Genomic DNA, 72,089 nt, shown 5'->3' with positions numbered 1-72,089 from the left:
CTGTGCACAAATATTGCGACAAACGTAGATCCTGAGCTTTGCATGTTGCCTTCAACGTCACTCTCCAAGAGAACGCTAATAACGTCAAGGCGATTATCTTCCATCAGCTACAAACATTGTGACCTCAAAATTTAATATACTTTGTTTTCAAATTAATGGAGCAGACCGCTCTTAAAGGAGCTGTGCAACGATATTTATTTGCAATGTTTTTCACTATACACGAGCTTACTGGCACTAGTGGGAGCTAAGGGTACTCGCACGCAAGTACCCTTGACCCTTTTTTTCTGGGACTTCTATTGTGTGGGGTAACAAACGAACGCGTGTTTCATAGGTCATTAATGTCAGGGATCCGTTCTAAGCGGTATTTGCGCAAAGTACAAAAATTGTTGCATCGCCCCTTTAAGTCATTGGATCTAAAGTCATTTGAGTTCCGATCAAGAAGAAGTTTAGTTGAGTAATTACTGCGTAAGTATCTATAGGCTTTACTTTTACAAATCTCCACAGGTGCCATTCTATCTGCGTATGGTGAACTTTGTTTTCTTGTGAGTTCGTCTATGCATGTTTGTAAAAATGACTTCTCTGAACCAAAAATTCGCTTTTCTTTTTATTTAATAAAAATTTAATTTACTAAAAGCGAGGAAATGTTCGACAATTTGTGTCGCCGATCACATATATGCTTCGCGTCTCTCTGTAAAATTAATGTGTACCTATTTGCTTCCGAGGATCAACCCTGTTCCTATGTATTTTGCCTTTCGACATTTCCCCTTACCGAGTTTAGCGACCCTCTGGACATCCCGTGCCTCGGAAAATAGCGATCGTTGGCCAGATCCAACTCACCAGTCAAGGCCAAATCTGAAATTAAAAATAAATTAATTTCATGGCACTAGAATCGTAGAAATTGCTTTTTGTCAAGTCTTCTTTTTTTGCAGTCTAAAAGAAAGCAATATTGGCGCGAAAGATCAAGTAGTTCTGTGGTAACGAGATCTAAATAAAGCTCGTCAATATTTCTAAGTTTCATGCCAGCATGGGAAAACTTTCATTTCTAAACGTCATCGGCAAGACATCTTTATAAGTAGATATCCTGCGGCGTCAGGCTGCCCACTTGTCATTCTGGTCGCACGCCTTGGAGTAGTCTCATAAGACTGCGTCATACAGCTTCCTTTGACTGCCATGTATCCAGTGGACATTGAAAGCCATCGGTGATCAAACACCATCTCGAATAGATGATGTTCACTATGCGCCGAGAAACTGAGGGCGAGGAGGAGACCTAAGGGGACGTCAGAACGCCAACCTCTGAGAGGAGGGATGAGTGGGTGCACCTAAAGCCTTTGTTTCCACTGCACTCGTCGAACGCGTTTGAATGCAGCAGCCAATCGCTAGACACCACCGTTCCGCGTTCGAAAGCGTTTGACGAGTGCAGTGGAGGCAAATGCTGCTAGCTTTAGGTCACCGGGGGAAAGTAGCGTCATTGCCTACCCTGCCTCCCAGCCGACTAATTGGATAAGCGGTCTCCGTTGCTATGGAAATCGCCATTTCGGCCCCTTCAAATCTTCGAAGCTTCGAGATGGTCGTTCTAATCCAGTCGCACCGAGATCGCCATGGAGCATCATCGTACACTCTAAAAAAAGTCTGTGCGTCTACTTTCCCGCAAAACACTCGGAGGGCCAATCAGCGCAACTTACGGAGGCAGCTCAGCGAATAACGATGCCGAAACATGCTTAGACCAAAAAACGCAGTCTGAGCAATGCAAAACGTCACGCTTGATTGCTTAATGTCACAACTCAGTCAACGTTTTTTAGTCTAAACATATGTTTCGGCATCGTCATTCGCTGAGCTGCCTCCGTACGTTGCGATGATTGGTTCTCCGAGTGTTGTGCGGGAAAGTAGGCGCACAGACTTTATTTAGAGTGTACTAAAGGCGTTCCTCGCCAATTTAAGCGTCTTGGCAATGTGTATCCAATCAACTTATCAATAATGCCAATTTTTATGTATCTCTTACAATAGGCCGATCTCACTAAGCTTTCGGCGCATGCGCGACGCCGTCATAACTTTAGTTCACAGGTGGCACACGAGACGGTACGAGGGCTCGTACCGTCTCGTGCTCCACACGCGCAGAGCTCCAGCGGGGTTGTCGCACGGGCAGAAAGACTAAAGTTCCCTGAATGCATTGCGGCAGCGGTGTAGTAGTCAAACTGACTGGTGATATCGATATATTATATTGTTGTTCTTCCGTATTTCGAAACAAGGAAATTATTTTTCAATGCCTCCAAGCATTGAAAATTGCTTGTTTCGCCGGTGCGTAATTGGCGAACTCTCGGTATACAAGAAAGGACTCTATAAATCTATCCATCACCAGCGAATTTATTTCGGCTTACCAAGAATGGAGAGGTCAAGGTGCATCCCATGAGCCAAAATGGCGACCATACGAGGAGCTTGGCGATACTTTCCCACGTTCAAGTTACTTTAGTTGAAAATACACGCCCTACCGTTCTCTGTCAGTGACTACAGAAGCCATAATTAATCACAGTATTCCCAGCACATGTTAAAAACGAACCCCAACTTATCTTCGAAGTACTAAAATCTGGGTGCTGTTGAATGCACGGTATGGAAGCATTGTGGAAGGTCATTATAAGGTCACGCTTACCAGCAACGGACGCAACTATGACCGCCAGTGAATTCTATACCGGCCCTTAGATAAACTACTTGCTGGTCTGTAGACTTCGACAAGTCCGCCAGCCCCCCTTTTTAGTAAATTTTGTTGCCAGAATTGAAGTTGCTGCAAGTAGGGGTAAAATATTTAAAATAAATTCTTATTGCATAAAACATTTTCAGAAATCTTTTTTAATAATTTTTTAAAGCAGATGTAACCCGCTTTATGCGGCGTGTCAATTATATCAAAACACTTTACCTCTAAATCTTAAGTAGACGGAGTTTCTAATCGTCTATATTAGTGGTCTTAAACTGATTTGTGTGTGGGGGCAGATATCCCACACCTGGAAGGTCGAGGGTTAACGTAAGGCACGGCCTCGTGCTTTATGCTTTCTGTAAACTCACTGTCTTTCCAGTAAAATTCTTATATTTGATTCGTTTATAAGTTTACTTTGGGCCCTGACCTTATGTGATAAAAATTAAAATGACACCGCCCCGCCAACGTGATGATATTTTTAATAGAACGAGTATATTCGTTCCCGTTGCTCACTTCACCCAGTAGCTCATCAAGTGCTACATGTCTTTAAAAACAATCAGTTAATATGACAGTTGTTGCTTTCCTGACAATTTTTGCTACAACACTCGAACAAATACTATTCTTTTAATGGCGATATGTTTTTAAGGGCGAGAATCCCGAGGTCGTAGCTTTATCTTTGGCAGTTGCTCGCTCCTGCTGTTCGAGAGTTCGCGCCCGAAATGCATCCTTCAACGAATAACTTGCGCTTGCAGCCTAGTAGCAGAATCGTTGTGCATTACAAAAAGCTGGGAAGCAAAATATAAAGCAAAACAAAGGGGCAAATGAACACAGAAAAGTATCAACTATATGAATACGTTAAAAGAGCAGAGCTACTTTTCGAGCGAAAAGTGATCCACGAGGTGAGATTACTATGGCGCGTGCCAATTCTAGCGCTCAAGACATGGGAGCCGGGACTCGTAGCCGGTTGCCCGCGGGCCGCGTCCCAGCGAGCCGCACGCCGCATGCTGCCCGCGGGCCGCGTGGTTGAGACCCCTGGTCTATTTTTTCAGAGGTTTCGCGAAGTTTTATCTTAGAGAAAACAATAAAGGCATCCAACAAATTTTTCCACGGTGTCTTCTCTGAACCCACGTCTATCTTTTAGATTACCGATCTAACTGGTTGACTCCGAACATCGGCAGCGCGCCTCTGGTGCTTCAATTTTTCCCTAGGAAAAAACATTTCAGCAGCATGATGAAAGGATTCTAGACAAAAGAAAATCTGAGGACCGCGATGCTCCTTATTACAATAGAACACGTTGCGCTATTTAAGATGAAAATTATAGAAAATTGCGTAGGCTTACCGATCCTGTGCTCATGAAATGCCGCACGAAGGCCCTTGGGACCAGACGCAAGGAGCGTGGCAAAGTCCCTGTGCGAATGCGCGACAAGGCCGCCGTAGCCGAAGATGTAGGCCAAGATGACTGGCACCACGATCTCGAGGAGCGTAAGCAGGTAGTGGCGGCGAATCTGGATCATGTACACGTTCTTCCAGAAGATGAGAAACAAGTGCGCGAGGAAGGGCATGGCTGCAGTGTAAGAAGACCAAGGCGCATGTATCAGGGGGAGAAGTGTGCCGGGACTCCAGACTTCCGCAGTCACCGTTGCGCCTCACTCTTTAATTCAAAATATTACAAAAAAAACACTCTTGTTTTTTTTTTTTTTTTTCTCTATGGTTTAGAGGGTTTTTACAAGAACAATTATAAATGAAAGTAGAACTGAGCACATAGATTTATACTTGATTCCAGTCTAAAATACTGCACGGATATTTAAAGATGAATTTTTATGAATGCACGCCATGAACATATAACACAATTCTAGCTCTCGGGACTATTTATGAGATCCCTAGCAACCCAAACAAGCCAAAACGACTATAGATTTGCCTATTGTAAGCCTCGAAAAAAGGCGAAAACGAAAACAAAATAACATGTTCCTTACACTTTGCCTCTTTCTAGCCAGCTCGCCTATCAAACTTTCTCTACTCGTGTTTATAAATGCGCCGGTTCAACATTTTGCATGTTCTTCACTAAAGTTATTACCTGCACACCGCATATTCCTCAATAGAACAGTATTAAGATGGGAACGGAATAGTAAATGTCGCCTTGCCTGCTGCAGGTTTCGTCTAATCCGTGATCTCGAAGAATTCCTTCGGAGTGTTCCAAGCCACGATCAGTGCTCGTGCGCGCACGTGGTAGGTGCTTCCGCAGTCTTAGCATCTTCTTTGTCGTGGAATGCGGGAAATTAAGAACTTCATATTCTATTGTGGTTCATGGTACATGTGCCATTCTGTTGCATGGCACTATGTACCAGAAGGATACCAGAAATAACCAAAAATAACACATGATCTCATCCTCCACATCTTTGGCCAATCCCTCTTTGGTGAGTGCCAAGAAAAGGTTCAGAAACAACGATATGAACCCCTTGCTTTTGTAGTTTCACATAACACATATAACATCAAATTATGCACAGCAACAGCATAAAATCTCAAGATTGCACACAAAACAAATTAAACCGAATGTCAAGGCGCAAACGAGCTGGTTAATATTAAAATAAAAATGAACCTTTTAGTTTATGTGTCGTTTTAACGAGCAGTCTCGGGGATTTTGTCATGCTTAAAAATCAAAGTAAACTATATTTTACAAATTCATTCATTAATCTATGTGCGGCGGGAACTCGGGGAAGGTCGCAAAACGAATTAATTATCCCACTTTAAATATCGAATAGCATTAAAAAAAAAGTATAACAAGTGTTTTCCTCGCGGTGCTAGGTTGGACTCCAAGAAAAGGCAAAAGATCGTCCAAACAAACCCCGCTAATCTGGTCAAAACAAAAATTCCATGGATTAACCCAGACGTCCGTGAACAGGGTTATAAACCTTTGTTTGACACTCCCTGAGCTCAACGTTGCTGGAGCAAGCTTAGTTCCGCAGCTCCCTATAAGAAGTATTCACTGGGCGCCATATTTGTGGGTGCTGTTTAGAGCGCATGCTCAGAAAGAGCCCACATTAATAGGCTGCTAAGTCCTGCAATCTTGAGGGTGCAGAATGCACGTTACAAAAGAACTATGGAAGCTCGCCATCAGCACGCGCTCAGCAGTCGCGCACACAGCTATGGCCGCCAGTGAATACTTCCTATCATGGAGAATAGAAGGGTAGGAGAGGGCATGACGTCGGCCGCGTAGCCTCCACAAGCCATGCTCCCTTGACGCCTCGCCTCTTTCTCATTTTCCTCCTTACTCTCCTCACTTACCATGCCAACGTGATCACATCACGTGACCGTAGCTAGACTTCGCCTTGCTGTGGGGTACTAGAATACACCACAGTCTAGACTTCAACCTAATAATACCTAGGGTGCCTCAATGTCCTTCTGTTTAGGGTGATGACACCCTTTGTAGTACCCGATGCCGACAGCACGCGCTCACGGGGAAAATACAAAGAAATCGACGAAAACAAAATGTCGCCATAGCACAGTCAGCGCCACACACACGTGCAGGGACACGCTCTTTCACGCGCTTCTGAACAAAAAATAAAAATAAACGTGTGGGACAAAATGGCGAGATGCCACCACCCTAAGCAAAGCGCACATGAAGGCACCCTAATAAAACCTACCGGACGGAGCGCGCGCAAGCCTGCAAGGAGTCCTTCTACAATCAACCATGCATCTCACACGTGACATGTCACGCGCACCAATCGCCAGAGAGATCTGCGGTCACGCTGGGCACGAAATCGTTTAAACTTTTTATGACTAGGCTTCACCAATATTGCAACGTGCCCCCTCCTAGTACTTCTAACCACCTTGCTTCCTATCCTCGCCTGCAGAGGCTAGTTGCCCAGGTGGCGGTCACGAGAACTAGCGGCGCTGCAGTCGGATCTTGCTCCCCTGTCTCGCGCGTCGTCTACTACCACCACGTTGAAAGCTTCCTTTTCGTTTTCTTTTCTTCCTTTTTTTTTACTTTCATGTGTATAATAGAAAAAAAAAAGCTGATGAAGATAAAGTGTGATACACCGCAGAGATCAGAGTCAGCGCATTGTCAGTGTTCTTTCTTAGAGTGTTTGAAATTTATTTTTGTGTGCGTCTGTTTCCTTTCGCTGTGAAGTGTTAGTATGAATCAACAACTCGCCCAAGCTCAAGTATTGCTATTCAAACTTGGCGGGCTAGACAACCCGGAAGCAAGGCTCGACTGCAGCACTTCTAGTTCTTGTAACCGCCACTGAGCCCACGTCGCAGGCGGAGCTGTGAAACTGAGCTTGCTCAAGTAACATTGATCTAGCTCGGTGCTGCACTGTGCCGCCATCATCTTCCCAAAAGCTGCACGTTTGCAAGTGTCTGTTGCATCGACGTTCCTTGCGCTACTTTTGAAACATGAAGGGGCTTGAAATAAAGCTGCACTGCAATGCCCTTAGCTCTACTGAAGTGACAACCAGAAACAACCGACACCGAAAAGCCTCAAGCACATGTAATATGCATGCGAAGGTGCCTTTGGGCATGCTTGTAGTCTATCGGCATACTCGTGAAATAAGCACGAGCGATTGCAAGCCTGTCAAAGCTACCTTCGAGTGCATGATGCGGGCGCTCGAGGCTTATCGGTGTCATCATCATCATCGTAAACTTTATTAATTGATAAAGTGAAAGGACCTTGCGGTCTCTGGTCGGTGCCCTTAGTCCAGGGCTCCGTTGGCCGCCCAGATTCGGCGGGCTCGCTCAACCAGTCGCTGCTGGTCATCGAGCTCTGTGCCGGAAAGGGCCGCCTCCCAGGAGGAAAAGGTGGGGGAAGGAATGGGGGTGATACCCTCACCGAGGGGGTGACGGCATTCCCAGATGGAGTGGTACAGGTTAGGGTGATCGCTGCCACATCCCGGACAGGTGCCTGGGTACCGGTTGGGGAACCAGAGATCAGTTCTGCTCTAGTGTGACTCGGACATATTTAACGGCGAGTTGTTTTGGTGGCTCCCTCGTATGGTTACCATTCGTGACGTCATTGCCTTGCGAACAACAAGTTCGATGGTGTTTGTAACGAGCATGGTGGAAGCTTGAAATCATTGCGCTCTTAAAGCCACACTGTCAACACTGTCAAAATTAAAGTTTGTACATTACTCCTATTTCTGTCGATAAGGAATTCTTTGCTGTACTGACGTTCCAGGAAGGTCTAACCGCCTAGGAAGATGGACATAGAACCTCACTACCGAGTGCTAGTCGCCATACGCAGGGACAGTCCGGCTTTTCTTCCGCCTAGCCGAACAATTGCACTGCAGCCCATGATACGCCTGATCCATACACGACAACGATGACGGCACTGTGACTGTCACACTCTCACTTTTATTTTCTTCCTTTCGTCTCTTCTTTTATCCTTTTCTCCCCCTCCCCCTCAACGGTGACCTACGGGCCTGCATGGTCGCGCAACCCATCGTTGTTTTCTACAAAATAAGTAAAGTAAAGCTAAACAACAACAAAATCCTTTGCTGGCGTCATAGTCAGCATTCGGCCATTCGTGGAAGGGCGACCACAGCGACGCTTTCGATCGCGCACGTCGCCAATGGAGCTGCGTGCTGAACCTTGGAGTCTACATTAGCTCTAACTTGTGGTAATAATGAAGTGGAGCGAACGAAATAAGATAGAAAAAAAAAACAGAAGGTCCGTTATGGCGGCGCCCATGCACAGCTAACTGAAAACCATAAATCCGTCCACGCGAGCGTTGCATTCTGGGAACCTCCAGAGCCGTTTATACTGAGAGAGTTTGGCCGATGGGCGGAGCTTGTTGGCCGCTAGAACAAGCGTATTTCGCGATAACACAATATGGCGTTACTTCTTTGTCTTGTTCATTCCTGAGAAATCGCGTAGAGTTCCTATGAGTCAGAACCACAATATGGCGGACGGAAGTAGTCATCCCCCGGTTGTCAGACTACGCTGCTGTGGTTGTCAGACTGTCAAAATCTCCTTAAGAAGGCCAAACTCTCTCAGTATAAACGGCTCTGGGAACCTCTGAACCAGGAGTGGAGCGCGTATGGATTTTGCTTTCCACTGATAGGATATACTAGAAGGGTTCTAGTTTTAGTAAAATCTACCACTGATTCCCACGATGCGTGGGAACGTGGGATTACGCCGCGATGAGGCGCTTCAAGTTTTGGAATAAGTCTATCCACACCTCTGCCCGTTTCGACCTGGATGAGCATCGTACCGGCATGCGGTCGTGTATCACTACTGCGTGGTGCACGTTAGATACCCCCGGACTAGCGGTTGCATTTTATTGGCTGAATTACTCAATTATAGCTGAGAGACAAGTCGCCCGTTTAGGCAGACAAACTGTATAAACATACTCACAACACAATTTATGTTTTCGCGCATCTTCTTGTCATTGTTGTTTGTTGTTGTCCTTGAGTGGTTGTTTGTTGGCGAATATTGAAGAAGAGGACTGGCCAAGGAGGAATGTGATCCTTGGCCTTCAGCGCGGGCACAACCCGAGCATTTCTTCTTTTTTTTTGTGTGTGTATTTTGTTTCCGAACGTTTGTTCGTGAACAACAACCAAAGAACAAACACCGACCAAAGCCGTGCATGCGCACTCCTCACTTCTTCTGAGAGGCCGTATACAGTGGACTCCAGGCACTTGGTATATCTGGATTATCGCCGGTGCAGAGCGGCATCATGGCCCAGCGCCACCAGTTTCGCCGACGGGGGAGCCTGCTAGAGGACGTGCAGGCGCCCGCCTTCAACCTGGTGATATGCCTGGTAGTCGCCGTCATCCTTATCGCACTGTTGGTGGCCGTAATCTGCAAGAAGTACGTCTCCCAGGCAGACCAGAGGCCCTCGCGACCTGACCTGCGGGGCAATCGTGCCGGCATCCAGACCCTCCTGGGCAGAGGAGTGCCTCGGCAGGACGCGAACGAGTGCCGCTCGTCCCTGTGCGACTGGAACGCCGGTTACATCTTCTCCAAGGTCTGAAGTGCGCACTGTTTTCGATTTTGGGTACCGTATTTACTCGAGTAATAGCCGCACTGTTTATGTAGAAAACCTGAGGGTTCGCTTTTCCGCGGAGCACGCGGATTGCTAATCACCGTGATTGACAGCATGATTCCAGCATTTTACAGGACAGAGATAACGTCTTCGTGCGAAGATACCATCTGTGAAGATTGCATTTGTGTGGACACTCGTGTTCTCGATCTAGTTATTTGCTATGTTATTTATGCGCACCGCGATGATTAGCTGTATATGTGCTCTGCGGGAAAGTAGACGGAAGGGCCTTGTTCTTAAATAGTGCGGCTATTACTCGAGTAAATACGATACCCATAAAGTGCTATCCACTGGCCACCATAACTCAGCTCGTTGCTGTTGGGTGCTTGAATACCTCCTGGCCAACGCTATTCGATTAGCTCAGTTACGGAACTGCTCATAGGCGCTGCGTGCACGAGCAGTACCCCCCCCCCCCCCCCCCCCTTCCCTCACTCACCGCGACTCGCCTGCTGCCGTCGCTCAACGCGCCGGACGGCTGCTTTGGTAAATGCAGTGCATTCTATGGGATACATACGTTTCGGAGCAAGGCGTCGAGATGGCGTTTCAGCTCTGCTCTATGGAACGCACAGTCATGAAACGAAAATCTAGATGGCGCTTCGAACGACGGCAGGCGGATTGAAGTCAGTGAGGGGGGTACCCCCTTCCGCGGGAGTTCCACAACTGAGGTAATCTAGTAACGTTGATCCTGGCTTATACTGACGTCACTGCAGTGGCCATTGGGGTGGCCTTCTTTCTGAGCACATACCTTCTGCAGCACACACTTCACACCACCGAATTTGTTTTTCTCGGCAAAAATAAGTTGGAGCGGCCAGCATCAGGGTCTGATGACGCCACGTTCATGCCATGTATAAGCATAGCCTTCTTGATGGAGGACGCTATGGTATAAGTCATTCAGTGGGTGTTGCCTGTTATTAATTTCTGGCGTAATAATTTACTTCTCGTGAGTTACGTGCGATGTATGTTGTAGTCCCCTCACATCTTTGATCGTATCCTTTTTTATTATCTTAAAATGAAACTTATCAGGAATACGAAAAAAGACAGTCATTCAGGGGTCTCAACGGCCGTTGGGTTTCCGTCATTTGTTTGTGTGCTCCCGTTTCTTTTTTTCCCAGGTCGTTAAAATAATAACCTTCAGAAATTATGAAAAAACAAGTCACACTACATTTTCAGACATAAAAAAGCTTATTCTCCAGAAAACTGCATCTGATTAAGATAAAAAAACCAGTACCTTAAACACACACAAACTATTTTCGAGAAAACCACAATTTAAAATGTATATTATCTCCCGGCTTTTATTGCATTATATGTGGAAGTTGATTTATAATCAGTGGTACGTTTTCATTTAAGCTTAATTTTATCGTACGCTTTTTATCAAGCTTTTTAATGAAACTGTGCTTGGATTCTTTTTTTAGATCTTTGTCAGAGAAAGCCAGAATAGTAACGTGGTATTTTGATTTTGATGCTTGAAAAACAAAACGCTTGGGTGAAATCTCACGTTAAACTTCCTCTGAGTGGATAATGAAATGAGAGATAAACGTTTATTTAAAATATGTACTTGGTCCTTCAGCATGTCGCTTATTTCTCTGTGTTGTTTCGCTTTGTTTCAAGGTGGAGCAAAATAATAGACCCTGCGACGATTTCTACGTGCACGTCTGCAGCAATGCCTGGTTCCGCAAGGGCAACGTCTCGTCGCGCCCTTTCCGAGAATTCAGCGCTGCTCAGCTCATGTTGGATGTGGAGAGTTTCTTCAAGAGCTTCCTCCACTTGAAGGGCAATAACGAGCGCCCTGGGGACAACTTTCTTTCGCAGGCCATCTGGATCTATGGCAAGTGCAAGGCCGGTCTAAGTACAACGGTTAATGTAACCGCAACCATAGAGCGAATATTTGAAAACCTGGGTATCACGGGTTGGCCCTTGGACAGATACACTGGCGACCTGACTTCATTAATTGGTACCGGGGACCGTCTGATGAGGCTGTATCCGCTATTCAGAGTAACCATCCAGAAGATCAATGGTAGACGGAGTGCGTTATCCATGTCGATCTCACCGCCAATCACTTACTATAGACGCTTCATGAGGAAATCTTCAAGTACAAACGAAGAGTCCTATCTGGGCCTCGTGGACAAGACACTGCATCTGTGGACCTCGACGAAAAAAACCGGGGCAGCGAAGGGAATCGTGGAATTGGAAAAATTGCTAGAGGGCTTTTCGCTCGCCTTTAGTGAGGAACTCCTGATTCCACCAAGAAGCAAACTTGTACGCTTAGGCGACTTGTTCTTGACCAGCAGTTGGGACTGGGAAACCTACTTTCGTGTACTTACCAAGGGCAACAATACGATCGTAACCAATGAAACTGAAGTCGCCCTGAGTGACATAATTTTCCTCCGAAATATCGGTGGCGTTTTGAGCGACACGTGGACTACCGTCATCGCTAATTATATTGGGTACAAGGCAGTTGTAGAGCTGTCCTCTGCTCTGGGCCAAGATGCAGACTACCTTCAGCCCCTAACTCACGACTACCACATAACCGACCTCAGCGAGCTCCAAGTCGCGTGCATGGTGCTACTCGAAAAACTATACCACCACGGCATTGGTATTGCCGCCAGACTTACGCTGGGAAAAGACTTTGCGACGACTTACCGGACACACTTCAATTCGCAACTGGGAACTATATTCCGGGTCACCAAAACGTTGTTAGTCCACATGGTGGTTTCTCTGCGCTCTTGGATCGACCCCCTCGACAGCGGCATCGCGTTGCAAAAGCTTAACACCATGGACTTCGTCTTCGGAGCCCAATACAACCTTCTAGAGTACGAACTCTACCGAAAAACATCGACCCTTTTTATAGACGAGACTGAAGCCCTGCCGGCCACCATTTTTAGAATATTCACGTTCGCGTCCGCCGCGTACTGGGAGTCTCTAGCCAACGATTCGGAGGCGTACGACAACCTCTACACCTCCACAGTTTTCCAACCAAGCCACGAGTACCAGGAACTTAGTAACCTGCTCTTCGTTCCTCATGCAGTTGTGTCGTTCATGAACCACATCACCAACAAGATTCATCCGTTTCTGTACCCCGTCGTCGCCATTCACGTGATGCGGGGCGCACTGAGAGGCCTCACTAGGGCGGGATCCTTCATCGATGACCAGTCCGCCTCCAACGCCTGGTGGAGTGGTGCCACGACGAATGCCTACATCAACATCAGCGCCTGCCTCCAGAGCCAGTACGAGACGCCGGAAACGAGACAGAGCTCCGTTTCCGCGATGGAGGACAACTTTCTGGACAATGCTGCCCTTTACCCTTTGTTTCGGATGTACGTTACCGACCTGGCGAAACTGAACACATCCACAAAGTTCATCACCCTGGGCCGTCAACAGATACCAGTCGATAAGATGTTCTTCTACAACTTCGCAGCTGCTCATTGTGAGAGCGGTGACAGCGACAAGTTAGCCAAGTTGAAATTCTTCGGGGAGACCTCACCACGGTTCAGAGTCAACGTACCCCTGAGGAACCTGAAACTGTTCGCTAAAGTGTTTGAATGCCGACCGAACTCCTACATGAACCCCGCGAAGAAATGTGCGGTCTGGAAGCGATTCAAGTTTAAATCCGAAGGGCGTTAAGACGTTTCATGTTGACTGCAGGTCCGCGTATAAACAATGCAACGTTGGTTAGAGTAAGGTTTCTGTTTTCTCTACTGAGAACAAGATTTTGATTATAAATTCGAACACGTAGAGTTGAACATTTTCGCTAGAAAGATTAAGTGATTTTTGTACGTATCGGGCTCACATATTCGATCATTTTAATCACATATTCCGTCTAAACCGAATGGGTGTGGTGTAGAATGGTTAACGCTTTGCTTCTTTTAAACACAAAACAAATATATCGGACTCGATTCGACAAATGGTATTCTATCAGTTAGTTTAGAGAAAGAGGTCAGATGGTCGTGTATGTGACAGGCGCGATAAAGTTGCAACTATTTTTCTCCACTCTCGTGCATGGCGAGCGTTTGTACAAACCCACTCGGTTTTGTACTGCCTGCATACCTTTAGGATATTCTTGTTTAAATATTTCGGGTGTTCCCAATTTGATTATTTGTGTGATTTAGTTTATTGGAAATTAATTAGCTGTGCAGTCAGTTTTTGAACTATCTAAATAGCGCAGACAAATAAGCAACAGCCTTCTTGATTGTTAATACCAGTAAAATGTTTGCAGAAGGTGTGTCTAATGTAATCCTTTTTCCGGTGGATCTGCGTTTTTGATACGACTTTGTCCGATTTCAGGAAAAGGGCGTCGTAGTGTTCCGCAGTGCTTATGTTGTTATCCTTATTACGTTGGAAAAAGAAAATGTGTGAACACATTTATTTCCTTTTGAAAACTAGGAACCTATCAGGACACCATCAAGGATGGTAGGTACCATGGTCATTAAGAGGACATCAATTTTGACATGTTAGTTTTAGCGCGCTTTCGGGCGCTCTTTTCGGGGCGCATGAGATTAGGTAGACTAACGTGGAAGTTTGGGCTAGTTGGTATTTCCTGATTAAAAATTAAAACAGCGCATGGACACGGACAAGAACAAGAAGGTAGACGAACAAGGCGCTGACTTACAACTAAAGTTTATTCGTGCTAACATCAAGTATAAATACTGAATGTCATGACAAACCGTCAACTACCTAATCTCATGAGATTAGGTAGCAAATCAACCCGTAATCTTGAGTCGCGAGCACATACGATGCGCGACCACGAAATAAGTAGAAAAACAACCATAAAGGTCCATTCGCTATCGGCGACGTGCGCGATCAAAAGTGTCGCTGTGGTCGGCCTTCCACGATTGGCCGAATGGTGACTATGACGTCAGCAAAGGTTTTCTTATCGGCAGAAATAAGAGTAATGTAAGAATATTAATTTTGACGGTGTTGGCACTGTTGGTTTCAGAACACAATGATCTCAAGCTTCTACCATGCTAATTATAAACACCGTCAAACCTGTTGTTCGTAATGTAATGACGTCACGAGAGGAAACCATAGGAGGGCGCCACCAAAATATCTCGCCGCTAATAGGTACCTTTATAATGATATAAATGGGGTATATGTCTCACCTATGGTTTATTCTTCATCATATGCACTTGGACGTATACGTATAAGTATCTCCAAAACATTTGTCTTCTATTTCCACCTTGTTTCGAGATTTGACAGAACGAGCCACGGAGATTTGGGCATATGTGCAGAAAGCTTCAGGCAACATTTGGTGCTCGTCTTTTGTACAGTATATAAGAAGAAGAGCTGAACCTGAATGTAAGTATTTACATGACGATAAATATGGATCGACTAGCGATAAATGAATTCACGCTTAACTCAGGTTCTCGTAGAAGTCAAAGTCCGTGTGTCAAAGCACGGAGTGTGCACATGAACTGATTTCATAATTTTAACTTAAACGAGAACAGAATTTCAGCCCGAATTTAGTTATTGCTAATCAAGCTATATTGACAGTCATATGAATTGAACCCCGTAAGTGTTGACTTCACAACATGGCGCTGTGCTCCAAACAAACAGTAGCTAGGGTCGTTGTTACGAACAAATGCATATAGTAGCTCAACGTGAGGCTAGAAATTGTTTGATGAAAACGTAAAAAATTTTTGTAAGCATTGTGTCTTCTCTATATCTAATCATGGATACTTTTTCTATTGTCTCAGTACCATACGGCGATGATAATGCGAAATCCTGTCCCATGTATTCGTCCATAGCAACTTCCCTAGCAAAAATTTGTTTGGAGGAGTAACGTCCCACTTACGGGGTCAATTAGTACATTAACCGCCGAATTCAGAAACCTCACTCAAACTACCCTTAAACTGAAGGGCCCCTCCACTTCCTCGAGGAAGGCGCGAGGGCCGCTGCTGGCCAATCGCGACTGCGGATCCGTCCTCGCGATTGGCCAGCGCCGGCCCTCGCGCCTTCCTCGAGGAACTGGAGGGGCCCTTCAGTTTGAGTGTAGTTTGAGTGAGGTTTCTGAATTCGGCGGTTAGCTTGTAAACGTGATATGATAAATGACCATCTATATTGGGCCCGGTGGCAGTTTTCAAAACGACTCTAAAAGAATCCAACAGGCGAGTAAAGCGATAGAGTCCCACAGTGCCAAACATTTGAAATAAAATGACACATCACGCATCACTTCTCACTGGCCACGTCGATTTAATATAGTCCTTAATTTTTATTATCTCTTTGGTGTGTTTACAAAAAGAAATGGTTAAAATTCGTAGATTTCATAATAATCCACAGATGATTAATCTTGAGATAGGACGTTCCGCCGATTCACTAAAGTGTGCAATAAATACCGTGTATTTATATACATGCTTTGCACATGACGTTATACATACCACCGTACCAACCGCCATTGCTCCATACCATGATCCTGCGCCCGTGCCTTCTCCATCATACATTCCGTACTATCTAATCTGTTCTTCACCAAACGCCTTGCCAAGAAGAACAGAGATAATGCTGCCAAATGTATGGTGCAGAAGGTACGGGCACAGAAGCATGGTACGGACAATGGCGGCTGATATTACGTCACTGTAAGCCACGTCTAGACCTTTTTTACAAAGGTGCCGCCATCTTAAAATATCGTCACTTCCTCAGGCTAGTGGTTGTCCTGCACTGGCTAAAGTCGGCGAACAAAGCGATCATGATTGGCAGGCAGAAAATACAAATAGGCAGCACTAAAAAATAATAATGATGCCGATCGTTGCGACGGCCTCGCCATCAGTCGCACTTGTTGAATGATTACAACTAAGCTCGAGGCTAAAGAAAACGCTTTAAGGTACAATGGACGATAGTGTCTCTTACATTAGAAAGGGGAATTTCATAAAACGTAGAACGGCCTCAAAGCCTGGCGTAAATCATGAAATTAGCAGTGATGTCCTCCTCGGCTGGGGCTAGGTTCTTTGTTCGCGAATGAAGAACATTTCGATAATATAAGTACCATTAAAGACCTTTCATGGCACTTTTTGCTACCCCTGTAAGTGTATATCATCTCATGTTATTTTTGATCCTTCGAACGCTCAAAAGTGTTGTAGTGGCGCATTTCCAGCGACGCCGCATCGGACAGGAAAGAAGGTGAACAAACAAGATGGTGGAATGGTCTTGGCCGCGCCATCAGCTCCGTCTCTCGGTGCGACAGGGTGTTTGTTCTTTGAGGGTCGGAGTACAAATCGGCCGACATAGTTGCAAGCAAAAAAAAAAAAAAAAACATGTTTCCAAACAATTGATATTATCTCAATGTGACAAGGTTGCCGGAAACATGTTTCCCTCGTGTTGACGCTCAAAGTAGTCCAACTGGTTCCTCAAAGGGACAGCGCCAGGCACAACGAATTCATTCACAACATAAACAATGAACGAAATGAACGCGAAGTCTAGTGTAAAACTTAGTCTCACCTTACCATGGACTAACTGCGAAGGCTGTGCAAGCGCGAGCCGGTAGTCTTGACTGCCTTGACTGGAGCACTCGCTGCAGGAGTGCTCGTGCAGCCGCCGAGGCTTCATCCAAAGCAAATAGCTCGCGCTTTTAGCATACGCGGCTAACAATAGTCTATGCTAAGGTTAGACGAAGGGAAGGTTAAAGCCTCTTGATTAAGGCGTTTTAAACGACTACCGCCAAACATTGTAGTGGAAAGGCGCAAGACGCTCAACACGAGCGGGTGCTCCGCCGCCATTCGCTTCCAAGGGTCACTCATTTCAGTACTGCGCCGACATTTTCTTCTAAAGGCCGCTTGAGACACGGGCTTCGTGCACTGGCGCATTTGATGCAAGACAAACGCAAACACATCGAGGCGCTTTATACTTTGTTTCAGCTTAAAGGGGTCATGAAACGATCTTCCTACTTCTTCCTCCTAAGCTTTAATCCTCAACTCAAATGCGAATTATGAAATCACGTGGTCGTGACATTCCTTCGGCACCGGTGTAATGACTCCTAGCTCCCACCGTGCTTTTTATGCACACCATAGAACTTGTCATTCTCCAGTGACAATAAGTTCCGTCAGGGCACTCATTGGCCACGAACGCGAATCCAAATATTCGTCGACGGATTGATTGTTGACGCGCGCATACGTCTGAGTGACGCAGTTCTCGTGTCCAATGCCTGAGCTGGGCTCTGCTGACGTCCGTTTAGCGCCGGTGACGCGCTTTTGGAACGGCGGATGTATCATAATGAAAAGGCGGAGAGCTTTTGAAGGCAAGAAGGTACAAAATAGTCCGCTATATTTTTAAATGTTCGCACCGAAAAGCTGGCTTTTGACTTTCTAGCCTCTTTCTTTGGGCCAACTAAACGATATGCGATTAGTGCAGTCCCAATTTAAAATCATTCATCCCAACCCAAAATTTGTTTCATGGCCCCTTTAAGTCCAAACACAGCCGATGCTACAAGCTCGAGCATGTGGCCCTGAGCAGTGCTTGCACTGCACGAGTGCGCGTGCTCGGCAGGGGCGCTGGCTAGGGCGCTGAAAGCCCGGAGCTCTCGCTTGTAGCATCGGCTGCGTCTGGACTTGAGCTGAAACGAAGTATAGTAAAGGTTGACGCTATAACGTTATTCTGTGCTGAACAGTGTTTGTTTTTTTCGCCAAGTGTTTCTCGGGAACACGGTGAAGAAACAGATTTAGGTGATGCCAATGGCCGCCGCTCTTCCCGCGGGGAGCGAGCGAACAGATCGTGTTCTCTGCTAGCCTCGACCCAGGAGGTTAGTTCCGCGCCTCCTCGGTGGGCGCTGCGGTATGAGGTCCCGCCTCGTCGGCCACGGTGTCGGCGGCGTAGCGTGCTCGCCTTTTTCGCGGCGTGTTGGTGTGGAGGTGGTGTGCGGCCAGTGACTGGCCTCGTGTTTTGCTTTGGTGCTGTGTTGATCACAGGTGTCACAATCGTGTACGAGGGAGAGCCTTAACCCGAAGAAGAAGGAAGAGAACACAAATTTAGAAACTCTGGCGACTTGGTGACAGCGTGGCAGCGGTGAGGTACAACAAGAAGCGATGATTGAGTGAATGGCGGGAGCACCGCTGGGAGAAACAATTGGAGCGGTCAGTTTGCGAAGGACCCGATACTTGGGCGCCATTTATCCCAGTGCGAGTGAAACGCGCTCGGTGCGCCGAACATAATGTGGCCGCCGCGTCGGCAGAGAGTCATCACCTAAATGTATTCTTTCTACCGTGCCCGGGAATATTGTAGTTACGCATGCTAAAAGCGCGAGCTATTTCCTTTAGATATTGGCGACGTGCGCGACCGAAAGCGTCGCTGTGGTCGGCCTTCCACGATTGGTCGAATGCCGACTATGACGTCGGAAAGGGGATTTATATCATTGACAAAATAAGAGGAATGAAAGAACTTTAATTTTGACGGTGTTGGCAGTGTTGCTTTGAGAGCGCAATGATTTGAAGATTCCACCATGCTAATTATAAACACCGTCGAACTTGTTGTTTGTAAGGTAATGACGTCACAAGGGGAAGCCATAGGAGGGCGTCACCAAAACATCTCGCCGCTAATAGCCTCGTTGGCTGCTTGAGCGCTCGTGCAGCGAGCACTACACTCAAGGCAGTCAAGGCTACCCACTCGGGCTTGCGCAGCCTTTGCAGTTAGTCCATTCTGCAGAACCTATACTCCGTTTCATACTTAGCGTGCAACTCGGACAAAGCTACAGGCGCGAGCGTGGGGCTTCACCTCGTTGACCATTTCCACGTGTTCTCGCGCAAACAAAACCATAGATGAAGCCACGCGCTCGCGCCAGTAGCTTTGACAGCGTTGCACGCTAAGTAGGAAACAGAGTATAGGAATCCTGGGTTCAATCCCAACACCTGCCCATTTCGATCTGGATGGGCATCGTACCGGCGTGCGGTCGTGCATCAATACTGCATGGTGCTCGTTAAAGACCCCAGGATAGCGGTTGTACTGCAGTGGCTAAATTTCTCATCAACAGTTGGGAGACAAGTCGCTCGTTGAGGCAAACTAGGTTCTGAGCTGTATAAACATACACACACCCCAATTAGTCCATGCTAAAATGAGACGAAGTAGAAAGGCTCAAAGCTAGCACGTGCTACCTCATGCTGCGTGAAGGCCGTCAACAAATTTCAAATGGGGGTGACTTTATTCACTTTGAGAAAAAAATCGTGGCTGATTTGGAATCTAGTTTTAGTATACCCGAATGCATATTTTCCTTTCATCCCCAACTTCTATGGTCATCAACACCTCGGCGCATGCATTAAAATAATAATTTCATCTGAACAACAAACATCCCAATGTTCCCCAGAAATATTGTAGATGACAGTCATAAGACACCAATGAGCAGTATTTAAACTTTTGGACGCGTATTTTTTTTATTGCACGACTCTCAATTTCTGATTTTCTTGACAAAATATCGCGATGTTATCAGGACTGTAATTGCGTGAATATAATAGATCGCAAATCAATTAAAATTTTGAAATTTCCTTCCAAACATTTTTTTTTTATTCCGCGGAATGTCCCAGAAAGTTGGCAATATCTAAAAAGAAAAAGAATGTCGCGACTTAAGAAAAAAATGATGAGGAAGGGCGCCTTCAAAACCATGCCAGAGAGAAAACAACAGAAATAGCAACGAAATTGTTTATTTACTCTGTAGAATAGAATATATGAAAGCATCGCCTATTCACATCAGTCGTGATATGATGATGAACTCGTCAACGGAGCTGCACCGCTGAAGCTGGTTCTGCCAGGACTGTAGCTCGTCGAATACGGCCTTTTCGGCAGAGGCTCTAGTTTCAGGCACCTCGGACCGAAGCTTGAGCATCACGCAGTCTAAAACAGCGATGAGCCACTTCACGTTCGTGCTGAACATTGGCGATCTGGTGCTGCGCAAGGTCATATGACAGTGGAACATTATTATTACAGGATGTGTTCACATGCTAGTTTTCCGTGAAAACCTCTAACACCCAACCACCACGCTCGGCTGTAACACTGGCTCGTTACGCAATAAAGTAATCACACAGGATCGTTTCCTGCTGTTTTCTTATGTTACGTACAGACTTGGAAAGTAATCCTCCACTTTTAGGGGCGAAGCTCCTTAGGGGCTAGCCATGTCCGCATGTCCGTCGGCCGTCGGGTCACGAGCACGTGAGCACGTGCTCCCGTGCTCGTGTCGGGCAAAAAGAAAAAGCAAGAAAAAACAACCGCATCTCCACGTGGTGAATGATGTTGATTGGGGCGAAGCTCTGGTGGTGCTTGTCGCAGCATGCCCAGCCTTTCGTTCGTTTTCATCCATGTCAGAAAGAGAATGTGTGGAATGGAACGTGGTTACATACGCATTTGAGCATTTGACCGCAGCGTGACATGGATGAAAACGAACGAAAGGCTCGGCATGGGCGGCTTAGCGTCTACGCAGACATGCACCACCAGAACTTCGCCCCAATCAATATCATTCGCCACGTGGAGATGCGGTTTTTTTTTTCACGTAATTTTTTAATTGCCACGTTACTTTTTTTCGGAAGCAATTTCTAACGTAATGTCATTACAAAATATTCGTAACGGATTACTTTAATTACTCTTTACTTTTTAAAAATATCAGCATAATACAGTAACTGAAGCATAAGAGCAGAACATTCACAGCATGAAGAGACAAACAACAACAAAATAGAAACATCAGAAAAGAAAAAAAATTGCCGAAAAGAACACATTAACTTTTGTGTGACCGGTCACTACAACCACTAGAAAAACGGGCAATGTACAAATATACGAAAGACGACAACGCCGAGTAGGCTCTCCATCGCTTTCCATTGTTTTTTGTTTTGTTTTTCTTTGGGGCAAGTTTATTTCTTTGTGTTTATTTCTTTTTGTCTTTTACACCATTTCACCCTTTCCAACTTCTTCAACGTCTTCCGCCATCTGCACAGACATCAAACGCCGGTCCGTACCCCCTCGATTCGCGGGTTCATAAAGTCACAACTCGCGTAAAGGGGTATTCACACGAGGGAGAAATCCCGGGGATTTCTCCCCGGCACGCGCGCATCACGAGATGAAAACGCGAGGCTTTTGCACATCGCAAAGCCTGACGTTTTCGTCGTAGGATGCGCGTGCCGGGGAGAAATCCCCGGGATTCCTCCCTCGTGTGAATACCCCTTTACAGACGATGCAGCCTCGAGCGAGGGGGTCGAATTCTCTTTGTTTTTGATGCGCGCTACTTTATTCTAGCACGCTCTTGACGCACGGCTGAAAAGCGCCCGGCGCGAGGCTAAGAGCATCGTCTTTGAGGGTAAGGACGATAGTTATTTTAGTTTACTTGTCTATGGTATGGTGGTCGAGTCCACTCCTCACTCTACAGTCAACTGTCAACATAAAAGGGAAAGGGGGGGTTAGGCCATCTAAGAAGTGCTGAGAGAGAGAGAGAGAGAGAACGCGTTAAAGTGGTGTGATCCTCTATTGTTTTGTGAGACCGATGGCCACCGCTTCTCTCGCGCTCTATGTTCTCGCCTCCCCTGGCCTCCATGAATCTTGGTATGAAAGTGAGAAGCGATGAACGGTCAATAACCCGTAAATGCCACTTTTTCTTTGACTGGTTGAGTTTTCCGTCATGGAATGTCCGGCGTCTCCATGGCCATCTCTTGATGAGATGCTCAAAATTCAGGGCATTAAAGGGCAGCTCCGCCGTCAATTTGAGCGTTTTTATCGAAACATATTTTCGGAAAGGGTACTAAAAATTTAGCCTATAGCAGCGGTTAAATCATTAAAAAACTCTTTACATAATTTATAATCGTTAAAATACGCTGAAACCGAAACCGAAACTAACTTGCCACTCGACTGGTCCGCCATTTTGATGTGACGTCACATATGGTATAAACACTCGCACGTGTGCAGTTTGAGCCTGGCCAGCCTGGCAGCAGGTCACTGTTTTGCGTTCGTGCCGCCGATGAAAATGGACTCATCAAACTCGTCTGAATCGAGCAACGATGAGGATATGCGGCTAGATTTTGAGGACGATGACGATAACCCGTTTTCATACGATCCGCCGGCATCGCCTCCGAGGGAAGCGCCAGCGGCGGCTGCATTCGTGATCCGCCGCCATGTGGAACCAGATGCCGCTTCCGAAGCGGAATGGTAAGGCAGTTTTTGTTGCTGGCACGCCAAGAAAAACTGATCGACGTTATGCCTTTTAATAGGAGGCACTTTTTGTTATATCTTGTTGTCTGACAATAGATGGAGGAGGAGGAATAAACGTCTTTATTTGCCTGCAGAGCTAGGTCAAGCCTAGCCGGTGCGGCCCACACCATCCGACGCCCCAGCGCAGGGGGCCCGAGGTCGGACCTGCCTGCGCAGTAGACGCCGGGCCTACTGGACGACCGCTACCTGGAGGTCCAGGCTACTACGGTTTTAGTAGACCGTGTTTTCAAGCGACGCCTTGGAAGTGGCGACGTTTTCGCGCCGCCACTTCCAAGCGTGCTCTAGCGCGCGCCCGGAGGGGTCGCGGGCCTCTGATAACTATCTGCTAAAACTCCCTATGGACAGAAGGCACGAGCGCGGGGACGGAAGATCGTTAGGGCCTCGTAACCTCAATTTCCATTCTCGCGCTGTAAAAGCGTCGTTTGAGACATCATTCGCGCAGGTAGCTTCGGCTTCGTGAACGTGCATTTCATCAGCGCGCTCGCGTGTGCTGTATAAACCGATAAAATAAGCAAAAACCAGACAGTACTAGCACCAACAAGCTCCAAAGCAAGCACCCTGACCAACATGTGACGTCACGGTAACGTCAGTGCCATCATGGCAGCCTCCGTGTGCCGCTCTTCCTCAGTGTTGCCAGTAGGGCGGCAGCAAGTGATTTGGGTGTGGACGTGTAAATTTCAAAATTCATTTTCTTCTAAAAAAATTAATATTTTTCTGAGATATTTCGTACACATGCTCAGGAAGGGAATCCAAATGCACGGTGAAAATTTTATAGTAATCGGTGACTATAAAAATTACGGCGAAGATGCCCTTTAAGGAGAGTTTCGGCGCATACTTTGCTTGCCAAAAAAATACACATTGTCATCAGCAAGAAGAACGAACTCTAATCTACGGAAACACATCAAGGTAAGCTGGGACACCTGCATTCTGCACTAGCTATACATTGTAACGTTATAACCAAGTTTTTCTTTTCTTGTGAATAACAGGCGAAATACCCGAGTCAAAAGAGGAGCTTTCGTAGATCGCTTCTTTAGCTCCGAATGTCGTAGCGGAGGTAGACGCTGCTACTGAGCATGCGCACCGCTAGCTTTGTCTGCATATGTCCAGGGATCATTTCCGGAGTCTGTAAGCTAGCGCGATGGCGGGTGTGGTTGCAGCTTTCGGTGCCTTGTCAGCTTACATGGTGAACGCAGTGCACCTACGCTCTCTCTCTCTCTCTCAAATACAATATTTTTATTTTTAAAAGGACTACCAGAATACGGCAGTATGAGAAATGAAAAGTAGTGTTGCAGAACATTTTGGAAAAATATCAGAATTGTTTCTATTGTTTTCTGGATTAGTGTACGAAAAAAAAGTAACGTGAAATTAATTTTCAACGTAACGAGTAAAGTAATCCGCTACCTTTCAACGAAAGTAATTTGTAACGGTAATCCATTACATTTGAGGCTCTGTAATTTGTAATTGTAATCCTTTACATTCTTCAAGTAACGAGCACAAGTCTGGTTACGTATAATATAGCTGAACATCAGTGACTTTCGACCTAAGCCGACGTAAGCTTTCGTAACATAACGCAACGTAAGGGTACGGTGCTATGTGGAGCAACCTTAAGTAAATCTGATTGACACCTGTCTTAAAGGGGTGGTGCAACGATATTCAATTGGAATGTTTTTCACTTTGCACGAGCTTATTGGCACTAGTGGGACTCAAGGATACTCGCACGCAACGCCACTAGGCAAAAAACTCCTTTGTTGCGGTGCAATTTCAAGGACAAAAGCGAGCATTTTCATTCAATCTCTCCTTCACAAAAGCTTGATGACGTGGCTGGGCGGTAGCGGTACCGCCCAGTGACGAAATTTGAATGCGGCTCATAGATTGGACCCGAGCACTGCGTAGGCACTCGATTTTGGCTGGTGATAACCGATTGCTCAAGAAGCATTCGGGTAGTGGCCCGTGTCCGATCACTGCAATGAAGACAACAGCCGAACCATAACAATATCTGGAACTCAACGCGTGTCCTGTGCCATGCCAATCCCAGCGCGTGGCTATGATCAACATTGGCGGTATAAAATTGGCTCCAGATCACGTGACCTCTCGTTCTGGCTGCGATGTGAGGGGGTGAACGCTGCTCGTTCCTATTTAAGTTTTTCTGCGGCTTCTGGTTGCGATTGGTGAAAAACGAACCGGTGTTTCACAGGCCGTCAACGCCAGGGATCCGTTCTAAGCGGTATTTCCGCAAAGTACAAAATTGTTGCATCGCCCCTTTAAGCAATTCTTGATGCTACAAAATAATTTGTCTTACCATAAATATAGACAATAATACAGGGTGTCAGCAAAAAAAAAAAAAATACACGGTTTTTATTACCGCAAAAATAAACTAGGCATCGCCGAACGCCCATCCTCTGCCCGAAGGTAGCGCTAGAGGTCACAACCAGATGCCAAAGTGTCAGCCCGATCTGATACCTCATTCAAAAGTTATAAGTTATTTTCTGAAAATTTCAGTGGGAAAATGGAGCCCATTTTTGCCCGCTTTCGGTTTCTGGTGCCCATAGAGCCCCATGTATTCGAAAACTCCGTCGGCCACCATTTTCCCATTGAAATTTTCAGAAAATCACATAACTTTTGATTAAGGTATCGGATAGGGCTGAAACTTTGGCAGCTGGTTGTTACCACTAGCGCTACGTTTGGGCGGAGAATGAACGTTCCGCGATGCCTAGTTTATTTTTGCGGTAATAAAAACCGTGTCTTTTGTGTGTTTTTTTTTTCTTTTGTGACACCCTGTAGTTTACGGTACATCGGTGGTTGTTTTTCTTTTGTTTTTGCTTTAGGGTCAAGGCAGATAAATGCTTGCTAGGGTAACGTGCCAGCCTTTATTTGCGTCGCTTTTGTATGTTGGGTCTGAAGCGCAGTGCCGATTCGAAACTTACGTATATTGTGATGGTAGTCTCTCATCGAAGAGTGAGTCGTCGACTGTAGTCACGTCATTCTCTGCCGGATGAAAACGCGAAGAACAGCACTGTAGGGTGTGGAAGTTTCTTTTGCATGCATCAGCCCGTAGTCAAAAGGTGGTTGCGTAGAAGAAAAGTACAAAGAAAAAGTGACAGTTTCTAAGCGCAGTCTCAAGGCTCACTTTTTGGAGTAAGCGCCGACCTGTTTGAGCGCACCCTACGTCTTCCTTCTACTTCTCACTTCCTTTAGTAGAATTATTGTCACCAAAGGACATGTGCGGAATCTCTGAGAAGTTCATGCTTCACATCTCCCTTTCCACGAGTGTCGGCAGAGAAAACGTATTGCATCACACCAAACAGTCACAAAGTGAAAAGGGCAAAGCCAGGACCCCACAGTGGCCCTGCTGACCGCTGCGTTTTTATGATTTATTAAAATGCGCCTATTAGTGATTCATCGCTGTCGTGATTTGTGGGGAACCATGAGAGGCGTAGCCCTTACCGCTCATTCACACTGGAAGCGGATCCGCGTTCGTAAAGCGGTTGCGAACGCGGTTGTATAGAGATCAAGTGCAATTGCACGCGCACTCGATGACATCAAGTGCGCGTGCAATAGACCGATCTCACTGAGCGTTTGGCGCATGCGTGACGCCGTCATAACTTTAGTTTACAGTAGGCAGACGGCCGTGCATGCGATGGGTCGTGCCTTCTCGTGCTCTACACGCGCATAGCCTTAGCGAGGTTGTCGCACGTGGAAAAAGAATAAAGTTCCCTCGATGCATAGCGGCAGCGGTGGCGTAGTCAAACTGGCTGGTGAGATCAGTCTATTGTATTGTATCTTTATACAACCGCGTTCGCAACCACTTTGCGGACGCGGGTCCGCTTAGTGCCCAAGTTTGCCCTAGCGACATGCATTAGTGTCGGCCGAAGCGAGTATGCAAGCGAGCTGGTTAGGTAAAGTAAAACACTATAGGGTGGGGGGAGGGGCAGAATTCGTGTCTGTACTGTCGATCTCCATGCTCAACGATTACAGTGCATGCTTCAGGGTTAGAATGGGGTTGGCAGTGAAGTACACCTGTTTTCCAGTAATCAGTGTTTTGTTTGAAACTATTTATACTCCTAGAGAGGACAATATTTTACGTTGTACAAGGCAACAGTGTTCGTTCATCAATAAAAACGACATTTTTTTGTTTAAGTGAAAAATATTTTTAGATAGATTTTTTGGGGCAAGAGGTTACCTCCATCCGCCTTTCAGACCTTCCTGATAGGAGACATCATGCTCTCCGCGAACCAACCGTACAAAGCACTAACAAACACATCCGTCACAATTATAAAGGAAGAAAAAAAACTCAGTTGCGGTTATCCAATCACGCAGACATGTTCGCTGTCACTTGCAACCACGACTTTTTCGACCGCATTTTTTGCCAAGCTCTCTCGCACGCTCTTCAAGGAGCAGGAGAGAGATGTCTTTGTACAGGGATTTTCCGGTTCCGACCGAAAAATATCGATAAACATCCGTCGGTGTCCAAAATGCAAAATTGGGTTAATCTGAAAAGGAATAACATAAATTTATGGGAATTTTCATTCTGTCTAGGACTCTTTTGTCAAAGCCCTCCTTTTTAGACTTGAACTAAATTACTAGTTTGTCATTAGATTCTTTTTTTCACCGATAATAATCGTTTTAGCGTCCGTCCTAGACAGATAACCCAAATATACCGATGTTTAAAAAAAAAAATAAATGAACATCGAAAAACACCCGTCAGTATCAAAACTACAAAATCGGCAAAAACCGATAAACACCGATTTCTCGAAATTTTAGCTCAAGCTAGGACTACTTTTTGGTGAAAAGCCTCCCCCTTTCGACTTGAACTTTAGTTTTTCATTAAATGTTTTTTTTTTTTTTCATCGATAACCATTGTTTTTAGCGTCCGTCCGAAAGACATCACCAATACACCAACGATATTTGAACAGTAAATAAACAAAACAAAGAAATCCTCCGATTTCCAGTATAAACATACAGACCAGAAAATGCGCGTCCTATGTACACAACTAACCCGAGGAGACGGCGAATGAGAGCGATCCGGCGATGTGCGCCTTGAGTCCCGCAGTTTCGACGGACAGGCTCTGCCTGCCCGGGAAGCGGTACTCGAGGTGCGCGGAGTCCGTGGGCGTCACGAGCAGCTTGTCGGCGTCGTCCCCGGTCAGCTGGCGGAAGCCCAGGGCACGCTCGGCCACGGCCACGCAGCAAGCGGCCTGCTGCACCAGGCTGCGGCCTTGCACTGCGCTGCGGAGCTGCACCCAAGGGAACATCTTGCCCTGAGGGCTCCGTCTCACTTCGAGTATACGACCGCATGCAGCCGACGCTACTATCTCCTACGGAGCCAATCAAGTGGCGCCAAAAGCCCATTGTCACGTCAATCATTGCCTTTGTGCCTTTGCCGTCACCGACTATAGAGCAATCACGCACGGTGAATGCCCCTAGATCACGCGCTTTTTTTTTTTCTTTTGTTTAGTGATTACAGTAATATTTCAAGTGATGCCGCACCCCGGAAGAATCAGCCGCCTTCTATTTTTGGAACTATTCATGTTTTTTTTTTTTGTTTTTTTTTAATCATCAAAAGATAGCCTAATTCTAGTAATTGCAGGGCCCTGGCCACCTCGGCAGATATGGTGTTACTTAGCCACGGCGGTAGATAAGCGAACATTGCTGACTGAGAAAGACAGCCGTCTTTGGTTTATCGCTCTTCCCTACCATTACAAGTTTCGCAAGTAACAATATCTGGAACTAGCCTTTTTTTCAACTTCTTTTGATCGCACCAATGCAAGTTAGCTCACTTCTTATTTTTACCCGATTTGCTTTCGATTTTAGGTGAGCTGTCTCTCGGTGTATTCCGGTAGTTTAGCTGGCGGAATATACGGTGGCCACATTCCTCAAAGAAGAAAATGGGACATTGGGCCATGAGATGGGAGTTGAATGCAGGAGATGTGAGGCAGATAGAGGAGCTCTGCTACTGTTCAGTCCAAAATAAAAGGAAACATTTTCGGCGTTGTTGGTCGAGAAACAAGTTAATTTCTTCCACAGTTAAAAAAAAAATGAGAGAAAATTGCAAATGGAAGGATTTCTTTAATGCACACGTCTAGATAAAAAAAATGGCACGCGTAATTACACGAAAAGCTACGAACTGCAGTGTATTGGAGGTACCATTTTTATAGTATAAATATGTTCTTATAAAATTACTAATGTAACAAAAAAAAAATTCTTTCGGTTTCCTGCTACTCTATAGCTAGTATTGATTTCGCAACTATGCATGTTCCTGAAAGAAAACACCGGACATTAGCCTTCATTGAGACAACATGACGGAACTCCAGAAATGAACCAATAAAATGATACGGTCCCCGCCAAAACGGGACGTCTAATTTTCAAAGTTTTTAGCAACTCAGATATATGCTGGCTCTATGCTACGCCGAAGCCCGCGTGCAGCATACTTGGTAACTTCACTTGATAGGCGAGAAAACAAACTTCTTTTTAGCAAATGTTTTACTGCTGTAAACAGCCCTTTCTAAGCTGTACATATATGAGTTAAAATATGAATTATGAATTAAAATATACATTCCCAAACGCATTGAAGGCTGTTTTATTTATATATGTTCGCGCATTGCGCTCGAAATAATGTTTTCGTTTTTGAAAACATCACAAGGCATGTAAACTTTACCTCAAGAATAATACGGAACGCGGCACAGGCATCTACGCGTCCAAAGTTGGACAATTTGTTCTACGGTGCAACAAAATCGAGACCACACATTCATTAGCCTTCTTCTAGGGTGTTCTTTTGCGTAATATCGTGCCAACTTAAACAAAACAAAACAAACAAAAAAAAAGCGGTAACGCGTTTTTTTTTTCTTTTTTTTTTTTTTTTTTTGTTAATAGACATTTTTAGCAAACGGTTACCGTGTTCCGCGTAGCCTAGCTTTGAAGCGTGCTTTTAAGGTTACCATGACCGCGGTGCGCGCGTTTAAAAGCGTACTTCAAAGGCTCCGCGCTACGCGGAACATGGTAACCGTTTGCTAAAAGTGCCTAATGTAACAAAAGAAAACGGAAATATGTTTTTTATGGGATAGTCTTACTTATCGTTTACCTTACGATCTAACTTTACCAATATTTTTTTCACTCTTTTGTTGGCTAACACGTTTCCACTAATGCCCTTGAAGAGAATGCGCTGTTTTTAATCCTAGTGATATCTGCAGATATGTGATTTAAAATAGACAGAGGCATCCATTTTGCACAAGGAGGGACGAACAGGAATGCACTTAAACAGAAAAATGTTTCCCTAAATTGAAAAAGAAAACGCGTCGCGGTTCGTTGGTTTTAAAGCTTGCGCGAAGAGCAGCTAGTTGTAGAAATATTGTGCTAAAGTAATGTTCCTCAATAATACCTGCCAGACGGGCACTCCAAATGCCACTTATGCCAAATGAAATTCAGTATAGAGGTTGTTTAGCCAGGACCGCGTGACAACCCAAATGGCATATAAGGCTAAATAAATACCACTATGCCGTTTGAGTGGCCCTGTGGCGCTGACTATATGACATTTATACTGAATGTCGTTCGGCGTAAATGGCATTTTAGGTCTGACGGAGGTATTAGTGGGACCACTGCCATTTTCGAGCGCGCTTTTTGCAGTTTGAGTGCTCTGGAACTTCTGAATTGCGACACAACTGTAAAAAAATAAAAGTAAAAAAAGATAAAAATAAAGCGCTCCGAATTTGCAGCATTTATAGGTTCTCAGTCACCTCACAATGTCATATGACGTCACGGTTTCACGTGACGTAGTAGTGTCAGGTCATGTCATTGTTTCAAGTGACTTCGGTGTCATCTTATGTCATGGCGTCACGCCACGTCCTGCAGTGTCCAGTGACAAACGATGACCCCGGAGTGCCCTATTTTGGGACTCGTCTCCGTTCCAGCACCACGGCCAGACAAAAGCTGCCGCGTGCACCATGACGTCACTATCGAGGTTATGCGTCCCAGACACGGACAAGAAAGCGCTCGGGACTGCATGTAAAGCATGTTAGACGGTGTAGACGACGGTAAAAGGAGCAACCGAGTACGCTTACTCATTTGTGGTTAAACAAAAAGTAGCAAAACTGCGTTAGTTCTCTTTATTTTCGATAAAAAAGGGGCAGAAGGAGGGGGGGGGGGGGGGGGGCGTTATAACTTATATTTAACGGCAGACAATGCGGAGACCATGTCGTCTGCTTCTTGCGCAGGTGACGCCATAACGACGCCGAGCTCTGATTGGCTTTGACTGAAAGGATGGGGGGTAGACCTCAATGCTATGAATGCCTTGAATGCCTCAATGCCTTGAAATCTACCTACTATTTTTTTTTAGATCGGCCAATAAGAGATTGGCGTTCTGACATCATCGCAACCACTGTGCAAGAAGCAGACAAACTTGCGCTGCGCCCCCCCCCCCCCCTCCCCCCTAATTCCAATCTACACACTAGAAAAAATCCCGTGCGTCTGCTTTCCCGCACAACCCTCGGAGAGCCAATCATCGCAACTTACGGAGGCAGCTCAGCGAATGGCAATGCCGAAACATATGTCTAGACCAAAAAACGCAGTGTGAGTTGTGACATTAAGCGATGCAAGAGAGACCTTTTGCATTGCTCAATGTCACAACCCAGACTGCGTTTTTTGGTCTAGACATATGTTTCGGCATTGCCATTCGCTGAGCTGCCTCCGTAAGTTGTGGTGATTGGCTCTCCGAGGTGTTGCGCGTGAAAGTAGAAGTACAAACCTCTTTTAAAGTGTATCTTCGAGTGAAAGCTTTCAATTTCTAAGTGGCGCATTTTAGTCGAATACAAACCTCACCGTAATTCGTGATAATGGCTTTCCGGCGAAGCACAGCTCGAAGACAATGAAACGATACGTTAGGCAGCACCTGTTGGTTCCTAAAAAAGAAAGAAACAGAAACATCCTGCCGGGTAAAGATACCAAGATCAAGAACCGTGGTTGTGTATACACGAGTAAATACTACGATTACTTGTGTTACAAAGACTTACGCTGCGCAGCTAGAATTACACCATAGCGCGTCTCTCAGCGTCCCCAACGAGCACGGCGTTAGTAAACGGCTCTGCGCCAAGACGAACGCATCTGCAGCTTTGCGGGGGTTCTCGTCAGGCTAGCACGTGTCTGCCCCCTGGGGGCCGGTCGGGAATCAACTACGATGACGGCTGCAGCACACCCAGGGAGCGCCTCGTCCCACGACCTTCACACGCGTGCGATAAGGGGACGAAAACAGCAGATGACCTCTTTCCAGCGCAAGCGTATGGGGGCAATACGTAGATGAGAACGGCACGCCTGTCCCACGAATTCGCATACATTTCATTGTGACAAGCGACGTTTTTTCAGGGCGATGGGTAGGGAAGGGGGAGGGGTGACTTAAGGAAATGTTACCGCCACTTATGCGGAGCTGAATGGCGCCAGTTACCACAGACAAGCGAAGGCAAGGACATGCACTGTCGAATTGAAATTTTCCAAAAAATGACGTGACTTTTGACTGAGATTACGGTTCTTCTGAAACTTGAGCATCTGATTCGGACTGCTAACGCATCTAAGCGGAGAATGAGTGTTCAGAAAGCTGTAAGGCGCGTTCACACCGGCGATGTGCAGCACTCGCGCGATGACTTTCATCGCAAAAGCGACCATCGCGGGAGAAAAGCGACGCGTTTCGAGCAGTCGCTAGCTGACCCTACGTTTTTGCGATGCGATCAACGAGGTAGAGGGCTTAGAGCGATAAAATGGTATCCCGTTCACTGGGCAAAAGTGACCCCACTGGCTGCCGCCATGTTGTACAATTTTGACCACTAGACATGTGACCGTACCAAATCTTGAGACTTTTACGCAAAACTCGGCCGAGATTTGTATTCAGATCGCTGTAAAAAAACATGAGAAACTATTTTTTCGATACTTTTAGCCCCAGAGATCAGTGTCTAGCTCTCATAAAACCCCAAAATATAGCACCACGGCTGACGACATCTAGCGGAAGCATGGCCAAGCTGCCCGAATTTTTCTCGCAAAAGCACATTGTGAACTTAAAACAAGCGAAAAATATCTTATCTCATCGGTACTGTTATTAAATATCAATGAGCAATTATTTGTGCGCGGTACTCCGTTAAAATCTAGAAGTAAAACTATAAGGCCACGTGTCTAGTGGTCAAAAAAGTGCAACATGGCGGCGGCCCATTAGGGGCCACTTGCAGCTGCCAGTTTATCGGTCGAAGGCCCTCTACCTCGTTGGATGCGATCTAGTCGCGGAGCGGCTGAGCCAATCAGCGGCGTTCGGAGTGTGAGTCTTCGAGAAGTAACTCGCTCATCGCGCGCGCCAGTGTGACCACCTGATTGTTTCGCGACGCGATCTGCTCCACATCGCCGTAGTGAACGCGCCTATGCATGCGTCATTTTTGCGGTGTAAAAAAATACTTATTTCTTTTTCTTGGGGGGGGGGGGGGGGGAGTGCTGGGGGGAGGGGGCGGGGGCACGGTTACTAGAACTTTGTTGTCTTGGTTATATGTTTCTTAAAGGAGCTCTTAAAAAAGCCATGAATATTTTTATTATTTTTTTTTTACTATTGCTGAATTACTGCTTAGACTGGATCCTTAGCGTTTACAACATAAAAGACGCGCATCTATTTTTTGTCGCAGCACTAGTAGACGGAGAAGAAATTGAGAAAAACGAACAGCATTTGTCCCCTCAACTCGCGGCCTGATCGAGGAAGCACACGATCTCTTGCCGTTTATATGTTAACATCGTGATACCAACGACCAGACTAGAAAGTTTTGAGGACAGACTTAAAAAAAGCGTAGCTATATTTTTATAATTGCGCCGCAAGAAATAAGCCTTTGACTTAGTGGCGTTGTGAATAAGCATAATTGTTAAACTTGTGCCTGCATGTGATATATACCACCCAAACACAACATCGTTTCATGGCAACTTAAAGGGGAAACAATGGAGCTTTAGTTTTGAATCCAGAGGCTGCGGGGGGCAAATACCCATTTGCCTGAAATTACCGCCCAAAGCGCCAAGTAGCGATCAAGCTGGGGTTATAATTTCACCGGTCATATCGGAAGCCAAGCTCTCGACCAGAGACTCGCAGGAGTCACTCGTCTTGTCGTTCTTCAGCAGCCACTCTGGAAAACGGTCGTAGACGCAGCCGATCCTGCATGGGCAACGAGGAAACTCTCAGAAGTGCCTGAGTTTGTCTTCCTAAAAAAGAAGACCGCCAGTCACGGCGATAACATAGAAGGATTCTGGCAAATCACAAAACACAAAAAGACAATAATTTTTTTAAAAAAATAATAAAAAAATTGATGCGCGCCAGGACAATAAACGTGACGTTTCACGCGCTCATTGTAACTGTGAACATCGTACTTTGTGTGTTTGTGTGTGTGTGAGAGGGGGGATCTAATCGTATTCTGAGTTTCGTCATTCGCTGGGATTCTTCTATTGTTCTCCGCGATGGGTTGTCTTCCTGTTCTGCAAAAAGATGTACACTTTTTTTTTTTAGTTCGTCATTGACAGTTTAGGAAAACGTGAGGCGTGTGAGTCCCGAGCAACTTATGGCCGAGTCCCACTAGATCGACAAGCAGAAAGAACCGACGCCGACGAGCCTCAAACACGTGCAACATGCCCGCGATGCTACCTTGGGCAGGCTTGCAGTCTCTCTCGGTACTCGTGAAGTAAACGAGAGTGACTGCAAGCCTGCCAAAGATATCTTGGCGTGCATGCTGCACGTGTTTGAGGCTCGTCGGCGTCGGTTGTTTCTGTCGGTCGCTCTAGTGGGACTCGGGCGTTATCACTCCACATGTCATTGAGATTTCGGCATTAACCGGTGAGACCACAAAACAACGATTTGCGAAAAAAAAAAAGTGTAAAGTCTATATAAACCACGCCCTGCTTTTCTTAGCCTGTCAGCTTGACTGCAACTGTCTCATACTCCGCAGAGGCTACAAGCTCAAACGAGCAGCTTTGCCTGCTCCTCCCGTCGCACGAGTGCTCGTATACAGGCCGAGGCATGGCTAAACGCAATGCGCTCACGGTATTGACCGTTGGTGCAAGCGAGTGTTTTGTTTGCGCTCCAAAGCCAATAACACGCATGCACGTGCATGGGCTGGAAACATTTTTAGAGCATTCCACTCAAGAGCTTCTGGCAGGCCCCATTTTCAAAGTTCGTCATATATATGCTATGGCGCGTGCTTCGTTCGGTTTCCGAAGCCACGAACACTCGCTGCAGAGCTGTGGGCATCGTAAGCTGAGCTGCAAATTCGTTAACAATGGGAAGGTTGATATAGTCTTTTGCGACGCAAGATCTTCACAGAATCTTGTTCTCCAGCACGCGCTCGTGGGAGGTTTTTGAATCTTTTCATTTATACTAAAGGGATACTGAACCAAGGAATTTAGTGGTCATAATAAGTGGGGCACGTTCTTTCCACGAGCCAGCAGCCGCCGGTGTGCGCGAGCACACGCAAGAAAAATGACGTCAAAGACCTCCATTCGCGGTTAAGATGACAGTAAAATGTATGGGCTTCGGGCCAAAGGAGAATAAAGACAAGTTTTTCATCTACACGGTGGTGTCTGGTGTAAAAGGTAAGCGATTAGTTGGTCTAACAAGCACGTAGCTTTCACTTGCAGAGATGAAAAGCCTGTCTTGATTCTCCTTTGGACGAAGCCCATCCATTTCACATTCCTCTTAAGCGCGATTGGAGGTCTTTGACGTCATTTTCGTTGCGTGTGCTCGCGCACACCGGCGGCCGCTGGCTCGTGGAAAGAACGTGCGCCACTTATTATGGCCACTAAATTCCTTGGTTCAGTATCCCTTTAAGGAGGTTATAGTGGACAGGAGGTGACGTCCGTATTCTCTATAGATGGAGCGAGGTGTAACGGAAGTGTGGCCATGAAATGTCTCCTGAGTCTCTGGCAGTCTTGGGTAAGTTACTTTTAAAAAGTAATTCGTTACAGTTGCAGTTACTTTCAGAAAAAAGTAGCGAAATTACTGTTACAGTTACCGCAACAAAAGAGTAACTCGTTACAGTTACAGTTACTTTTAAAAAGTAACGACGTTACTTTTCAGTTACTTTTTTATAACACAAAAGTTAGGAAAAACTAGAAAACGCCCCTCACCAAGTTTTGTTGCAAAAAATTAAAAAGTATGCGTTCTACTTCATATTGTATTTTAGCAGAAGTTGCTTCTCGAAATCAGTTTTTGGAAATTTCCACTCCAGAGTAGTGGCGCAAATCAAAATACGAAACATGCGCAGTGCGGAGTACTGGCGCTAATCAAAATACGAGACATGCACAGTGCCTTCCGCGTGCACTGTTGTTTCACGGTTGATTCACCCGATTGAACAGCGTTTTCACAGAAAAAAGAAAAACCACACCATAAATAGTGCTTCAAGACACTAAGATGTAAGTGTTCAGTCACAAAGTACAAGCGCGAGCGTAAAGATAACTAGATTTTGTTTTTCATGAAATCTACACGTCGCTGTATTCGGGTCGTGACTCGTGAGAAAGAACGTATTCACAAGTTTGTGCAAGGCCAACTTGACACTCTAAATGTCGGAATAGACGATTTGAAAAGTGCAAGGAATACCTAAATTGTACTCGTTCAGTGATATAGTATTCATAAAACACTGGAAAGTAACGACAAAAGTAACGTCGTTACTTTTATCGTTACCTCAGGAAAAAGTAATAGAACTACAGTTACAAGTTACATTTTGAATAAAGTAACTTGTTACAGTTACAAGTTACCAAAAAAGTAACGAAATTACAGTAACGCGTTACTAGTAACGCGTTACTATTCAAGACTGGTCTCTGGGCTGTTGAGATGATCATTTTTCTGTCTTTTTTCTTGTGCGAAGTTTCCCACCTTTCACCATAGTCTCGTGTAATTTTCATCGTGATTAGGAAACTCAGTTAACGGATGCCGCCATGAAAATGTGGGGCAAATATCCTCGTTGCCAAGGCATTGCCTTGAAAACGTGGCTGTTTATCCCATATTTCTATGGCGCCGTCCAATTAATCGGTGTCGAACAGGTGAGATTTGGAGGAAACTAATTAAACTGACTAAAGGATAAGGACCGAGACAGAAACAAGTACGACACACGAAACGCAGAATTCCAACTGTTTACTCGGCGCAGACACAGCCGAATAAGTAGCAGTAATCAGCGCGCGATCATAAACGGGAGAATCAACATGACCATTCAAAAAAGCTATTTTTTTATTTGATAGTGAATCTGATTGCATGATTATGCAGTCGTTACCTTTTAAATGAAACGGGCTTTCACGAGTTTTTTTTTTTCATTATTTCCTTTGTTTTTGCGAGAACACGTGGCCTTTGTAAATTAGGGTAGCAACCTCACTTATTACAATGCACTAGCAAATGGCCGCCTAAGTTTCTTGTTGTTTTTTTTTATTGACTGATGATTCAGGTTTTCAGGTTGAAACTTCGTCCAGTCTTTGCAATGTACATACACTCGACCGCAAGAAAGCAGCATTTTATAAATAACACCTGAAGCGCATTCCATCTGGCGACTGCATGCTCCAGTTTGCATTCTTGTGTGCTCGCTTTCTTGCTTCATCCTATGGCACACTTGACTGAGTTTGCAAAGTGCCGAAAAGATCAGCAAGAAACTGCACCTGACCGCCACTCCTTTATAGGTAATGGGACAGACCATGATGGGTACGGAATTACTTGCACGAGCAGTTTTTTAACACGAAAGCATTAACTGTCCCATGGAGCGACGCCGGCGTTGTCTGTAACAGTTTGTGGCAGAAAAACGGCACCTACAAGCGGAATTCCCATTGGCTGCGACGCGTCATGTCAGATTCTTCGTCACGGAAGCCGGCCGGCGCTCAAGGTCAAGGCGGAGGAGCCTCAGAAATAAAACAGAAAGAAAAGCACAGCAACGCAGATCACTGAAGCCGTGGATCCGGCGGGTGCGCAGCACCTGCGCTGTAGAGGATAGAGGAGAATGATGTCACCGCCGGAGCGCCGTGTGGAGAAGGAAGGCATGGCGTGCTGCTTGTAGGAATGGGGTGCTTGTAGGAATGCGATGCGGGTAGGAATGCTTCCGCATTCCTACACTTAAGCAGTTGAAAGTGATGGAAGTGCTGCGCCTTTTTCGCCAAATTGCGCCATGAACGAGTCTGCTACATCTTGCGCGAAAGCGCCATTTTTGCTAAACATTGCGCCACACCTGCACCAAAGCGGTCTTAAACCAAGGACACAAAATACTATTGGTCGATTTTATTATTCAGAGAAGTTGAAGGTAATCAAAATGGTGCAAACATTATTTCACAGCGTCTACACTACCCGCCGTATAGTTTGTTTCATCTTAGGTAGGAGCACAGTCGAAGGCTCAAACACATACTATCACAAAGACATGAAAGTGCAAGTCTAGGAGCATTTGCTGCTCGTGGTTGGTTTAGCCGATGAAAGAGCACGCACAGATAGACGACGAATGTCATGATGTCGCGGCTTTGACGCTGCTTGAATTGTCCCGTTGGTTGGTAGCGTCGCTGGTGTTTTGGCTTAAGATGAAGCGAAGTGTCGAGGTTACTCGTCAACCGCGCTGGCTCCGTCATCGTCTGAATTTCCGGACAATGTATTCGATGTCAAGAGCTAAGAATCGCGACAAAAAAAAATCGTGCAGTGGGATAGCGACTAGTGTAACAAGACAGAACCAAGGTTTTTTACTCCTAATGATATCATTTGATTATCGTGTTTGCCACATGCCTCCATGCCGTGGCTTCAGTGTACCATGGCACTTGCGTCGCTCGCGTCAGCGTTCACAGGTTCCCACCAGCGTGCACTCGTCGAGATTCACCGCTTTGCACCGAAGTGCTAGGAGCAGCGGCTGACGTGGGGGAGTGCATGGGTTTGCACCATTGGCTTGAAAATTGTGCTCGGTACTATTACAGATCAACCTTATTTGGTATTGACTGTGGGCTGACTCTAATTTGAAACAAACTGTGCTCAGATAGGAGAAAAAACAAAACAAAACAAAACAGAAACTCGGGTCTATACCTGATTAAATACTTCAGCCAAAGTAGTTCCTCTGCAGTTGTCAATCGTAAGGGCAACAAACTTTGGTTCGAGCGCCGCTAAAGCGCAGTGTCACTTTTAAAGCTCAAATGTAGGTTTTCGTAATCATTGCTGGTTGTGTTTGCAGTTTATGAAATTGTAATCTTGAGTTTGGTTTCATAAAGCTTGTGAAGGGGGGGAAACGGGGGGGCGGATATTGTTATTTAAAGAAGTTTTAGCGCATAAGCTGATATTTGCTGGAATTTTACAGGAATTAGATTTACAGGCTAAATTAACTACCAATCGTAAAATAGGGACAAAAAGTGAAGTCTTTTTTCAACTGAAGTGTTGCGCTAAGCTTTATTTTTCAAAAGTTTTTTTTTTTTAGTACTAATCCAAAATTGAACCTACTCCAACCTCAGCCTCATTTCTAGAAAAAAAAAAAAGACTGTGTTTTTTGCGTTCTATCTGTTCTTAATACAAAATTTAATAACTATTATGCTTCAGCATCAAAAGGTAACTCTCAATCATTATCTGATATTAAGACATTTAGGGAGGAAATCACATTTTTATGTTCAAGTGACGGGCTACCAGATGCTGGCGCCTGCTTCAAAACGTCAGTCGCTGCTCCACCCCACTATCTTGCCTGCTACAAATCCTGCTACAAAAGCACCATCACTGTTTTTGCCTCTGCTCGTTGGAACCGGTTTTTATCATATGTAGACGGCGCTCGCGTACCACATTGAGGCGCACCTTCACTACCTCAAAGAAGGCGCGAGGGTCCTGGAGAAAGTGGAGGGACGTCTCAATGGGAGTGAGGTTTGTGAATTCGGCGGTAAGTGATAGAAACAAAAATGTCAATACAATAAGAACGTACGAAACGTAAAAGCACAAGGTAGTCATCCACGTTGTTTTAAGCGCCTGTCGAAAAAGAGATATATATCACAAAGAACAGGGGCAACGGTGAACCCAATATAAATGTCGGTTTGTTGTACATAAAAACAATACTCGAGCAAAATCACCGTAGAGCTCAAAATAAAATCGCACCAATCCATGGAAACTGTCGGTGCTGGCACAAGGAGCATTCCGAAAACTAATTTCATCAAACTCTTCTATGCTCTCCTTGACAGCAGTGAACAAGCCTTTGTTTGGCACAGAATAGAAAAGGTCCTGAATGTCCACTGAGAAGGCAGCCTTTGCAGACGGGAAACCAACCTCCAACTCGCAAACCATCTCACTGGAACTTCGAAGTAGGAAAGGCTCCGCCCCCACAATCTTGTTTAGATGTCCCTGGAGTTACGACACGATGACTCTTTGCCAAGTTCCCTTCTTGAAAACAATCACGCGAATGGGGCATTCAGGTTTGTGGGTAGTCCCCGTGATGAAGACTTCCATGTAGTTAACTTCTGTCTTCTTGAAAATCTTGCTAGTTCCTCCCTCAGAGGCCTTAAAGCTACCTCCTTTTGTTTTGCAAAACAAACATCCACCTGCATAAAGTGCCTTTTCGTCAAACATCCCCGAAGGCATGACGACAAAGCCGTCTTTCTTGTCTGCCTGCATACTGCTGAGGCCACTGTTTTTAAGAAAAATCACCACTTTTTTGAAGAGAAGCTTCCTGAGTGAATTTTTACTTACAGCGCGTAGCAGGCGGTCTATCCCTTCTGAGGTGGTTCATTTTCTGCTCGATTCACGCACCCGGTCACCAACGTGCCCTACCATGGCGAGCAGCTGGGACCGACCAGAAGAAGGATCAAAAGAGAACTTCGGGTCTTTAGTTAGGACCTTCTCAATTTCAGCTGCAGTTGGACTTTCCCACGGCTGTCACTGTCCCCACGCTCGTAGTGGACGACTCTTAAAAGGCAGTGACGATATCATATTTTGCCTTAAAAACACGGTTAAGGCAGCAGCTCCCTTCCTGTACACAATTCAGCGGGAATCATGGGCGCTGCTGTCAGCGCCGTCTCTGACGATGACGTTAAACCAATCTTCGAAGAGATTTTATGTTCAAAAGACTGGCATTTGTATTGGGTTCGCGGTTGACCCCGTGCTTTGTGATATATATCTGTCTTTTGTAGACAGGCGCTTGAAACAACTCCTTTACGATCAGCATGTACTGCGCGCTTTTTTTTTTTAATTCTGTATGACTACCTTGTGCTTTTGAATATTATAGGTTCTTATTGTATTGTCAAACGCTGTTTCTGGGATTCCATCCATCTTCATCTCAGCATCCGATGGCCCCAATTTTACCCATGAAGTGACCGTAAACAGTTCAATTCAGGTTTTAGACCTCAAACTAGCGTCACCTGACAACCAGATCTGCTGGTCATAATATCCCAGGACCAAGAAGGGTTTGTTGCCCTATGGCAGTGCCCACTTTACAATTGTTAAGAGAGCTAGCTGTACCTCAGCGTTACAGAAATCATGTGTACATGAAATGGCGACCGATGTCCGTGGCCCGTGTGACCGCCTTATTGCTGCAAGGTACCCAAACACTTGGTCTCTGTTATATGCGAGCGCTTTCTACAAAGGCTAAAAACCAATTCTAAAAAGCAGAAAAAAAAAACAAAAATGCCCTTGCAAGCAATTCTGTATCATCATGGCCTGTCCCATAACCTGAAAAAGTTGGCAGCCAGATACGGTGTCTCGCTTGTCTTTTCGGCACCTTGCAAACTCAGTAAAGTGTGGCCTATGATGAAGCCAAAAGCAAGCACACAAGAATGAAAAAGGAGCACAGTAATTGCTACATGGGATACGCTCTAGCCTTCAAGTGTTGTTTATGAAATCCCGCTTTCTTGCGGACGAGTGTACATTGGCGAGACTGGGCGATGTTTCAACCTGAGGGCCCGGGAACACTTTCTGTCGACAAAAAACAACTCAGGTGGTTACCGTATTTGCACGAATATAACGCGACCACGAATATAACGCGAGGGCAGTTTTTGATGCCCCCAAAAAGAAAAAAAAAATATTATTACTATTATAACGCGAACCGATGCCGCGTCAATTTCTCGCACTCGGGGGCATAGCAGAAGTGAAAAGTCAATGGAAATAGAAGAAATATCAGTTTATGTTTTGACTGCACTTATCCTCACTGCTCAGGTCCTTCCGTTTACAATCCACTTGGCGACTACGCAGGTATGCAGCAGCACGGCAGCTGCTTGTCCGGTAGTTCTTTTTTCTTCCATGGGAGCTCCTCGGCAGCCCACAATCCAAACAAGGCGCAGGAAGCAGAAGCACCAACACACAAACACCAGACCACTCTGGAGCAGAAACTAAACAATGCGCAGGCAGAGAAAAGACAGCTGAACCCGATACACGATCACACTTCTTGTTCTGGTCCCTCTTCGTAAACAAATGCCTCGTGTTGCATGGTTGCGTAAACGCGGTCGGTGGTCTTGGCTTGGCTGGTGTTGACTTGACTTGGCCCGGCTTGGCTTGGCTCGAATTGGCCAATGCCCGCATTCCCGCATGGCGCGCGCGCGTGCGGCGTGCGCGCGCGCGTTGTAAAAACACAGAAGCGATAAAAATGCTTTTTTATGTTTTCTATTCGCCCCTTCAGGTGGCCGAATGGCTAGAAAATGCCCCTCCACACCCACTTCTTTTTCCATTGGACCTTTTGCGTTGAGCCGGAGGGATGACTTTCTCCTCTGGCTTTCTCCAGACTCGCGCGCCCCGTGGTTGAACTCGATTCCGAATATAACGCGAGGTGCGTTCAGGAGCACGTAATTTCGAAAAAAAAACTCGCGTTATATTCGTGCAAATACGGTATCTGCCAGTGCATTGTAACCCTGATTTGCGAAGGTCAGGTGTTCTGGCAAGAGCAAAGGAAGTAACGAAAAGAAAACTCGTGGAAGCCTACTTCATAAAAAAGAAAGGTGACGAATGCATAAGCATGCAATCAGCTTCACTATCAAAAAAAGAAATAGATTTTTTGAACGGTCATGTTTATTCTCCCTTTTATTGTCTCCGACTTGATTACTGATACTTACACTGCTGTGTCTGCGCCGAATTTGTAGAAAGTTTGCACTCCGTTTTTCGTACTTGTTTCTGCTTCTGTCCTCGTCCTTCGCACAGTTGTTTTATTTCCCTAGGCATGAACCAACTAGCCCGCCCAAAGTGAACACTCGAGATTTGAAGCCCAACACTTGCCTGATAAATATAGAAAGTAGGCGTGTAGCGGACGCTGTCGACACCGCGCCGGGAGCGTCGTCTAGAGCGAGTCGTCATAGCTCGACTTTGGAAAGCGAGCGTGTGTCCGATTGAGCGGCAAGCTGACGCTCGAACGCCGAAAATGCCATCGCGTGTTGAGAAAGCCGTACGAGCCCTGCTTCCAGTAGGTATTCGTTTCCCTTCGTCGTGATGGGCATGCGGGTTTGCATCTTAACTTCTTTTGGTGCACCGATCGAAAGCCAGCCGCAACAGCGAGCAGAAGAAGATAGGCCGGTTTTTACCCCGTTTTGCTGGAGTCGACGCAGCTGTTGCCTTAGCAACCCGCACGTCGCAAGCCGAGGCGGTTGCATTCGGTCGGACTCGACGCAAATGTGTGAATCGCCTTTAAGCCTAACGTAGTCGACCGAGCGGCAAGCTGACGATGGGAGCTCGGATGAGAGCGCGTCGGTGCGCAAGGCAGTCTGGGATTGAGTTCTTTTTACGTAATCGCTGGGTATGACGTCATCCCTGGTCCTGTCTTATTTAAACGTCCTTGATTCAGATATACTGCGCGTCTAGCGCGTGTTGCCGAACAGGCAAGTGCGCGCGACGTTGGAATATTTCCAATGCAACAGCGGCATTTACGTTTTCGTTTCTTTTTTATTTTAAACGGTATGGGAAACAAACTGGTGTTGAGGAGGTATAGGAAAACTCACCTTTGAATTTCTATAAAATTTGTAGCCCTGTATTGCATCCCATATCTCAGCGTGCTCAGCTTGCTGTAAATAGGATAAAATAAATGTAGATAATACTTCAATAAAAATGACAACTATACACAACAACGGCGATCGTATATATTTATTGCGGAAGAATTAATAGCTTTGGATATGTACTTTCACCAACACTGTAAGCGCGAACAAGCCATAGCCGGTTTTCTGTTTTCCTCTCAGCTCGGACTGTTGAAGTATTTTTATCAAAACTACTGTTGTCGCAGAAAATGGTTAGTCGGCGTACTAGCCTAAGTGATATATTTTGATGCCATCTGGTACACCTTTCGAAGTAAAATACGAAAAAAAAACGTCTATGTCTGGTTCGCCCTAACGGTGCCCCGCAGTGTACATCACTTCAAAAACGCGAACGACTTGAGACAATTATATTGACACAGCTAAGAAATAAATAGTGTGTAAAGGCTCAAAATAAAATCTGAAGTTTCGCCGTGTGTCCTATATCGTTGAAGTTTTCAAGTTCTTCCGAAGAGCTTCGGTATGCAGCATGAGTGCCTCATTTAATATAGACACAAAACAAATAAAAAAATTAACAAAAATTAAGATCGTTTGAGTTGAAAGGCAAGTACAGAAATGTTTATATCTATTTTATTTCTGAATTCTGGGATTTTATTTGAGGCCCCTGCGATAAATATACAGCGACGCTGCATCATAACTGGAGCGATAGGCGATTCAGGTTGCTCTGTAGCCCGCGTCAGAACAGTTTGGTAACATCGATACTGTAGTTACGCCCCTTACGAATGAGCTTTATTTAATGAACGAGCAAAATTTATCTACCTTCGAACTTCCGCATATGATTTAACGGCGAATTCCAAAATCCAGGTCAAGTGGAAGCGAAACGAGCGCGAGGCATTCCTGACAGTTTTATCAAAAGAATACATTTTTTTATTCTGTATTTTTGTGGATATGAAGGGCCACAAAAAAACTGCGCGACAGTAGAAATGGTAGACATTTGTCGCAAACAATTCTATCCCTTATTCTGAAAAGTAGCCTTCATCTCTGGCGCGCCGCCGGGGCAGCAGGGCACTGGCCTGTCCCTCGGTGATTTGTTTCCGCCAACTCGGCCGGAACCAGAACTTGCGCCTCCTAGCCTTTAGAGCACGAGGACGTCACAAGAGCAACGAACAGGCTAGGAAACGGAGGCCCCGTCGTGTTGGGAGTCGATGCCGGCAGTGCCACCTGGCGGCGCCGACTGGCAGGGCCGTGACGTCACACCAAGAATTTTCCTCGCTATGGCGTCATGAGTTGTAATATTTGACTATTTATCATCCTCAGTTGTGAACTAAAAGTTCGATGCTCTGTGTATAAACAGCAATGGAACCTTGAACTCATCACATGCTAAAACCTACACCATCACAGTTGACACTCTGACATTCCGCTGATTTCTGTCGATGAAAGAAAAAATAATTCAGATAAAGTCGTCGCAGTGAGCACTTTGCCGGTCGCGAATTGCGACTATACAAGGCCGCATAGTGGTACGAATCATAAAAGTGATTGCGACACCACACGTCTGCGATACGAAAAAGTGCATGTCTACCAGTGCAAACTGCGAAACAATGAGCGTCATCGACGTATTGCGCGCTAAAGTGGGTAAGAGAGAAGGTACTCGCAGGTGGGATTCGATGCCCAGCGTGAGCGCTTCCAACTCGGCGGCGGTGAAGTCCCTCATGATGGGCACGACCTTGAGAATGGTACGCTTTAGCAGCGATACCACCTGGAAGACTTCGCTGTGGTGTCCGTGGGCCAGCCATTTGGAACGGTCGTGGTTCCTGCACAACAAGGCAAGGACTTTAACGTCTAAAAAAAAAGGAAAACAATTCAAGTTGGTTAAACTATAGCCCGTTTCATTTTAAGCCCAGGCGGGGCCAAAGCTACAAGCGCGAGCATGTGGCCCTGAACACTGCTTGCACTGCACGAGCACGCTGGCTGGGACGCTGAAAGCCCGGAGCTGTCTTGCAGCTTCTGCCACGCTCACAGTTAAAGTCAACGTTACTAGAACACTCAGTTGGGAAACTTGCCGTCGAAACTTGGGCCGCTGGCGTTGTCTGTACTCTGGTCACCTAAAAAAGCATGTTTTTGCGTAAAAACAAAGGGAAAAGACTCTTTTTGTATGAGAGTTATTGGAGTTTTGTACAAAAAGATGGGCTCATGATGTTTTTAAAATCTCTAGTTTGCAGGGTTTTGCGGCACAATTAATATTGTTTTTATACAACCATGCCTCAGCGGTGCTTTCAGGTAGCGCGTCCCGACCTAGGTGCATTTTAACTTCGGTAGTAAGTCGCGGCGCGTCCGCTGGGGAGACGGGGGTGGCACCCCTCGGATTCCTTGCTGATCGCGGGGCAGGGGTAACCTGGTCCGTCGTACGTTTCCTTGCGTTGAGAGAGACGCATCGTCATGGCTGCTGCGTCAGCGCCGCACTCCCCCCCGCCGAAGGCTCGCGCCTTCGGCGTTGTCGTGCCCTTGGGCACCTCGTCGGACGACCTCATCCATGCTGTCGCCGGCGTTGTCGGACTTCCTGAATTCTACTCAGCGCAGCACCTTGGTGCGCAAAGTTTTGAAATCGTTATCAACAGCCGTATCGCCGCCGCCAAGCTCACCGAAGCCGGCGTCATCACCATCGCCTCTACCCAAGTCCCCATCGTTCCAGCCGGACCGCAGGTGACGAACGTCACTTGCATGTTCCTGCCCACCTATGTCCGCAACGACCTCCTGGTTCAAGCCCTGTCCGCTCATGGGAAGGTCCTGGAAATCACGCCTGCAACGTACCGCAGCACACCAATCGTGAAGACCGGGACAAGATATGTGAGAATCGAGATGAAGGAGTCGGACCCGGTCCCGAACTTCCTTCGTATCGGAGGCCACCGGGCGACCTTCGACTACCCGGGCATCAAGCGGGTATGCCGGCGGTGCCGACTGGAAGGACACATTCGCGCCAACTGCACGACAGAGCACTGCGACTTGTGCGCTGTTTTCGGACACGCTACGGAGGGTTGCACGTCTGATTGCCGGCGATGCGGCGGCTCCCACGCAACTGTGGACTGCGTGGCTCGGCGGAGCTACTCGTCTATGGTCGCTAGGACAGCCCCGTCTGATTTTCCTCCGCTGTCCCCAGCACGTGAGGTGACTCTCCCTCGCCCAGCCACCCAGAGAGCAGCGCCCACAGCCCTGGCCAAGCCCCAAGCCAACGTCGACCCGAAGAACTCCCAGTCCGCGCTGTCAGGGGGACGACCGCCCCCGGCTCCGCTGCCGGACGCGGCGGGTGCGATGGCCCCCGAGACGCAACTCGTCGCACCGGCACCTGGCCTGTCTCCAGTGGACACCCACACCCCGTGGAGCGAGGTGACGGAGGACCCCGAGGTCTCTAGCGACGGCGAGCGCCTCGTCATCATGAAGGACGAGTCGCCTGTGGCGGAGGACCCCTCCCTTTCTTCTCTGGGAGCCCCAAGTACTTCCGTGGCGCCAGTGACGGCGGGCAACAAGGACTCGACCAACAGCTCGGAGCCCTCGGACCTCGCAGGCAACTCGGACCCGACAGACGCACGCCGAGGACAGGCCCAAGACGCCAAGCGCGCCATCTCAAGCAGCGGCTCTCATTCCCCTCGAGGACGAGACAAGGCTGGTCGTCGCCCCAAGAAGCCGCGACCAAGCTCACGTGACACCTCGTTCAGCTCGGCTGAGGACGTTTAGTGTGTAGATGTTACAAGGTACTGTTTCTTTTTATTTTTTTTTTTCTGCTTTTTTCCCTGGCTAGTCTGCGAATTATTTCCTTTAACGTTCGCGGCTTTTGCAACCGGGCGAAGCAGACGGAGATATTACACTTTTCCAAACAAGCAGCTGCCGATATCCTCTGCCTTCAGGAAACAAATTTTTCAAGCCGGCGTGAGGTTGCAGAATTTGAGGCTGTTTTTTCTGTGACGTCTTATTTTTTCTTTTGCATCGCAGCGTTCGTGCGGCGTAGGTATTGTGGTCTTGAACCATGAACTGCTGCGTCACGGCTCCTATTTGTTTGACACAGAGGGTCACGTTTTTGGAGTGTGAGCTGTTCCTCCTTGGGGAGCGTGAGTTCCTGCGGCGTTGGTCGTGCCAGTACCTGACGGTGATCAACGGCCAGGTACATTTGGCTTGCCTGTCCTTGGACATGCTGTAACCGGCTGCGACGGCCGGAGTGATCATTGCGTCGCGTAAACATTGTTTTGTGTAGAGCATATATCGTCACCTTGTAACATTGTATAAACTCGCAGTGGTGTCAAATAAATTTTTCTTACCCCCTGTAATCTCTTCCGCTGTATCTGTTTCGGCTCCATAATGGCCGATTAAAGCCAAAATAGAAGTAACGTAGAAGCAACGTACAGTTCCTCGAGTGGCCGCTGCGGGAGAAATGGCGGCGTTTCGTTCGTCATTAGCTCGGTGCACGAGGACAGATCGGGGCCACTTTTTCAGATAGGTCTCTATGGCAGTTTTTCAACTTAGTGTTATAGTAACGTTGGTTAAAGTGAAACGCGGAGTATAGGCTGTCCTAATGAGTACGATTAGGTGTCTTTCAAATTTAGCGTTTAATTAGCTTCGAAGCTCGGCCATTATGTCAAACTCCTGCCACTACTCTGATACGCATAGAGCCGCCGAATATGCCGACGATCCCATTGCATGGTGCTGTCAAAGGATCATTGATATATTGTTGATAGAGGTGAAAATGACATCAAGATCGAGGCAAATGTATTTTGTAACGACGCGCAAGCGATGTCTGCAACTAAACGGAAGTGTATAAATACAGGTACCGATAAAGCCAATTGCATAAATACGAGAATTATGTAAACACAGTAGAAGGTTCGTTTTTGGTGTTTCTACAATTCTTTGTTCTCTGGCATTTATTCCAGAAAGAGAGGAAGCCCACGTTACCCTTCTTTCAACCGAGAAATTTAATTTAGCGGAGCCTATATACTGAGGAAAGGCGCTTGAGGCTCTCATCCTCCGTGCAAGACAGAACAAGCGCAGATAGTCGGCAGTCCCATAGAATGAAAATCAGAAAGATAACTTGCATGCGCGTGCGTGTCTGAGTAGTAAGGGAAGGGGTCAGAACGCTTGGCCCTGCTAATGTTTTCTACAACTTTAGGTGGTCGACAAAAGCAACTGTATACACTGGAAATGTATCGACATCCGCAACTAAATATCCAAAACAAGGTGTTTGTACCTTGCTAAGGATTGAACATGTCTCCCGATGAAAAACAAGCGCCGCCATGTTCTTCTTTTTCTAACATATTGGCATTAGCCAAAAAACTCGCCGGATTAACAATAGCAGAACCTGAATGCCGTGCACATCCGGCGGCGTGCGTAAATGTAAATAATGTATTGGTATACTCAAACCATCTCTGTTAGATCATATTTTCAAATATTATTGTTTATTTATTATTTCATGTATTATCGCCGAAAGACGATAATAGGTGTGTTTGTGTGTGTGTGGATTGAGTACGAATTATACAAAAGTGGTTCAAATTGATAAACCGTATTAGAACTACAGAAGCTTTTGGCGCACGTTCTGTGATGTGCGCATGATAAATAACGTTTTTGTACATTCGAACCATCTGTGTGATAAGGTATTTTTCAACGTTTATCGTCTGCACGCACGAATTCGCACACAGCAAACCCGGGGAGGGGGGAGGGCGCTTACCCGTTTGGAAGGAAAGCGACGAAAGACAGCGGAACCTCTTGGTTGCACAGCTCCAGGAGACGGGCTGGAAACGTGGAAACCGACTGCAGGGAAAGCGAGTAAAGACGTACTGTTGTTGTTGTTTTTTTGGTTTTTTTTGTCTTTTTTTGTGTGTGGATTGAGTACAAACTATACACAAATGGTTCAAAATGATAAACCGTTTTCGTTTTCTAGGTCACACGCATATATACTTGCAGACTTACATGTTTGGCAGCAGGTCTGTACAAGCCAAGTCTTTGGTGATGTTCACCTCCTAAAAAAGTATTATTGAACATTCAAAATTACGAGTAAAAGAGGCTCCGGGAGGAATCGGTATGCTACAGAGCGGCATAAACCTGAATATCATGAGGCGAATAGGGAAAAGCTATGAACGAAATACCCATTCACCTCTTGAGCGAGCTGCGTCAAGCTAAACCTTGCGTTTCATGGCATGCGTTCCAAACTTTGCCCAAGTAGATTCGAGTTACTCCCACGTGGCATATCACGTGATGACACAGATCGAGGAACGCTGGACGCGAATGCGCCGAGAAACTAAGAGAAAGGAGAAGACGAGAGCTGGCGGAAAAGTCAGAACGCCGAGCTCTTGCTGGAAGGATTAGTGGGTACACCTAAATCTAGCAGCCTTTGTCTCCACCGCACTCGTGGAACGCGTTGGAACATGGAACGCCGGTGTACGACGTTTGGTGTACGCATTCGAACGCGTTCGACGTGTACCCATACTTCTCAGTTGTTGTTGTGGTTTTTTTTTATGATTTGTTGCTTTTATACTTTGTTTCAGCGTAAAAGGAAGTTTAAGAGGTTCTTGAATTCGAACAAACAGTACAAGTTGTAATTTAGACACCTTAAAAACTATGTCTTTAGTTCTCTTTCAATCTTATTAGAAATAGGAGCGTCGTAAAATTAAAATTGCAACGTAGACCCGTCCGTTCCGGCGCGGCGAGGGTAGGAAAGTGCGAGAGCGGAGAGGAAGGCTAGCACAAATGACGCGTGATCAGCGGGGTACCCTTGCTCGCCACCAGGGTGTAAGATAGACAGGTGGGGAAACTGCCCATAGAAGCCTACCGCAGCGCCGTGACCGGATTGTGTACTCGTCTGCTTGCGGGTACCCCCGAGTTGCGACAGATGGCGCTGCGGCGAGAGGAAAAGAATCGGAATCGGATTTGCATGGAACTCGATGGGAGAGTGCGCAAAATAAACCGAGAGCACGACAGTCCTCCCTTGAAAATACACGAGAAACCATCTCCGTCAGTTTAGCCGGTCGCCGCCAGTCGCCCACCCGGAGTGAGAGTTCGCAGTGCTCCACATAGATGGCGCCACAGAAAAAGAGAAAACCGAGGGGGACACAATCCGGTCGCTCATTTGGCTCTCGTTTCCCCACCTGTCTATCTTACACCCTGCTCGCCACTAAGCTGGCTGGGGGATGACGACGGTGACATCGCGACAGTCTGGACAGAAAACAGGCGGCAGAGAAAATCGCCACATGCCGCCGGCAATCGCTGCGCGTATTTTTCGAAATAAATGCGGTTTGCGTTTACGTTTACCCAAGATAAGCGCGATAACTGAATTCACAGAACAAAAAGCTATAGAAATCCGCATCAAACTCATGTTTCTTTAAGAGTGCTTCAGCTTCCCTTTAAGTCCAGACGCAGACGACGCTAGGTAATGCAACCAATGAAGCAGCATCAAGAGCGCAAGTCGCTAGCCCTTTCTGTTTATGATTTGTTCAGGGATGATAGAACACGTCTCGCGGCGCAGACATGTACACGTTACCCCAATAAAGTAACTAAATACCGTTCCTCGCGACTTGCTCGAAAAGTAACTAAATACGTTCCTCGTTACTGATTCACAAAAGGAACGCGTGAGTTACCTCAAAAGTAACGAGTTACTTTTTTCGTTACTTTGACGACAATCACACAACTGCTTTTGTTTCATAGTTTATTGTTTTGATTGTTGTTGTTGTTGTTCTTTTTTTTTTTTGCGCTAGTCGTTACATTTAAGCCGTAGCCTGCGTCTCGAAGTGTCCATCAGTTATGTTTCCCCGCTTCATCTGCGGCGACACTGAAGAGTCGTTCTATGCTGACGCGCTTAAAGGAACGGCATGCGTTGTGCATCAGGGAGAGCTGGTGAATCTAGGATTTCCCTTTCTCTTCTGTCCCCTCTGCTTCTAAAGCTCTAAGTTCACAATGGGTTCTGTGCATTATCTCGTGTTGGCAACCTCCGGGTTTACATTCGGTATGTACACGATTTTGGAAAGGTTCGACCAACGGATACCTTATTGCGTTCTCTGGGCGAAGGACATTCCTGCAGCTGTAGATTTCGACTGACGTGTTCAGCGATAAACGTTGTTATACTGTCATACTGTTCAGTTGTTTTTCGGGTTGCCCATCTGCGTTTGTTGCCAAGACGCACACTAAGATTAAAGTTAAAACGAAGTTGTTTTTTTTTAATATTGCTGTACACGTTACTCCTCAAAAATAATGAAAAACCGCTACTCGTTACGTGGCCTTAGAAGTAGCTAAGTACGTTACTCGTTTTTTTCTAAAAAAAGTAACTAAATACTTACTCGTTACCGAAACAGTAACTAGGTACAAATAACTCGTTACTAGTAACGCGTAACGTACAGTCATGCAGGTACTAAATTGCTCCACGTGAGCGGGCGTTTTTCACTGAGGAGAGCTTGACTGTTGCCTTACGCTCGAACTAGCGCCGACGTCAGGACTCGTCCATGTGGAGCAGATAGGGGGGAGCTGGGAAGCCCATCAACGCAAACTGCCGTTATCATCTGCCGTCTCGAGAATCCTCTCCCCCTTTCAATCGGACCGCGGTGACACAGGCCTAGATGAAAACGGCAGTTCACGTTGATGGGCTTCCACTATCTGCTCCACGTGGACGAGTCCTGACGTCGGCGCTGGTTCACACGTAAGCAACCAATGAAACGCCCCTCAGAAAAAAAGAAGCTCGTTTGTTTGGAGTTATTTAGTATCTGCATGGCCTGTACATGTCTGCGCGGCGCTCTGACGTGCCCCCGCACCTTTCGTCTCCTTTTCTCCCTCAGTTTCTCTGCGCAAAGATTTTCGAACGCCAAAGTACAAAACGCCTACTTTGGAGTGAGATCGACTAAATCTTCGAACACAGCCTGATCCTAAACATAAGGGTTAATAAAGTGATCCAGATCAACGTTGAACCAGATATCATTGAGTCACAAATATCGGTTCAGCCGTGAAGGTACTTAACCTTCGTTACAGCTTTACCTCACGCTTTCCTCGAGCCGTGCAAGGCTAACAGTATGGCGCGACGGACGCATGTTTGCTTTGCGCGACAATGAAGCTTAGCTCCCATAAAAAACGATCCACGTTTTGTGCTCAGCCGCCATTCATCGATGGCGGCTGAGCTGACTTTTTAAAGCCTGCCCTTTTCTTTTTTCCTTCTGAAATCGCAAAAAAAAAAAAAAAACACGTTTCTTTGTATTTTAATAATCATAAAACCGCCCGCAACAGAGCGAAACCTGATAACGCCCGAGTTTCCTGTCACCTTTTAAGGTCGCATTTTCGAATCGTAACTATCGCCAACTGCGCCCACTCAGCACAAAGCACCGAAATGGCGGCGCCTGTCAGAAAACCGGGTAATGGAGTGCCGATGCTGCGAGCGTTGCATAGCTTATTTTTGGTCGCTCGTGCAAAGTGACGTACCGAGCGTACACGACAAACGCCTCCAGCGCGGGCTTTCTGCCTTTTTTACGATACCTCGTCGTACACGCAGCTAAAGTTCGGCGGAAGGTACTGCTTCTACTGAATTCTCGGCCCGTCCGGAAGCTCTTTTTTAGAATGGTCTATACACCAACACGACGTTTACAAGCAAGTCCGCACTGCGCGTGCGCACGAACCAGATTCAAGTGAACTGAAGCTTCGAATCCCGGAGAAAAGCTCACCGCAAAACCGGCTCATGCGGAGAAATGCTCACAGATTTTTTTCTTCTTTTTATATGGAGGCTGTTGGCAAAAGATCAAGAGAACTTTACGAGGCGCAGTCAATCAAGGCTTGTGGTGACGTTTGTGTCAGTGAGCCTTCTGTGTCTATCAGAGAAAGAGCTGTTATACCTCCATCACCCTACATGAGGTGTCAGAAGGTTTCTAGTTAGGGGGATGTGTATCTAAACTTCATCCTTCGAAGTCGTGCTACAATAATGTTATTTTTAATGTCTTTAATGTTTTTTTTTTATTTTTTTATTTTACTTTATATTTAAAATTGCTATGACTCTCTTACTTCCTTAATTTATTTATTTTATTTTCGTTCTTTTTGTCTTCCGTGTAATTTCTATCGCTTCTTTCTCCTCTTTCTTATTTTTATATTAAAACCCCAGTTGTGAGTATAGCGCTGTCCTGTCTACTTCATGACAGTGTCTGTCCTTTGTGCTTTTTAATTCAAAATGTTAAACCAACTAGCCCACCTAAATATTTTAGTGCTGTTCGATCACGCGTAACATATATGAATTTATTATCTTTAAAATTCGTCAGCTTTGTAAAAAAAAGTTTCGTGTTTTGTATTACTTGTTAAGCTTATTCAGTATATTGCTTCAAAATTAATAATTGCGGGCGAGTTTTTTCTGTGGTATACTCTCGAAGCAGCGAAAGCCTAACGGAACTTTATGAGCTTGGAGAACAGGAAAATGTTCGAAAACTTAATAATGTCTCGCTAAAACCTAACAAACAAAACTCTAATTGCCGGAAATCCGAAAGTGCATGCAACAACGCGGTGCCCGAAAATCATTAAAGATTTTTTTAACCTTTAAGAACAGGATAGAACGGTCAGTAGGATATCAAGGTTTCTTTCCCCACAGACATGCATGTTTCTAGCTGGTCGTGCTGGTGTTTCCACACGTTGCCTTTCTGTGATAGTGCCCTTCTACGGCGAGCCACCCATGACCTTCAGAGCTGCACAGTGTCACCGTTGTTGTTCGTGGCCTATATGAGAACTTGTCTTCTGTAAGGCAGCGAATTGGGCGAGTTGGTAAACGTTATACACGATGAAGACCGCTCAAGCGACGAAGACGGAGTGAAAACAACAAATTCAAAAACGCGGAATTTTTATAAGTTACCGATACATATGTGCTCAATATGACGCGAACAAAACTACTCCTTGAAGTGGGTGCCGCGCTTTCCACGAAGCCTGGATGTCCCAGCAGGAATACCTCGTCTCGCGTGAACTTACTTGGGGGGCCGCCATGAACTAGGGATCCCTTGGGAGACGGCGTCGTCCTCGGGGGAGAGTCGAAGTCCTCGTCGGCCAGAAAGGCGGTCTCTTCGTCGCCGCCGAAGTCGTGGCGGCCAGGCCCGGAAGAGGAAGAGCCCCCGCCCACGACGTCCAGCAGTGGGAACATCTCGCTGCCCTGACGCGACGAGTCGAACGACGAGCGACCTTCGCCGTACGTCGCCGTGAGCGTGAACAGCAGAATGATGCCGAGCAGGAGGCAGGAACCGGCTGCGTAGAAGACCACCTGAAGTGCAGAAAAGCGGTTGAGGTCACTCGTGAAGTGCCCCGAAATTTCATCGTTTTTTTTTCCTTTCCAGCGTTTTTCTTTCTTCTTATTTGCCGTTTTGTTTAAATTATGGCGAGGGGCTAGGGCCAAAACATCCCAAAGCAAAACGAGTCCGGCTCCGCCTCTCCAAAGAGCTCTCGCCAAACTCGGGACCGTCTGGTCTCGAAATGTCGGGTTACTGTTCATTAAACTCTTAATTGTGACTGGACAGAGCGCGGCGTGCGTTGTGATTTGTTGAGAAATACAAGCGCTAAAAAAGACGAATACAGTCAAACCCGTTTATAACGAACAGCAGGAAACGCTCCGATGAGTTCGATATAGCAAGTGATTTGATATAGCAAACACCATTTACACCGAACTTCCACGATGCGTTCCTTGTAAGCAGAGTTTGTTCTTTTAGCTTATCTCCCTTTCTGAATCGCTACTCTTTGTGGGCAACCATTCAAAGTTGAAAAGTTGTTGTTTTTTCTGTGCGTGCGTGCAGAGTGTATTTTAGCGTTCTCCCTCCTGAATCGCTTCTCTTTCAATTTTGTTCGCAACTTGAGCTTTTAAAATTTTATTTTTTTACTACTTTTTTTTTTAGGGGGGGGGGGGGGGGGGGGGGGGGAGAGGGAGGGACAGGCTAGAAGACGATTGTTTTCGCGTTTTTGGAAGCCTTCCCGGGGGGAAAAAGTTCGATATAGTCAATACGTTGTTCGTTATAAAAAGTACTTTTTACATGCATTTTTATTTAAATTTTTCGTGAGTTCGATATCGACAATAATTCGCTGTACGTGGGTTTATTCTAAACGGGTTTCACTGTAGCAAAACGACGTACACAACAAAGCGCTTTGTGCGGCACGTCGTTCTATCTCCTTCGTGACTTTTAGCGCTTTTAATTATCTACAATGTACAATCATTTCGCCCAAGTTCATATCTTTCTGCGTTGTAAACCGCTTCATATCGATCTGACGAAAGCGAAGTTCGAAAGAGCAGTCGAGTTAAATGGATGCGCATTGACGAAGCGCGCCATTGCGCTTTCCTCGGAGGGACGTTGAATTGCCCTGAGCCTGAGCGGAGCCCTCAAAAGCCGCCGTCTCGGCCACGCACTCCGAGCGGATCTTTCATATTGGTGGAAACTGCACATCCATAATGTTGAATGATTTATTCAGTGCTGGAGAGAGTTTCTATGGAGAGAAAGACCTAAATCACTTCAAACGTTTCTCAGTAACAAATTTTCTCATTGATACATTTTTCAATCACAAAAGTAATATAAAAAAACGGCCCGCTTTAGTCATCCCTGGCAAAATCGTTGTGCAAGCAATACTAACTGATAAGGTCGTTAACATCAATGCGATTCTGTTTGCAACGAGACCTTTAGACTCACGTTACATCACGCCACTTGGTTCACCTGATGTGACGACGTGAACGATACGTTACGCCACGCAGATGAGTTCCCACCAATGACGTCACTTCGACGGCGCCTTTTTATATCGTCTTCTTTTACATAACCTTCCCAATCACGCATTCAAGCGTCTTTTTAGTCGAACGGATGTATTTGGGCTATACGTATTTGTCTATTGTTTTAGCAACCGCACAAGGGTCGCATCTTTCTCTCTGAATCGGATAACAATAATCGCCCTGAAACCTCTCCACGAGATTCACACGCAGTAATTTCTCGGACAGGTGTTATGTTGATAAGTTTCATAATCTGCATGAACACGAAGAAACGAGAGTATAATCAGTTTAGCAAAGTGCACGCCATTCATCTGCGGTTTTCCCGGGCAACCCGTGTCGGGGGTGTTTCAGCCCCAGTGCGTGCTCGGCTTCATTCGTCCAGCTTATCTCACAAAAGCCGAAAGACAATCTACACCCTCACCTGATTGGCGTGAATGAATTTGAGTATTCTGTCCATGACGTCTAAGGCCCCTCCCGGTTCGGGTGAGAGACGCCCGTCTCTGAACACGGAGGTGTTGACAGCCGAAGCATTCCAAAAGGTGTCATTGTCATCCGCGCCGACAGTGCCGCCCAGAACTTCATGCTGCTGCTGCTGCTGCACGGCAAGGCTCCTTATTCTCTCTAGAAGACTTTCGCCATTCAGCTTCGAAGGAGGAGGCGTCAACGTTAGAGCAGCTGTAAGTGCCAGTAGCTGCAGTAATAAAAGGTGGGAAAACATTGCGGAAGGCATTGAGAAATGAGCTGGAGCCGTTGCGGTACGATTGAACGAACGATCTCGTGGAGACACCAACGACACCTCCACGTGAACTCCTGAGACACTTCTTTGTCGTCGTCGTGGCAAAGCGGTCAATTAAAAAAATTAAGATTCCATTTCACGCTGCGAAGGTCGTTGCACAGCAAAGCTGTGGTAGCACCGTTGGTAGCACCTGCAGCAATTTCCCACTTCACTACAGACCCTTTTATGGCAAACGCCACCAGGTGATGCTCCCGTCTTTGACGTCCCATCTCCGTCGTTCCTCACACCTGCGCGTGTTGCTCAACTGTGCCAGCCTCTTCTGCCTCATCCACAAGACCTGCGCAGTATGGTGGCAGATATTGTAAGGCAACAACTGAGCTACCTGGGCCAATGGCACCGCCAGTGAGAAGGCTCACAGGCAAGGTGGTGAAGACAAGCGGCGAACGGGGTAAAAAAAAAAATCAAAGCCGTTTACAACTCCCTGTAACGCCGAATTAGAGCGCAGCTCTTGAGGAGGAGGAGGGAAGGGTACTGGGGGGGGGGTCAAGTGACCTCGGGGGGCGGGGGTCACATGACCTTGGGGGTCACGTGACCTTGTGGGCGTCACGTGACGTCGGGGGGGTCACGTGACCTGGGGCCATGTGACGATGCCGAAGACGTCATCAGTGACGTCACTGATGACGCCATCAGTGATGATGATGATGACGATGCGGATGCCGGTGACGTCATCAGTGACGTCACTGATGACGTAATCAGTGATGATGACGATGACGATGCGGATGCCGGTGACGTCATCAGTGACTATGACGTCAACGGGGGGTCACGTGACCTGGGTAACCATCGTGACCCTCGTGAGGGTAACCCTAGTAACCCTTGTGAGAACAACTCTCGTGACCCTCGTGAGGGTAACTCTCGTGACCCTCATGAGGGTAACTCTCATAACCCTCGTGACCCTCGTGAGGGTAACCCTCGTGAAGGTAACCCTTTTGAGGGTAACTAACCCTCGTGAGGGTTACGAGGGTAAGTAACCCTCGTGAGGGTAACCCTCGTGAAGGTAACCCTTTTGAGGGTAACTAACCCTCGTAACCCTCGTGAGGGTTACGAGGGTAAGTAACCCTCGTGGTCCTCGTGATCCTCGTGAGGGTAACCCTCATGAGATTAACCCTCGTAACCCTCGTAACCCTCACGAGGGTTACGAGGTTTGCGGTTACGCCGACGGCGACGCCGACGCCGACGCCGCTCAAGCCGGGAACGGGCCCCTAAGAGCTGCGCTCTAAAAAGACAGAGGCGACGTAGATGCAGTCAGAAAACCACGGAAGCGGTGGGATTTCTCAACCTCCAAGGAGCGCGCCGGGAGCAGAAATGGGAAGAGCTCTACGGCGAGTTGGAGGGAGAAGATATGACCCTCTTCGGAGTAGCTGAGACGCCACCTTCGTGATCTCGAAAAACCACCGACTTCGGAAAGCTGGTACTGGGCTGGACGCAACCGACTGGAGGGGACACGACGAGGTGGAGGAGTGGGAGTGGTGTGGCGTAGTTCGTCCATATGGTACAAGGAGCCAGGAGAGTGCTGGGATCACATCTAGGTAACAGGAGCGATACTCGGTATTCCGGTCGCCGTTTGCGTACTGTACCTGTCGGGGGGGCTGCTCGCCGAGAGGAAAACTAAGTGTTAATAACATGCGTGATGAATGATGCTAGGACCCTGGCTGATACGAAAGAACTACTCATCATGGGGGACTTCAATGGACATCTGCACGAACTGGATGGCTGGGAAGATGAAAATGGACGGCTGCTGCTGCAGATGAGTGAAGATCTCGCCGTGGAAGTAGTTAATCTAAGAGGTTCATGTGAGGGTCAATTTACTTGGAAAGCTCGCGCAAGCAAAAAATGTATTGATTACGCTGTTGTGTCACATAAACTTGCTCGTTATCTTGTTAAAGTCCACATAGACGAGGCTGGTGAACACAGCATCGGAAGCGACCATAAACGAACTAAGCTAATATTCTCGAAAGCAACGTGGATAACAACAAGACGAAAGCTCCATCCGACAAAATGTCTCACGCTATCTTCAAGTGCAGTTGAAAGAGTTGTGGAGGAATTTGAAAACAGCACCACGAGGAAAAGTGCTGCTGACTACATGGGATACGTAGAAGAACTGAAGCAAATCATCCAGCAACACTCCACGAAGGCCCGAAATGGGCTAAGGCGGAGAAAGCGCTGGTGGGACGCGGAGGTTCAAGCCGCCATCCGAGTACGGAAAGAACTGAACAGAGAACATCGCATCCCTATTGGAAAATCTCGATGATGGAAAGATGACGGAAAAGGCTCATACAAGCGTAACCGTAATATGGGACATCCTATACAAGCGAAAAAGGCGGCTCCAGTATAGTGGAATAAGGCGGAACGATACAGGTGGGCGGAACCATACAAGCGTGTCGTATTATGGGACATCCTATACCAGCGTAGTGGATATAGGCGGAACCATGTAGGCGGACGGAACCATACATGCATAACGTAATATGGGACATCCTATACCAGCAAAAAGGCGATACCAGCATGGTGGAGCCATACGGCTCCAGCGTGTTGGTTTCGCCTTTTCACTGTTGTACAGGGCGATTTAGTTTTAAGCTTTACATATATGTTTAGAAAGGTCGTGAAAGCTATATTAATGCGGTTTGTGCAGGCGAGTTATACGGCCAGGCGTACGTAGTATAGGGACCTAGTCGTAACGATCAGTCAGATAATTAAATACAATTTGTTAATCAACTTTTTAATTAGTGAAAATGAAAATATGGTTTCAATTAGAAACTTGCTGAGTCATTGAAAACCACAAAATAATGTCTTTTTAAAAGGATATAATTCAGGGGTAGCGTTTTATGCATTCTGTAAAAAGCTTTATTTGGACGAGTTTCTAGGTTTCAGTTCCTTATCAGAGCTCATCTCTGCACCCACGGTCCTGTTCCCCAGGGGCATAGACACGCAACACACATGCGCCTTGCTTCCCTTCATCCTACGAGGGAGGCGAGGGGGCGGCTTCGCACTGCGGTCACCGGGCAGCTGGACCGCAGGTGCAAAGATGCGCTCTGGTAAGAAACCGAAGTCTGGAAATGCGTCCAAATTGACCATTTTTTTATAACGCCATAAAATGCTACTCGTCTTATATCTTTACAAAGAAAATTGATTTAGTTTGTTTTGATGATGCTTAGCAGGTTTCTAATTGGAACCATGGGTCTATTTTCACTGATTAAAAATTTCACGAACATACTATACTTAGAGGGAGGCTGAAGCAGTTTTGTATTTGAGAAAACACTTTTAAATCTCCTTCATTCGACCTCCAGAATCTCAAATATCAAAATTATTTGCTAATTTAATTAATCAGGGCTGCATAGTCATTTTTAAAGCGCTGTGAAAGCACCTCCCTAGAGAGCGACGTCACAACAGCAGCTTTCAAAATCTTTGTTCACGCACCTTCAGCGCCTATCAAAGCTATGCACGCACATGCTATTTTTAAAAGGGCAGAAAAATGTGTCACGACTGGTGCCAGTGCCGGAGAATATACCTAGAAAACTTGCGATTGGACGCGCGGCCCTTAAGCGACACACGCTTGGCGGCCGAAAGGTCTTCTTACGATGTCACTGTTGGTGGGATGTTTTTTGTGTTTTTCTCACGTTTAGTTATATCTTTGAGGAAAACGAACGGGATATTCAGATTCGCGGGATAAAACTACGCTAGAATGAACCTCCATCTAGTTTTCTGAAAGAAGTCTGGCACATCTCTGTAATAAGCCGACGGATCATTACAAATTAGCCTTTTATACTATGCCGCCCTGGCCATATAACTCACGTGCACAGACCGCGTAAATGTAGCTTTTACGGCTTTTTTAAAAAAAAATCTGTAAAACATAGAAAAAAAACTGTAGAATGTCCCCCAATACGATACGATTGTATGGTTCCTTCCCCGCTTGCATTGTTCAAGAAAGACTTGTGGACATCCAGCGTTTCATTGGAATGCTGGATGTCAGCGAGTCTCTACATCAGTGAGTGGTTTCAAACAAGCATGGTGTTTGCACACCAGTAAGCTCTTATCCGAGGCTCACCAGGACCACTAAGAGCAGAGGCGAAATGTCGTGACCTGGTAAATTTGGTTGCAGGTATTTATTTTTACAAGAACTGCATGCAGCAAAGCTTAACTTTGCTTAAAAGAAGATTATTAAAAATTCAATACTGAACAATGGTGTCCCTTGAGCTGTCAGACCAAACTCCCACTCTTGCCACTCAGGAGTTCCTAACTTGTGCGTAGAGGATCAGCACAACCCAGATTTGTGCTGCGAGCGCACCTGCAATATAAAAGTTGAATAAACATGAGATGAAATATGAGACGTTTACAATTCTCTGTAACGTGAAATTAGAGCACAGATCTTGAAGAGGAGGATGGGAAGGTATGCCCCTCCTCCCCCTCCCCTCCTCCTCTTCTGCTCCCTCCCATTTAGCAGGAAACTTCCCTGAATTTAGCGGGAAAATTTCCCCACTAAATTTAGCTGGTTAAGTTTCCCACTAAATTTAGCGCAGAAATTGATGTGACATGACCTCAACACAAATGCAGTTTTTCCGCTAAAAGTAGCAGGGAAAATGACGTCGCATGACCGTGTCACGTCAGCCATAAAAAAATTCAGTTTCTCAGCTAGACTTAGCGGAAATATTAACGTCACATGACCACAACATTAATTCAATTTCCTGCCAAGTTTAGTTGGGTGGTTACGCCGACAGTGACGCCGCAAAACGCGGAAACGGGTGCTAAGAGCTGCGCTAAAAACTAAATGCATCAGGTGAAATAAAGTGAACATTAGAGATACTGTAAGAAAAAGAAGAGAATCTAAGATACCGTTCTCAGATCCTTCCTTTTGTCCGTTCTCAAATGTTTTGATTTCAAGAAATGTTTATCTCTTTATTCATACAAAAAGAACACCTCCCAGTTTCAGCATGAATGCAATAAATCAATGCAGACTAGACCTTGTAAACTATAATCCACATGAAAATTAATGTTTGCCACATAGTCATGTATGAGTCAGTGGCTCAGATCTCTAAATACATTTGTATTGAGGAACATTCTTGAATAAAACTTCTGGGCTTCGAATTCAACAGTTTGTACTTCCGTAAGGAACACTGTATGGCACTGATTTTTTTTTTTTGTGACACATCAGAAACAGCACAGCACTGTCATCCTCGCATACCTAACAAGAATTTGTATTTTTTTTTAGCATGGCATGTGCTATTCTAATGCCCATAAAGCATCCTTTAACAAAATTTCCTTTGTAGAGCTTTTTATTGGTTCTTATTTAGCTCGCACGACAGATTCGGTACCTCGAATTCTCACTCGGCACCAACAGTTTTATATATTAATGTAATAGCGAAAGACAAGATGTATGGACTTGAGTACGGCTCAGCAAGCACAGATGTTGAGAAAAGTACTGAAGAAAACTCAAATGTCAAAATAAAAATAAGCTGGAATGTGGAATTATGGACATGGACATGAATACAGTTAGCAGATTCAATATGAAAAATATGTGTTAGACGCACGCTCAAAGAAACCTGTTGCATCTATATTCATTCAAATTACTTTGCAGAACCCAGCGCTGCAGTCTCAGGTGGGAGTTCGCTGAATGAGTCTACTGAAAATGAGTGTAGACGGAAAAAGCAGTTTGATCTGCGATAATGAACATTACATAAGTGACATGTCATTATTACTGTTACAGTACCGAATGTTCCAAACTGTCAGTCGCATCATTCTGTGAGTTCCCTCCGTACATTACAGGGTTTGGCTCTCTCGAATGCTTTGCGAGAAAAATGATGAACTGGAAATATCTAGAGTAGTTCTAGAAAAACTATTTCCAGAATCTTATCTCAGCATCGCAAAGAATATAAAAAGTTTCTAAAGACAAGGTTAGTGCAGGAGTTGAATAAACTAAATACTTTGTTTTTCGAAACCATCTTGCCGTAGTAAACGTATGAAGTTCCCCTAGGTAGAGCTAGTCATTACGGATGATTGTGCCCATTGCGTACCATAAAAATTTAATTTGCGACCTACAATATTTACAAACTCAATTAACTCTGAATAAGTGGACCACTTGGCATTAAGGATTGGCCTCACCATGACTGTCTGCCAACATCTACATAATAATTTCCATGAACCTATGTATTTCAAGAAAATATTTGGTGCGAGCTGCTTAAAACACAATAGCACTTTTTAGCAAGTGCTGATTGTTGGGCAAGTTGGTACGGTACGTTAGAAAACATGATTGTGCTTTGAAGACGGGGACATAGGAAGGACAGACACCACAGAGTGCTAACTTTCAACTGATTTAATTCAAGAACCTCGGCGTAGAAACACACTGCGTCACCGCACCACATTTCAACCAATCCGTGGCCCTGCCACGGACCGCAAGTACGCCAACTCCTTATCCGCCAAGTCAATTGACGCCACACTGACACAACACGTGCCGGAACTATTTATAGCATCAGCCTCCATAATCTCTCTAACAGTCATATCTTTGTGCCTAGCAAGAACAGTAGACTGAGCAAATAATGGTTTGCACTCGCAGTCATGATCTGTCGTGTCACTGTCATGACTGCGGGTGCAAACCATTATTTGTTTCGTCTATTGTTCTTGAGAGGCACAAAGATAGGACTGTTAGCGAGAATATGGAGGCTGACACTATAAATAGTTCCGGCGCAAGTTGTGTCAGTGTGGCGTCAATTGACTTGGCGGATAAGGATTTGGCGTACTTGCGGTCCGTGGCAGGGCCACGGATTGGTTGAGATGTGGTGAGGCGACACAGTTCGTTTCTACGCTGAGGTTCTTGAATTAAATCAGTTGAAAGTTAGCGCTCTGTTGTGTCTGTCCTTCCTATGTCCCCGTCTTCCAAGCGCAATCATATTTTCTACCGCACTTTTTAACACTAATAGAAAGCCTGTAGTGGGCCACAACTTAAGCAGTTTTCACTTCATTATAAAGAGCAATTACACATATGTGAACCATGAATATAGGCCTGCACTGAATTTTTTTCTTAAGCTGAACGTGCTATGCTCTGTTTACTATATAAATCTTTGCAGAGCTGACAATGTGCAAGTTCCTGTTTTTTTATATTTCACATGTCCCGACTGGTGAGTGTGGTAGGGACATAAGATTGATGACACCAACGAAACACAATGATTATTTTAAGAATTTGTTTGGGTATAGCACGAGCAAGGAGATCTGCGGGAAGTTATTTCTGTGACACCGTCGAACCTACATCCGCGGGCTTTAAGTTCACATGTTAATCATGTCTGCAGACTCCTTTCTGTAATTGGAATTTCATCCAACCCAAGATTTGAATATGTTTTTTTTTTCATTTTAGGCTCAGTAGTGCTTTTGCTGTTCTATTAATAGGTAAGAAAAATGCTTATTTCAAGTGGCATACCTAACACCTGGTGGCACGAGGACTCCCCTGTCGTGACGCAGACCGAAAGTCACAGCCAGGGAGATACTGCGATGCTCTTGTTGCTGGGATTACCTCCCCCATGGTCCTGCCCAGACCACAGAAAAAGATTGAGTCCAAGCTTGTGGCCACTAGGATCTCCAGATCTTGAGGCACCCAAGTAGCTGAAAATAAAAACAAATCACAATCAAGTACTTGGCAGAGCTACATTAGAATGGCTAGCATATTCTTTCGTGATCAGCACATAGATCCTCTTATTTTAGTCATAGTCACCCCCCAGGACAAAGCTACGTAGGCGTTAAAATGATGGGTACCGAATTTAGGTGTATGATCAAATGCATTCATTTAACCCCCTTTCACCCCAACCTGAGACTTCTGTCAAATATTCACATTCAACTGTAAAGACTACAAATAAAACTACTACTGCAATGCAAAGCCGTATAGTGGGAGAGTTTAGCCAGCGGGTGTGGCAACGAAGGCGCCGGAGAGGAGGAAAGGGAGGAGAACGCCGAAGGAGGGAGAGAGAAGGCAGCAGAGAAACAAAGAGGAGACGACCACCATTTTGACGCAAAGCTGTCTGCACGGAGCACTGTTGAGGCTACGTGTCGTCTGCTACGGGCTTATTTATTTTTTTTGCCTAAATAAAAGTGCGTTCAAACATGGAGGAACTTCTTTCTTTAGGTTTTTAAGCCACCGAGGAATAACACTATATCATTTTATTGCCAGAGCCTGCCAAATAAAAGGAAAGAACCGAAATTTGAATATCGATCCCATGCCGGGCGAATGAATGAAAATGGCGGCCCTCCCCGCTCAGCTGGGAGCAGCCTAGAGTTCACGCGCATGCGCTCACGCCTCTTGCTCTGTGCCGCGGGCTGATCAGCTCACTCGGAAGGGAGACGTTACGGCAGCGAAATCATAAACTGCCAGACTCTCCCCATATATGGCTCTGCTGCAATGGAAAGATTTTCCTACCCTCGTGCTCAGCGAGTGTCGACTGTGGATACAACTCTGGTTCATACACTCGCTGAACACGAGGGTAGAGTGTACCAGCAGAGGGCAGGTGTCTGTATACAAAGAGTTTAGTTGGCACACCAAGAGGCTAATGAATAAGAATGGGTACCACTCTGAGCAAAATGCCAAAAAAGCGTGGATCTCGGCTTGACACTAACAGCGGCACACAGTATCTATTTTAGTGACAAAGGGGTACTAAATCATTATTTTCAGCTTCCTAACTAAACTAAATATTCTTCCCGGCTTGCTTTTTAGGAAAATCTCCAAATTTACAAGAACTACTAAGACAACGTCTAAAAAAAAAAAAAAGCAATGGCAAAACCAGCAATTGAATTCGCCTGCTCTCCAGTAGCAGGACATCTATGGCAGGCAGACCTGCAGAATGAGCAAGCAGTTTAAGAAACAGAGTATGTCCTATGTATAATTTTTTTTTATGCTGCAAAGCAAGCGCTGGAAGGAGGTTTCACGACATTAACGAAATTTCTTGCAATCAGTTGAGAACAAATTAGAGCAGTGAACTTGTCCTTGCTTCTGGCATAACGTTTTAGTGTTGCCCATGGAAACTCACATAAATTTGAAAATAAAAACAAAAAAGACTAACCTTCATAAAAAAATCTAACTTTGGCAAAGAAAAGTTACCTTGGAAAAAATATGTACAATACAGTTGTACAGCGTGCATTTGTGTGCTTAACCAATTTTGAGGCAAATCGGCGACAGTGAAAAGAAGACGTTTGAGTACAATTAAGGGAAAGACAGAAAGGATGCATACCTACAACAAAAACATTTAGAACGACCACGGGCAGGAAACTCTGGTGAGGCTCTCGGAGTGACTCCCTCATATGGGCCTGCGCAGACCACAGAACAAGATCGGTCAGAGCTTGCAGCCATAAGGTGCTTCATACCATGAAGTTACAGAAGCGGGTGCAATTGGAAGCAAAGTGCATTTCATTTCTCTGAAAAACGAAGAGTTTAATAGGTAGCTTGCATTCATAAGGTGATACAGTCATGAATGCATAGACTTTTCAATGCAGCGCTATATCACCAACTTGTTAACCATGCCGGGCAACACTAAAAACTGAGAGCATTATTTTAAACTATCTCAGCTTAAAGTTAACCACGACAGAAGCTTCAAGCCATCCTTGCAAATTCAGTGCACAAAGCAAGCCATGTGACCTTCTAGTTGGACGCCATGGTACGTCGAGCTTATAATCATGCGTCATGCTGTTTTTGCTGCAAAGGCTTGTAGTTTCAAAAGTGGTCCAGCTTAAAGAGACTAAAAGTATAGACGTTTATGAGTGGGGCCCTCATTTAGTCTGCAGCTACATTGCGAAATAGGACGTTCCAACCGGGATGTTTGCTGCCTGTAACCACACGACCAGCTTGTGCCCAGCGATTGTTCGAGCTGAATACATGTCCTCGACAGTGCCATTATTTGACAAGCATTTCTATGACTGTTAAACATGACTGACTTACAGAGAGACTCCACCTCAACGACTAATGACTTGGGATACCTAACTGAATACTGATATATCAACTAAATGCAAAACAATTACCTGGCAAGCATTAAATTTTTCAAGAGGCTGGGTCGACTCTGCATTAAGTTGAAGGAGTCGATGCGTAATAGGACAATACAAACAAAAATATGCCTTAGAATTCCTTTTGCACCCCCAAAATGATGTGTTTTTGAAGGTAAGGTACACAATGTTCTTGATTTAGAAAGTGCCTCAGCTGTACAAATGCATATGCAATAAGGGCACTTGCCAAGCCTATTCTACTCAGCTCTGTGCAGGTTAAGCTAAGTTAGAGTATAGAAGTACATGCTCACTGACACCATCTGAAAGGCAGGGAGAAGTCTCCGTTGTTCGACCTCCAGCCCGTCTGCTACCTTCGATGACGTTTCAGCGCCTGATGAGCCTGGAGCGAGCACATCTGTCTAAAGCGGGGTGAAAAGCACAAGCATGTGCTGGAGGACGCCCAGCCATTCTCTTTTTGTCATCGGCTATACTACATATTTTTAGTAAGACATATTTTTAAGTGAGGAAAAGTACTGCAAATATGCAGTCCACCTTAAAGATAACAACAGTTGCCATTCACCATTTTCCAAATAAGTGCTCCCACGTACCGGAACATCTACACATGTGGTGCGTGAGTAGGTTCAGGACTGAGAGGCTAGAAAACGAAGCGCTCGCAAGGCTTGTCTGGCCCTTCCAACCATGCGGGTACATTCGTTGCAAGTTCCCGATTTGTAGACAAAATGATTTAGAATGAGCAAATCTTGTCTACGCCCGAGGTAGAACATTGAATTGCGATTCCCCCATATTGTGCGAACCATCCTTCAAACTGCGGTACCACCTGCAAATAAACTATGTTGTGCTGCGGCACGCGTCCATGCTGCCTGCTTCAGAGGAAAACCACTGCTCGTGTTGAAGACGACATCCCACAGTGGACAGGCAACAATTTTTAACGAACAAAAACAAAATTGATATCATTCAATAGACACAGATAGGCTCACAAAGTGTCGGCACCATGATTGTTGTTGTTGGTTTTACTCTTGCATACAAACAAAGGTGACTTCCTCTCTCCTCCGATGGACAGTAAAACCCCCTTATCTTGGTGGCCCCTATTTCTTCTCGAATCGGTCACAGAGGACATAATCGCAGTCACTGAATTCCGCAAAATTAAAGGCCGCGAAAATTAAAGGTTCGCCAACATTAAGGGGTTTACTGTTCTTCTGAGTGTCACATGATGTTAACATTTCAAGGAGGCTGAAGGTATTGGTTTAAGAAAAAATTGACCTATGAAAAAAATGCCCTTCTCCAGGTTAGGCACGCGAGGTTCTTTTGCACTACCTATAAGGTGGCAAGTTTATTTCGGCAGAGCTTTTGGTAAAACGGAGTCACAAAAGTAGCTATATTTGGCGTCAACTATTTTGTGCTGCATTATAAAGCCAGAGTAGATTCCACAGTGCGTGCTTCGGCAGAGCACTGTTTGTTGCGAGAGCATATGTGGTTTAGTGTTGCATCCCATTTGCATAATCTAGAGAAACTAGCGCTGACAGAGTTGGAGCACTCCAAATATTAACAGCCGACTGTAGAAGCATTGAGAGATGCACACATGCGAACTGTGCATTTCTTAAAGGTGGGTTCGAGCAAAGGTAAAAACAATATCTATACTTACGGCGGCCATACTTGCCTTTCCCAAGCACGACCACTTTTCCCTCGGTAGCACCATCCAGTAAGAAGCACCAGCAACACGCCCATGAGACGCCGCCGCCTCCTGGATTGAATGACGACCCGCCTGAGGTCTTGGAAGGAGATCCGGAACACTGCTTTAGGCCAGATGTTGTATCTGGTGGGGCAGAGACTAAAAGCAAAAATTAACAAATTTATCTGAAGCGCTACATTCCTATAGGACAGCAGTATTTTTTTTAGGCCAGTGATTCGCTTTAATTAAACACAAATGGTTGGTTTATATGATGAACCATCAGCCCCTATTTTTCTTAAGTGTAACGCAGTGTCTAACGTTACGTCCGACGGAACCCGAAATAAAAATTAAAGTTACGCCCAACGTAACTGTCAAGCATTCGAGTTACGTCCGACGTAACCCAAAATAAAAATTAAAGTTACCGTATTTACTCGAAAATAGGTCGAACTCTATTTGTTGGACCCACCGAGAATAAAAAAAAAAAAAATTCAAATATAGGTCGACTTTTTTTTTTATTTTTAAGAACAGGGGAAATTTTGGGCAAAAGAAAGAAACCTTTATTTACATCACTTCACAGCTTGGTAGACATCCTCGCAAATCCGCCACAATACTTCACTGACACTGTTGTAAAATGACGACAAGAAACGAAAGAAGGTGCGAAGCGACGGAAGACAAACTACAAAGACGCAAACAAAGCCGCCGTGTCGCCATGAGCAACACGCGAGCCGAGCCGCCTCAAGCAACTAACAAAAGTAACATCTTTCTTTTTTTTTTTGTTTTTTGTGCGCGTTTGCGAGGATGGAGGACAAAGTGCATGGCGCATCGCGTTCCTCTCCTTCCCCATTGCCCAGCAAGGGGAACGCTAGAGGTGCGATGGCGAAATCCAATGCCCCAAGAGGTGCGCGCGATAGCGGCATCGGCCACCGCTGTTGTTTTCGGTTGTTTAACAAAGAGTAAAGCTATACGCACTCCGGAGTGCGCTTCGCGCGGAAATGGCTATACGCACTCCTCCGAGAGATCATGCCGCTCGGGCCACCCTTTTCGAACGGCGCGTGAATCACTGGGGCGCTCGTTAACACAGCCCCCCGCCTGCGTTCACGCCGCTTCGCGGCGACAGTATCGGCTGCTAATTACTAAGCGTAACCAGTACACGCCGCTTCGCGGCGTCCAGCCGGCAATCCAAGCCCCGCTGTCCCCGATCGCACCTCCGGAAAGGGAGTCCGATACCATTTAGTTCTGCAAAGTTTCTCGACAACATTCGATTTTTTTTTTTTTTTTTTTACTGTTCATTGCAAAAAAGGAAATGTCGTAAATATCGCCAAATGCCTCAACAAAACAAAATATCTAAGAAAAAAAAAAAAAAAAAAAAAAAGTAGGCCCACCGCGGATCGAACCCGCGTCCACTTGCGTATGAAGCGGACTCCCTAACCACTACGCCATGGCACCGCTTGGGAAACTCGTTGTGTCCACTCTTTTTATACGAGAAAAGCGGAGTGCGTATAGCCATTTCCGTCCGAAGCGCACTCCGGAGTGCGTATAGCTTTACTCTTTAACAAAAGCCTTTGGAAACAAGAAGCGGCGCAGCTCTACGGAAACGCCGGCTCGGTGACTCGATAGCTTCATGCCTCCGGTACGGTCGCAAAATTTGGTCGCGAATGTAGGTCGAAATTCTTTAGTCGCGATTTCCGAAAAAAAAAATAAATAAATAAAAGAAAAGAAAAAAGGTCGACATATATTTGAATAAACACGGTAGTCAGCTGCGCGACGAGACACACATTATGAAAGCGATTGGTGCGAGCGATCAAGGTGATGAGCGACGTTTTCTAGAAGCCCAAGAACCGAGCGGCGCAAGCAGCGGGAGTGAGAAATCTTCGTCGCTCGGCGCCGGCACTTGTAGCTTCTCGTCGTCGCTCGTCTCGTTGATCGCTATATTGCCTACATGCTGTTCAGAAAGGTGCTCTAAGTGGTTACCATTGCATTGGGACCAGCCTCGCATCCAACCGTAACCGGTCTTGACTTTTTTTTAAGCCGCCCAGGTAGAAGTTAACATCGTACATACATCGTTTTCAAGCATGGCTCCTCGTTCATTGCTCGATTTACTTTTTCGTAAATGACAAACCGCAATGAAGCACAATTATTCTAGTTCAAAATTGTCACGAACACTTGGCACGCATGCTTACACTGTAGCGCACCTAACGTAATTTAAAAGTAGAACGAAAACGGGACGAGATTCGCTTACCGCTTCACGGAAACAGAGTCCTTCGGATCCTAGGCCTAACGGCCGAAATCGGAAGTCGCCTGCGGTCCGGCGATCGGACGAGTTGAGCCGGCCGCGCTGTGCTGACCCCGGCTGACCACGCCTGGTTGAACCATGAGAGGCGTTGTCGAGTTGAGAGCCAGAGACGCAGTAGAAACGGACCGTAAAACATCTGTCCCGTAAAACGCAGAAGGAGCCAGCGCCAAAACCGCTACGTCTGGCTGCGTCGCCATCTCCACGACGACCGGAAGCGTGTAAACCGGGACTGGCCGGGAAGTTAGAAAAGGCGCGGCAGCGGAAGCCACTGGGCGGAAGCTTTACGTTTCGGTTTCGCTTTTCTCCGACATCGGCCACGGTCGCGGGCTGGTATGTTTGCGGCTGGTTGCGACGACGCGAGGGGCCACGAAAAGACGCCGAGTTGGCCGAGTACGAGTCACGGCCCACGATACGAGCAACGGGCCATTTGCCCCTGTCGACCGGCGATGCGGTATCCGCGGCTTAGTGTCACGATCGGTTTGTTGCCGTGCACGTTGACTCAAAGCTCGAAGTTATGCAGTTCCGTCAGTTCCGTTCCGGCACCAGCCGCACCACGTTTTCCGGTGCATCGCACGTGGAGGCCTTTCGACGCATTCAGTGAACGTAAAGATCGCGCCCGCTGTCTTCGGTGCTGTGGAAGAAGTTGGGAGACGGAAGAAGCATCAAAACCAAGGCGTTTAGGACTCCAGTCCGGGCCGCCGGTCCACTCTGAACGAGAGGCGACGTGTGTGTGCACGCTTTGAGGAAGCCTCCACGTTTCGCCGCGCCAGACCTCGCCGATCGCGACCAGACCCCGAGTCCGAGAGGCTCTTGCGCAGCCAGGAACGGCAGCGAGGTAGGAGCTGCTCGTTCTGCGCAAC

At 46.2% G+C, this 72,089-nt stretch overlaps 1 protein-coding gene and 1 long non-coding RNA gene across 2 annotated transcripts; one reads left to right on the top strand and one right to left on the bottom strand.

The window, feature by feature from the left end:
- The first annotated feature begins 11,450 nt into the window (after positions 1–11,450).
- Positions 11,451–13,346, top strand: LOC120843721 (neprilysin-2-like). Its single transcript, XM_040215162.1, has one exon. The coding sequence runs from the start codon at positions 11,451–11,453 to the stop codon at positions 13,344–13,346; it is 1,896 nt and encodes a 631-aa protein (XP_040071096.1).
- A 6,973-nt stretch (positions 13,347–20,319) lies between these two features.
- LOC121835086 lies at positions 20,320–25,865 on the bottom strand. The gene is made up of 2 exons (XR_006077467.1): positions 25,805–25,865; positions 20,320–20,578 (listed from the first exon to the last, which is right to left on the bottom strand). It is a non-coding gene; the product is annotated as an uncharacterized LOC121835086 (long non-coding RNA).
- Between the last annotated feature and the right edge of the window lie 46,224 nt (positions 25,866–72,089).

The sequence above is a fragment of the Ixodes scapularis genome, unplaced genomic scaffold (assembly GCF_016920785.2).
Source record: "Ixodes scapularis isolate PalLabHiFi unplaced genomic scaffold, ASM1692078v2 PGA_scaffold0__279_contigs__length_252992795, whole genome shotgun sequence".
Lineage (NCBI taxonomy): Eukaryota > Metazoa > Arthropoda > Arachnida > Ixodida > Ixodidae > Ixodes > Ixodes scapularis.
Note: the sequence above shows the minus strand (reverse complement) of the source record. Positions and strands in the feature narration are given on the sequence as shown.

Excerpts from the sequence above, each read along its gene's own strand:
- LOC120843721 (XM_040215162.1), top strand. The coding sequence starts at position 11,451 with ATGTTGGATGTGGAGAGTTTCTTCAAGAGCTTCCTCCACTTGAAGGGC.